Raw genomic sequence first — 70,338 nt, forward strand, 5'->3', positions numbered from 1 at the left:
TCGCGACGTCTCACCGTCGCCCCGCCTCGCCCACTTCGTGTGCACTTAGGTGAGGCTACCGCCGGCCTCTAGCTCCTATAACCCGTTGTCGACAAATCCACCTACCACCTCGGCCACGGAGCTTCGCGTTGCACAACCGGTGTTTAACAGTTTGTCAAAGGTAAAATTTTCCTCTTTTCCTACCAATTATTGTTTCTAAATTATTGTGTACTTTTTTAGTTAATTGACAGAACCATTTTCAAATGTAGATAGCTTCGAATAAGAGTTTGAGCTATATATATGACTACACTACGTCTGACGAGGAGTTTGACATGGAAGAGGAAGAAGACATCGCCATGGTTCTTGCATTGCACGCTCCTATGCCCATACGATGTTCGACGAGGAGTTTGGCATAAAATACACATCACCTTGAATGGTGATGTAAAATACATCATCCGTTGGAGCACATTCCGAGCATAGGTGATGCATTTTATATCATTTGGATTCTATTTTAAAAAAAAAATATACAAAAACTGAAAAAGAGAAAAAACAAGTGATATATAATTGCTTAGTAATGTACTACCTCCGTCCTAAGGAATAAGGCGCACGCGTATTCCAAGAGGAATTTTGACCATAAAAATTAAACAACAAAATCTTGATTATATTATATGTAAGTAATTAGTATCGTTGGATTCGTATTGAAAATCACTTTCTAATGATGTTAATTTCATACAAACAATCTTTATATATTTGAAGTAATTTTTAGTCAAACTAAAAACACATAAAACGAGAACGCCTTATTCCTTGAATCGGAGGTAGTAGAACATACTACCTCCGTCATACGAAACTTACTTGTCCGAGATTTATTGAAGTTTAAATGTGTCAATATGCTATTTGATATCTAGATATATCCAAATTTTAACAAATTTTGTACTGTACAATTTTTATGGAACGGAGTGAGTACGTGTTGTAGGAGGACGCTCAATCACGAGCCCGTGGGGGGCATTTGGGCTCTATCAATCTTTTGGCGCTATGGGAATTCGAAGTCTCGCCCAGATCAAACACGGAAAGCCGGAGATCCCACTTTCAGGTGGGCCCCGAATGCCAGCAGAGCCACCCACGCATCGCGCACGCACGCCAGGAGGCTCCACCAACGAGAGGAGCAAACCGCCCCGAGACCGAGAGCCAGACCCCAGTAGTCCCACCCAGTCGTCTCCGCTCCACCCCGACTTCCGACCCGTCTCGCCCCTTTCGTCCGCCGGTCTCTCCGCCGTCCGCGCGAGGGGATCGCCGGCACAGGATGGCGGCGGCGGCGGCGGCGGCGTCGGGTTCGGTCCCTGCGGCGCCCAGGGTGGGGCTGCTCTACGACAACCGGATGTGCGCGCACGCGACGCCCGACGGGGAGGACCACCCGGAGAACCCCGAGCGGCTGCGGGCCATCTGGCGCAAGCTCGCCGCCGAGGGCATCGCATCCAGGTACTACGCGCCTCCCCCGACTCCCCTCAGCGAGAGCAGCGTGATTTTCTGCGCGGGGATCGGTCCGGACTCCGAGGCGTTCGTATCTGCTTTTGTCGCGTACGGGAGTCGAGGTCCTCGCGCGCTTTGCCTTTGCTTAGTTTGCCCCTGTTTCGGCTGTAGCCATGCCCACTTCGATCTACTGGACATTGCATTATTAGTGTCCAGGAAAATGTTAGCACCATGATTTTAACTGTTAGCTTAGGTCTGGACTATCTGAAGTGTTCCAAGGTTCCGAGAGAGAAATTCGTGATATAGTGGTTCTAACATTTGTGCAAAAATGTACCGCTGAATAGAATAGAGTCTTCGCGCAATTTTGGGATAGCCAAGCTCTTGCTTAAGTACAGTAACATGGATGGCAAGTTTAAACACCAGCATTACTATAACTTAAAAAGTGCTGTCCATTTCGTGCATCACTTGATTAGCCTAACTGTGTATGGCTTCGCAAGGTTCTGTTGTGGCTGCAGCCGTAACAGCATTTTCTTCCAGGTGTCAGGTCCTGGAGGCGAAGGAAGCCAATGAGAGCCACATAGCCTCTGTCCACACCCAGGACCACATAAAGCTGATGAGGGATATCAGCTCAAAGGAGTACGATTCCAGCCGAGATGATATCGCAAAGGGATTCAACTCTATTTACTTCAACGAGGGCTCCTCAGAGTCCGCTTTCCTCGCAGCTGGTTCTGTTATAGAGGTGATTGGCATGTACATTTCCTGCATCATTTTGTGGTCTTGTACAGCAGTTTTGGCTGTGTCAGTCCGTTCGCTAACAAAATGACTTATTTCGCAACTAGGTTTCTGAGAAGGTTGCGGCTGGTGAGCTGAATTCTGCTATTGCTCTAGTCAGGCCCCCAGGCCACCATGCTGAACATGATGCGGCAATGGGGTTTTGTCTCTTCAATAATGTGGCTGTTGCAGCTAATTATCTCTTAAATGAGAGGGTGCGTAGTCGAAATTTCCCTGCTCATTTTTCTCTTAAAGATCAGCTTGTGTTGCTCTTGTTCATCGTTTCCTCTATAGGAGCAATCAACTAGTATTTGTTATCTTGTGACCTACTGAGAAGGTCAAGTCATATTCTGACATTCTCCTTTTACTTGCAGCCTGACTTATGTATCAAAAAGATACTAATCGTCGATTGGGATGTTCATCACGGGAATGGCACACAGAAGATGTTCTATGATGACCCTCGTGTGTTGTTCTTTTCAGTTCACAGGTATGACAGAGCACCTTGCAAGGTTTTTGAGTCGCCGAGCCAAGTCGAGTTGCCAGCCCTCCGGCTCGGCGATTAGACGACGGAAGTCGCTGTATAGTCGCCATATGCCCATAAGTCGCTGAATAGTCAAGAGTCGCCCTGATTTTGAGAAAACGATTTGGCGATTACGTGGTGACTAATCAGCGACTCAAAAACCTTGGCACCTTACATTGGTTTGGTAGTTTTGTTTAGATTTGAGACTAGTTTCATGATCTTTACCATATCATATCTGCAAAATCATGCCAGTTCTGTTGCCTAGATTTTCAAGGTTTACTGCTCTTTGAATAGATGTAGCACGTGTAACACGTTTTGTAATACTCCCTCCGACATATATTACTCGACACAAATCTCTAGACACATTTTAATAGTAAATACTCGAAGTTGATATAAATTTACAAGCTCCATTTTTTGACATGGTATTAGACTGAGCTGGCCTTGCTGTAGTGCTGTTGGATATAGTACCTGTAACAGTTGACATTAAGTTCCCACGCACCACCAATCCACTATATGCTCTTTTAGGATATAGATCAGATCAAAATTCCTGTCACGTATTGTCTATTGCAAATGTGCACTGCTAGTTGTTTTGATCGGGCTGTGAACACAATGAAAATGCTTGAGACTAGTTTTTGAGTAATGTGCAAAGGAACCTATTAGGTTTCAACCCAATTATTACTTTGTCGGTGGAAGAGTCCATAACTGATAACTCTATGCTGTAGGCTTATTCGATTTTCTGCTTCATCCTAGCCATTTTACTGCTATACTTTCTGCATCTACACTACTACTACTGGATTGGCCTCACTTATCTGTTCAAATCAGCATAGTATATTGCATTATTTCCTGCTGGCCCTTGATCATGTCTATATTGTAATGCATGTTTACAGTAGTAAAAATAGAGATGTTTGTAATGCACTTCATTGCTTCTGATTGAAAACCGAGTTGTATTTGTTGTACAACTCTTGCTCTAATATTTATTTAATTAATCTGCACCGATATTATCTGGAGCAACCAAAACACACAGTGTAGATATTTTATCCTTTTTTCCCTCTGATTGCGAGAATTTGTAGCCTGCCAGATGCAAGGTACAAGCTTCTTCTAACATTATTTTATTAATATAATAGATATCTGAGGAAAGCTAGTATTCTAACTGCTTATTGATTAAGTTTACAACTTTACGTTTTAGCTTTCCTTAGGATGAATCATTGTAACTTGTCATCCGAATAAGGCCTCTCTGAGAACTATCCAACCAATTCTGATAATGCGAAACCTCAAACTTACTCAGTCGTTCCATCACTTGCTATAAAAGCCAGCTTTTCTGGCATGTGGTATTCTGTTGATCCTTCGATAGTATAAATTGTGCGCCACTCCAATGTTTGCTCTGTAGATTTGATTTTGGAAGCTTCTACCCTTCTCAAGGGGATGCATCTCACTGCTTCATTGGGGAAGGAGCTGGTCAAGGGTACAACATTAATGTGCCTTGGGAGCATGGTAAATGTGGTGATGCAGATTATGTCGCTGTATGGGACCATATACTGCTTCCTATTGCAGAAGCATTTGATCCTGATATAATATTAGTGTCTGCTGGATTTGATGCAGGTAAACAAGTTGGGAAATTCTTAGAACTAGTCCCTACAATTCAAACATCTAACTAAATTTAGGCACTTCTCATTAAGCTTGACTGCTACTGACAACTTTTAGTTTATTTCTGCGAGTTAGATGTGCACTTCTTAGACTAGTACGCCTCATGTACTTGGATTCTATGTTGCATAGCGAATGATCTTCAGTGGTGATATTTTGACAGTCTCTGGAACCGTTGTATTATACTCCCTCCGTTCCTTGATATAAGACATGTAGTTTATTGAGAAAAAAATTCCGAAATATAAGGTATAATGCGTTGCATCACTCGCCTGGAGAATGTTTTTAGGGATTTGATTACGTTTTCTATCTCATGCAAACTCCTCTATTTTCTCACCCCAATTAGTCATGGGTAATCTCGCGCAAAACTGGTGTATCTTTTCCTCAATGTGCATTCTTTAATATTCGTGCAAAAAACTATACGGCCTATATTTAGGAACGGAGGGAGTATTATATTGCTGTCAGCGAACTTCTGTCTGTCTCATCTAGTAGCATGCCTGTTTTTATTACTGCTAGTTTGAATTTCTTTTCACTTATTTTCTTGGTAGCCCTGGGTGATCCTCTTGGTGGTTGCTGTATCACTCCAAATGGATATGCACTGCTATTAACAAAGGTATGCACTCATAGCAAAATGACTTTTTATTAAACTCACCACACCACACACTCTCCTGGCCATAAAGAAACATTGATCACGCTTGACCTTGGAGTCTAGGTTTGCTGGAGTAATGTATCTCTTGTGACAATTTTGGTGGTGGTTGTTGTTGTTGTTGTCGTTGTCATGCTTTGGTATCACCTGTTAGAAATTTCCATTCTAGGTTTGCTGGAGTAATGTATCTCTTGTGACAATTTTGGTGGTTGTTGTTGTTGTTGTCATGCTTTGGTATCACCTGTTAGAAATTTCCATTGATCTCATCAATTTTTTAATATCTCTTATATATTTCTTGGACTTTCTATTCAGCTGATCGACACTTATGCTTATGCCTGTTACCTGCAGCTGCTGGGTTTTGCAAACGGAAGGGTGGTGATGGCTCTTGAAGGAGGTTATAACCTTAAGTCCATAGCAAACTCAGTTTGTGCTTGTGCAAAAGTTTTGCTGGGAGATAAGTTTGCATTTAACGCTCGAGAGAAGCGACCATTTGAATCTACGTGGAGAGTTATAAAAATGGTAATGGTCTGCACTATACTATTTCTGTGTAGTTCCATCTCCCTATGGATACCTATAATTATGATTCCCCATTCCCCCCCACACCCCTATGCATTGCCCAGGTACGTGATGAATTAAAGACATACTGGCCTGTTTTGAGCAGTAAGCTTCCGAAGAATGTACCTTTGAGGAGTGCGCCCTTGTATATCGAGGTAAATTTCCTCTTTTTGTTTTTCTTTTCTTGGAGACTTTGGGGCCTACTTGGTCTAGCCCCCCGATAATGAATTGTGCTCTTATGTACGAGATGTGGATCACTTTGTTCCAGATCAAGTTATGTTTGCTGGGAAACTTGACAACCTCCTCTCTTTCTGCAGACATGTCATATCTATAGTTGCAGTTTTCAAACCGCATTCTGAATGGAAAATTATTTTTTGTTCCAGGATTTTATTGAAGTACCATAATGTAGCCCAATTCCATAGATGAATGCATGTTCATGAGTTATGTGGTCTGTGTTGCACAACTCAGTTGATAGGCTATTTCCATATTTTCCGCAGGCAGCCCATACTTGATGAACCTTTCTTCGCTGTTGTTGTTGATAAATGCGTCATGTATACATATTCTTATGTTTGGAGATGCCTATCAAGTCTTAACTCTTGCAAAAGCACACAGAGCTATACAGCTTAACTGTATTTATATTGTGCGTCTTTAATTTATCTTGTGTCACTAGTCTCACATTCGATTTACCATTTATACGGCTTGATGCATGGAGACTTATTGCATAGCTGAGACGAATTATAGGAAATATTAACCCAGTGGTGTTATGCCCTTGAATAATTTATCTTTCTTGTTTTTTCCGTCGGGGAATGATCAGCCGTACGCTTCCTCTGGTTCTGAGTCTGATGTTGAAGATGTTGATGAGCTTCCTGATGCTGTTTCCTCTGTTGATATTGTTCAAGTTGTTGATGATGGTTTAAGTGAACGCATCACAATGTTGAAACTTGACCAAGATAATGTTGCAACAAAGAACACCTCAAGCTGCACAACAGTTGAACAAAGTCCAACTGATTCAGTTCAAGCGCAAAATGATGGATCTGTGGTGGCGCCTACAAGAATATATGATCTCTCATTTACTTGGAGATCAGCATTGTCAAAAGTTTATGTTTGGTATGCTAGCTTTGGTTCAAACATGTGGACACCAAGGTTCTTGTGCTACATTGAAGGTGGGAAGGTAATGTTGAAAACACACCGTTTTTTATATCTTGGTAGGACCATTACGTTCCGCTATTTTAATTTTTTGTAACGTGTCACTGCGTTCATCGCATCCTCGGTACATCCCTTTGGAAAATAGGTTATGATACCCAAATCACTTACGGAGGGTACTTTTGTACTGTTCTCACAAATTGGGAGTAAATATTTCTCGGCCTCATACATTAGTCTGCTACGCGAAGGTGAATTACTTCAATTGGATAAGTTGTCGCTGCCCAGAACGATGGCTGCTCATGCTTGTCCCACAGCGGTTGAACAAACCTGCTCTGCCCCATGGCTCTTCACCCTTCCCTTGCTGCTCCTCTTAGTTTTTTCAATCTAGCACTATGTGCATAATTCGACATGAGGATCAGTGTCTATGAATGTAAAACGTCATGACCATTGGCTGTAGCAATGATGAAAGAGATTAAACTCTGCATTGCCGACAGTGGCAGAGCTTAGGCTAGACCAACCTCAGCCAGAGTCCCCCTTCACATATGCGTGCACATTGGTAACTAGCAAGAAGTTACTCCCTCCGTCCCAAAATAAGCTGCTCAAATTTGTCTAGATACAGTTGTATCTAGACATATTTTTAGTGTGTAGATACATCGGTATCTAGAAAAAGTTAAGCAACTTATTTTGAGACAGATGGAGTATAGTTTTTGCTGGCCAAGTCTTCGGTTTAGTGCACAATTTACTTCTCAATTAATGCTTAGCCCCTCCATATTTGGCCTGAAGCTCCGCCGATTGTCGTATCTTCGCTCCTGCCTCTCTAACCTCCAGGCCCAATCCCACGCAGCCTAGGCTGCGTGGGTTAACCATGCTGACTATCCCAACATTAGAAACCGACAATATTATTAATCTTTATGGTGTCGTAAGTGATTTGATCTAATCCCCACCACCGATCCACACAAATTGTAAGTTTTCTAAAGGGTTGTACCGAAGGAACCCTTTTTGGGGATATTTTGATCCGAGATAAGTGTTTTTAGTGCTTTCCACAAATGTAAAATGCATAAACGCCTTAGTATTAGTTATTATAATCTTTATGAATGCAGTATTCCTTTCTGTCTTCCTTATTGTAACCCTTGTATTTTCCTTTTCTGGCAAGCAGTTCTTTGTGTAAAAGATTGTTATCTACTTTGATCTGTGGCAGGTGGATGGTATGAGTATATCATGTTTTGGATCACATGACACAAGCCCACCAAGGGGTACCATGTGGAAGAATGTGCCTCACAGATTGTTTTTTGGGAGATCCTCTACCCCCTGCTGGGGTACTGGTGGTGTTGCTTTCCTCAACCCTGAGATAAACTACAATGATAAGTCATACATCTGCATGTACAAAATAACGTATGTATAGTTACCACATCTACATTTTATTGATCCTTGAATCAGGGCTGGTTGGCACATGATCTTTGATTAGTACTCTGATTCCATCATGAATTTCCTTTTTTTTTTTGACAGGCTTGAGCAATTCAATGATGTATTGTTTCAAGAGAATCGTTTAGTGGATAGCAGCGAAGATGGAAAAAATGAGTTTCCGGACTCTCCTTTGATTGGCTTGTCGGAAATGGAGTCTATCTCTTCAAACAAAGCTCTTCATCTTGAATCTATCAAGGTTGAATTTGCTGCTTTCCACATCAACAAGCATACTCTTATCTTCCGCATACAATATTCTATATGGCTATTAATGAGAATAGATAATATTGCAATCGTTGAAAAACAAATGCTCTTAAATGTGACTGCCCTTGTGGCACTTTGATAAAGGACACTACTGACTTCTTCCATGGCTATCATTGGCAAATCTGTCACTCTTCCAGATGAACTTTAAATTCCAAGTCTAATGCCTGCTGTTACTGGTGGATCCTTTGGTAAGGAAATGCCATGTCATGCCTCTTTGGCCTATTAGGTTAATCTGAACTTAGAAGTGCCTGTATACTGGGACCTGATGGCTAGATCAGATTGCATTTGATACCATGGGAGGTTAAAGAGTCTTGTATCGGTACAGTACAGACTGAAAAGAATAACTAACATTTTTTCTAATGCCGGCTTCATCCATGGTCATATAGCTGACACTAGTTAGTTTTAAAAATAATTCTGAGTCTACTGATATTTCATGACAGACGATCATTTGTGTAACTTATTAATATTTTTCATGTTACAAATTTCCTGCAGGATAGCTGGTATTCCAATGTAGTTCATCTTGGAGAGGAGGATGGTCTTCCAATTCTAACTATGACGTAAGTTCCAGTCTTCACTTGTTCTTTTAGATACCATTTGAGGCATGCTTGAAGGGAAGTGATTAGAGATGCAAAGATCAAGAACTTTTCATGGATAGTGTAAAATTGTTTGTTTTCCCCTGCAGATGCCCCTCAACAGATGTTGCGCGGCACAAATCCGGCGAGCTGCCGTTAGCTCCTCCATCTGAGACCTACTCCGCCACTCTGATCAAGGGACTCGTGGAAGGGAAGCAGCTGGACACGAAGGAAGCTGCCAATTACATCAACGATGCTGCCGCAAGAGGCCTGTGAACTTGTGGAAGCTCCTTGTTTTGTACAGCCAGTGGGAAGTAGAGCTTGATTCAGGACTAGGGGAGCCATAGATGCATCGCTTTGTGCCAGCGGATGACATTGGGTTTGATTAGGTTCAGTAGGATCTTTCAGAGTTTGCCCGGGTTTGATCATTGAGAGAATTCCATGTATGGAACAACTTTCAGTAGAACAAAACGCAATCTCTCTCCCAGCACACCAAACCAAACTTGCCCGAATTAGTCCAGTTATCTTTTGGTGTTATGTTATATATGTGGCTGTTGCTATTGCCATTGCCACTGCGGCAGAGTGCTCTGCCCATAAGCTGATACGCACATGAAAGGTGCCTGCGACTTGCTGTCTGCACTTTCCAAGATTTTACACATGAAAGTTTGCAAGTGACGTATGCACACATGTATGATTTGTTGCTGCTGCCTGCTATATGCACATGATACTCACCCGTTACTTTCGAACACATCGTACATACAGGCCAATAAATTCTGGGAATTGGATGTCTTCAAGATTCCAAATTGCACCATAGCAGAACTGAATCGAAGGTTCCGATATGTGAACGTGAACCAGTAAAACGAGGACATCAACCTGTTCCAAATTGCACAATAGCAGAACTGAATCGAAGGTTCCGATATGTGAACGCGAACCAGTAAAACGAGGACATCAACCTGTTCCAATATCCGGTAAATAAACGGGGGCGGAGGGATTACAATAATTGGAAAAGAAAACGAGTAAAAATACCAAAAAAGGACGCTAGAAGGAGGGCTCGAACCTCCGACCTTGTGGTTAACAGCCACACGCTCTAGCCAACTGAGCTATTCCAGCTGTCTGTTTATGGAGCGACCGAGGTTATAACAAGTATCGCTAATAGTCCATCAACCTCATCACCATTTTTTTTTTGCGGGTACCTCATCACCATTTACCTCACACGTTATTTGAAGGTTGAAGCCTATGATATTGTGTGTTAAAGTAGAATATACATTCGAAAGAAAGACGCAAGAGAGCAGTGTCGGTGTACACCGTGCAAAAGAATTGACTACGGGCCTCATCATTCATCAACCGGCCGCCCGATACTACATGAAACTCTTTTTTTTTTGAAATGGGTGACTTATCCTAGCCCCTGCATCAAAATGATGTACACATCTGTTTTTTTATTAAGAAGTTTCAAGTCTTACAAATCATGGATCACATAATATGGCAGCATGAACAAGCCATCCAAAAATAGAATACATCAGTTGCCTATGCATTTTGTATCGAATTAGAACGTTGTCAACCACTTTAGCTGAAGATAGCCCATATGACCGTCATCAACCGAGTGTATCCAGACTCCATAAGTTTCCAGTCATCCTCCGGAAGAAGATAGGACCACATGTTGATCCAGTATGTAGCCTTGTGGATAACTTGTAAAAATAAATTACGTTCTGCTCTGTTAAAAATAATATAATTGCGACAATTCCAAATCGCCCAAAGTAAAGCACAAACTGCTACACGAATTTGAGCCGTAGTTTTTTTGCCGACCCCGTTAGCCAATTACCAAACATATTTTTAATATTAACTGGGGGCGCAATATTGAAAGTAAAATGGACCACTTGCCAAATCAACTTCGAGAAAGGACATCTAATAAACAAGTGTTCCACATATTCCTTAGAATCATAGAAAGCACACTTCTTCGATCCCGTCCAGTTCCTTTTAAGTAAGTTATCCTTTGTGAGTAGCACCTTTTTGTTTAAAAACCACATGAAGATCCTAATATTAAGTGGAACTTTGAGGTGCCAAATATATTTCGTAAGAAACTTAGTATGGTCATTCATGAGATCAACATAAAAGGATTTCACAGAGAAAGTCCTAGAAGCTGTAAGATGTCACGCAAAACTATCCGGCTCATCTGTAAGCTGAATTCCCATGAGGCGTTCCACCAAGTGAACCCATTTAGCCCATTTCTCATGAGATAGTACCCTGCTAAAACTAATATTTAACGGCACATTGTTCATAACTTCCGCAACCGTGGTATTTTTTTGTCACACGATATTAAAAAGAGAAGGATATTGAATAGCTAGAGGTTGGCGGTTCAACCATGAATCCTCCCAGAACCTATTGTTCTGTCCATCTCCTAAGACAAATGAACCTCTTTAGAAGAACTCCTCTTTTATATTCATAAGTCCCTTCCAAAAAAAGGGGAGTCCGTCGGTTTTGTTTGGACCTGAGAGAGGGTTTTAGATCGAAGATACTTGTTTTGCAGCAACTCCTGCCACACTCCATCTTCATTCAGTAATTTAAATATCCATTTTCTAAGTAAACACTTATTTTTAATATCGAGCACCTCAATCCCCAAGCCCCCTTGATCTTTTTTACGGGAAATAATATCCTATTTTGTTAGCCTATATTTCCTTTTAGTTTGATCAATTTACCAAAAAAAAAACGTGACCTATAAAAATCTAATCTTTTCCTCACCATTTTGGGTATCTGAAAGAAGGCTAACAAGAACACCGACAGACTCGTAAGAACCGAATTAATTAGAACTAATCTATCTCCATATGAGTGCATTTTCCCAGCCCGACATCCTAGTTTTCGTTCGAACCGATCTTCGATTGGTTTCCATTCCTTATTCAACAAACGCCTATAATGAATAGGAATACCCAAGTAATTAAAAGTTAGAGCCCCCACCTCACATCCAAAAATGGCCCTATAGTCATTTTGGACCTCTTTGGCCTTACTGAAACAAAAGATTTCACTCTTGTGAAAATTTATTTTGAGCCCCGACAGTTGTTCAAAAATGCAGAGTATCAACTTCATGTTCACCGCTTTCTCAACATCGTGTTCCAAGAAGAGAATGGTATCATCAGCGTATTGGAGAATTGGTATCCCCCCTCAACTAAATGGGGTATCAATCCACCAACTTGGCCATCCTCCTTTGCTCTCGCAATGAGAATTGTCAACATGTTTGCTACATTTTTTTTTGGAGATAACGCATCTCCTTGTCGCAGCCCCTTCAAGGTTTGGAAATAATGACCTATATCATTATTAACTCGGATTCTGACACTCCCACCCTGCACGAACCTCGCAACCCATTCACACCACAAAGTTGGAAAACCTTTCATACGCAGGGGGCTTGCTGTAAAAATGATCATTTCACTTTATCGTACGTTTTTTCAAAATCGATCTTAAATAACACACCATCCACTTTCTTCCTATGAAGCTCATGTATGGTCTCATGTAAAACCACTACACCCTCTAGTATATTCCTTCCTAGGATAAAAGCGGATTGAGTAGGACACACAACTTTATGTGCTATTTCCGTAGCTCTATTTGATCCAACTTTTGTAAAAATCTTAACACTTACAATTTCTACTTGCGTCTTCCTTTTTAGGCAGTAAAGTGATGGCTTCATAGTTTAATCTAAACAAAGGTAAATCCCCGATCTACAACTTTTATTACCTCTCAAGATTTCTGATAAAACTCCGCGGGCAACCCATCAGGTCCGGGAGCTTTATTTCATTCCATTTGCATAATTGCTTCTAACACTTTCTTTGCGCTGAATTCAGTGGTTAGAATTTCTCTTTCTTCCGCAGACAATTGCGCAATACCATCAACTTGGTTTGCTATCATAGCAAAAGAATTTGGATCCGGCGCCCCAAATAATTTCCTATAATACTCAGTAATGAATAGTTTTAAATTGGCTCGACCCACTATAGTACCTTCATCCTGCTCCAACTGAATACTGCATGAAACCTGCCACTAACATATGTACTCTTCGCCTACCCCGAATCGAGAAACGACTGGTTCATCCAAACACCGCCCCATCGCAAGCACACGAGCTAGCTAACTAAGTAGCATCTTCTTAGGAGAAGACATATGTACATCAATGGACAAGGACGGAGAAACTATATGTGGACGCCCATCTTGCAACACGGCAGGGTGGATTCAACTAGCTGTGGACACCCATGCTATCTCGCAACACCAATGGAACGGCAAGGGTTCGGGTCGCCCTTGTGTCTGTCACTCATGTGGAGTGACACGGGATGCGGAAACGTAGGCAGTAGCGCAATCTTGGCACAATCTTATCAACAGCACAAGCCCAATCAACAGCGCTTCTCTGCAGACGAGACATAGATACGGGTTAATGCGTATAAATAGATTTGCAAGCAAAACCTGAAGCAATTCAATGAGACACGGTCCAATGCAAGTTACGCTTTAAAGGAGTATGCTAGCATGGCTAGATAAATTCAGAGAGATGTCGAGTCCGGTGTGGATGTAACTGAGGAGCTAATTAAGCAGAATTTAGAGCACGAGATTGAAGTGCAAAAGGCAATAAAACTCACAACGTAACGAGCGCAACGGCTATGCAAACCACCACCAGCAAGGCGTGTCCCCAGGTCCAGGACGCCGAAGCCGTCGGCTCACCCGGAACCAACACGGAGTTGATGAGGAAGACAACTAGGCGATCGTTGTCGACGACCATCTTGGTGACGCCGGCCACGTTCCCCGACGAAGAAAGTATCAGCAGCATGCCCGTGCGTCCCAAGATGTGGATGTCGTAGTCCCGGCCGGGCCCGTGAGCGAGCGTGGCCACCTTCCTGTCGAACATCGCCCCGAGCGCCTCCTCGGAGTAGAGCGTCGCCACGCCGTGGTAAAGCAGAAGCGCGGCCTGGCCGTCGGCGCTGAGGTTGCCGAACCTGCCTGAGCCGAACGCCGCCACCGCCTCGTCGTCCGGGCAGAAGATTGTGAGCCCCGTGCCGCCGTCGGCGATCTGCGCGCGGAACGCCTCGCCCGCGGCGGCAGTTGAGGCGATGAGGCCGGCGAAGGCACCGCACCCGTTCTCCGACAAGATCTGCTCCATCATGAAGGCCTCCGACGTCGCCTCGGATGACTGTCCCTCGGCGAAGTGGACGCGCAGCAAGAGGAGCAGGACGCTGCAGGTGGTGATGGCTCCGGCGAGCGGCATTGGGCAAGAGTTCTCTCGGCCTCTTGGATTCTTGGGTGTTTGGCCTGGCTCGGTTCTTCAGGACAGAGGTGGGAGAAGGGTTTTTGGCTCTCAGGTGGCCTGCCGCAACAAGAGAGTCGTCGATTCTGATTCTGTCCATGTGCGAATGCCCCGGCCTCCTCGTGATGCCTTTTCCTCCTTGCATGGAAATGGAAATGTTGGGAGCAGGACTCGAAGAGATGATGTTGGTCAGTTAATGGCATGGTGCGTTTGTAGCACCTAGGTGCTCTGCTCTGCTGCTTTGAATTTCATCAACTTTGCCGGTATTGTGACAAGGAATGGTTGGCTTTCAGACCATGGCTGATTGAGGAAACTGTGCACTGCAAAACTTCGGGACCTATCAAAGATCGGGACTTTCTACGAAACTTCGTGTAGGGTGGATTTGTTAGGTTAACGCGTCCTGATAAAATGCCGCGCAGCTCAACTTTGTGCAAGATTGGGCGTGGCTGATTGAGGAGATTGTACACTGCTGGATTAGTTAGCTATCAAATCTTGGGAGTTTCTACGAAACTTGGTGTGGATTTGTTACGTTAAACGTCGACGTTCTTCTTAGAGGTCGCTACCGCCATGGCCTATATGCACTTGATGAACCATCTGCTGCCACTGCTCCTGCTGCCGCGTCTCAAGTCTTCAGCAGTGTTCGTGTGTCCCCATCACAGTGGCACGCTCGCTTCGGTCATCCAGCCTCACCCATTGTTCGCCATGTCCTCCACCGCCATGAGTTACCATCAGAGTCTAGTAATAAAGATGCTGCCATCTGTGATGCCTGTCAGCAAGGCAAGAGTCATCAATTGCTTTTTTCTGTTTCCACTCATATAGTTAAAACTCCTCTTGAGCTTGTGTTTTCAGATGTATGGGGTCCTGCCCAAATGTCTGTTAGTGGTCATGAATATTATGTCAGTTTTATTGATGCTTACAGTCGTTTTACATGGATTTATCTTCTTAAGCGCAAGTCTGATGTGTTTGGTTTCAAGCCCATGTTGAGCGTCTTCTTAACCACAAAATCATTCATGTTCAGTCAGATTGGGGGGGGGGGTGAGTACCGCAATCTCAGCACTTTTTTTGAGAAACTGGGTATAGCTCATCGTGTGTCTTGTCCACATACACATCAGCAAAATGGTTCAACTGAACGAAAGCATCGACATATTGTAGAAACTGAGTTAACTTTGCTAGCTCATGCTTCTGTCCCGTTTCGTTTTTGGAGTGATGCATTTACCACGGCCTGTTTTCTCATTAATAGGCTTCCATCACGCCTTGCACATTCGCCTTCTTTGTTGTCTAACCATGGTGCAGGTATTGGGAGATGTGCACGGTTGCAGCTATTGGACGAGGCTGCACCTGCTCCTGACTCCTCAGCTGGCGTTGACGTCGATCGGCCGGCCTGCATGCCCCATGCAGCATGCTCGCCCACGGCTCTTGTGCCGTCCGCCAGAGCTGCGGCTCAGCTGCTGCCAGTACCGTGCCTCACCGCCCCGGTACAGCAGCCCACCTCCTCAACCCCTGCACCTCCTACGCCGCCCGCTGGGCCGTCTCCGCCTGGCAGCCCACCGCCGACCGCGTCGCCTGTGCGGTTCTCTACGCCCAGCTCGCCTGGGTCGATGTCCCCGAGTGGGCCGTCTCCTGCTGCCTCGACGCCATCGCCGCCTCCTGCACTGTCTCCTCGACAGCAGGGTTCGTCGGCATCGTCGTCGCCTTCTGCATCTTCTGCACCGTCCTCGCAATCGTCACCGACTACCTCGCCACCTGCTCCACCTCCTCCACCTTCTGCGTTGCGTCCTCATACGCGCAGCAAAAGTGGGGTGGTTCGTCCCAAAAAACGCACCGATGGCACTATTGCGTGGCTTGCGACATGTATGGCGCAGGCTCAGGAGGATCCTACTGCTGAACCCAGGCATTTTCAGGCTGCTATGAGTATTCCTCACTGGCGCACTGCTATGGAACAAGAATATCAGGCTCTTCTCAAGAATGAGACATGGCGTTTGGTCCCTCCAAAGACCGGTGTCAATGTCATTGATTCCAAGTGGGTGTTCAAGGTTAAGAAACATGCTGACGGTTCTATTGAGAGGTACAAGGCTAGGCTGGTTGCCAAAGGTTTTAAACAGCGCTATGGTCTTGATTATGAGGATACCTTCAGTCCGGTGGTCAAGCCCACCACTATTCGTCTTCTGCTCTCTCTTGCTGTCACTCGAGGCTGGTCTCTTCGTCAGCTTGATGTTCAGAATGCTTTTCTGCATGGTGTTCTTGAGGAAGAGGTACACATGCGTCAGCCGCCTGGCTTTGTTGATCCTGCACATCCGCAACATCTGTGTCGTCTTGTTAAGGCGCTTTATGGTCTGAAGCAAGCTCCGCGTGCTTGGCATGCACGTCTTGGCACCGCTCTTCGGGCTCTTGGCTTTGTTCCATCTACAGCTGACACCTCACTATTCCTTCTTCAGCGTCCGACGGTTATTATGTATCTGCTGGTTTACGTTGATGACATCATCCTTGTCAGCTCTTTGGCAACTGCTGCGGATCGTCTAGTTTCTGCTTTGAGTGGTGACTTTGCTATTAAAGACCTTGGCCATCTGCACTATTTTCTTGGTTTAGAGGTCTCTCACTCTGCTTCTGGTTTGACGCTCACTCAGCACAAGTACTCTATGGATCTTCTACGCCGCTCTGGTATGCTTGAGTGCAAGTCTGCTACTACGCCTATGTCCTCTACTGACAGACTGTCTGCTCTAGATGGTGCTCTTCTTTCTGCCGATGATGCTACCGAGTACCGCAGTATTGTTGGAGGTTTGCAGTATTTGACTATCACCCGTCCTGATGTTTCTTATGCTGTCAACCGTGTCTGTCAGTTTCTTCATGCTCCTCGGGATTCTCACTTTACTGTTGTTAAACGCATATTGCGTTATATTCGGTTCACCGCCTCCTATGGCTTGCTTCTGCAGCCGACGCCTTCTGGAGTCCTCTCTGCGTTCTCTGATGCAGACTGGGCTGGTAGTCCGGAGGACAGGCGATCCATGGGGGGACATGCAGTGTTCTTTGGTCCTAACTTGATCGCCTGGAGTGCTCGGAAACAAGCGACAGTGTCCCGCAGTAGCACTGAAGCTGAGTACAAAGCAGTTGCAAATGCTACAGCTGAGATTATTTGGATACAGTCTTTGCTTCGAGAGTTGAGAATCTCTCAAAGGCAGCCGCCAGTCCTTTGGTGTGATAACATCGGTGCTACATATCTGTCTTCAAATCCAGTATTCCAAGCCCGAACGAAACACATCGAGGTTGATTTCCACTTTGTTAGAGAGCGTGTTGCTCAGAAGTTGCTTCTTATCAAGTTTATCCCTTTAAAGGATCAACTTGCTGACATCTTCACAAAGCCACTGCCATTACCTCAGTTCGAAGGCTGTAGGCGCATTCTCAACTTACTGAACTCTTCAGAGGTTGGTTGAGATTGAGGGAGGGTGTTAGATTCTGTATATATTAGGATATACGTGTATTGTAATCCTACCTGTACTTGTATTGTATCCCTATATAATGCAAAGGCAACCCCACGTTGGAGGTGTGCCACAAACCCTAAAACTATTGTTTGATATGATAAACATGCAGCATGGCTGAAATCTGTTAAAAATTGAGTATGGTTGACTGAATAAATTGCACATTGATGGAAATCAATGATAAATGAAGAAGGGAGAAGGATGTGCAAATTTCTCTCCGGTATTGTGTCTCAGCTGAGTCCTTTTTTTTTGTCTCAGCTGAGTCCTGGGTACGGGAGAAAGGAGGGTTTTGGCTTTCAACCCAACATCCAATGACCAACCTATCGTCCTCGTCACTGTGCCAATGTGTACTGCCCAGAAATTTCTTTCTAGCATGCCCGCTAGCTAGCGTGCAATTTTTATCGAGTTTCACTACGTTTTAATTGGTCTAGTATTTCTGCAGTTCACGAAAACATGGTAAAACTTGATGAAACTTACCAACACGAATCTTCTCAAACGATTGCAACAAAAAACAATAAGCATCTGCTGATCCGGAGGGAGAAGATAGGACCATAACTGAATCCGATGAGTGGCCATTGTGATAAACTAGAATTTTTTTGTGAAAAACTCTAGTCTTGTTAAAATAAGCTCCTGCAAGTCTGAATTGACACATAAAGCTAAAATGCCTATCCACACTCTGCCCTAGCTTAGTTATTTTTTCTGTTTTTTCAATTCCATTTAACCAATTTCTAAATATATTTGTGATATTTTTTGGTGAAGGTAAGTTGTAAGTAACATGCATAATACACCAAACAATACGATAAAACAAAATGATAGAAATAAATGCTAAATAGTCTCCCTGGAGTCACAGATGGAGTGATAGTTAGGGTCGCAAGAAACAACGCCTACATGCAACAGCGCCTACCCACACCGTGCAAAACAAATGACTACGGGCCTCATCAACCGACCGATACGACATGAACGTGACACCAACATATATACTCTTCGACTACCCTGAGTCCAGAAACGCGACATGTAGTACACGAACTAGGTGCGGAAATGAGCGTAAAAACTAAGAAATCATCGGCTTTGAAGAAGACGCATGTAAGGAGCTATTGGAAGACCCATCTTGCAGCACCTTCGGAATACGGGCGGCAGAAACGTCCGTAGCTGCGCAATCTTGACACGATCACCTCAGCCGAGACAGAGACGTACAAGTCCAATCAACAGCATGACTCTGCAGAGGAGAAATAGATACAGTTAAGGTGTGTAATAAGTAGATTCAGAAAAACTGAAGCGATTCAATCGCCACGTTAACAGTTTAAGCATGATTCGCAAGAACATGGTCCAATGCAGGTTACCCTTTAAATTTGCACCTGTAAGTTAGCATGGGTGTCCAATCAAGCACAAATGCTAGGCAAATCAAGCACCAAATGCTGGGAAATACAAGCAGCGTCGAGCAGACCTTGTCCGAGAACCGATCTACTAAAAGGAGGGATTGTGGTTCGAGTCGTCTGCAAAGTCCAAACACTTGCACTAAAGTACGATCTAAGCAATAACACATTCCACCGATAGATAAATTCAGAGAAGTGGTGAGTTGGGTGGATGTAGTGCAGAAGCTAGTCAGTAGTAGTAGTAGAACTAACAGCACAAGATGGGAGTAACAAAGGCAATAAAACTCACAACAGCACGAGCCCCATGACTATGCAGAGCACCAGCAGTAAGACGAGTTTCCAGTCCCAGAACGCCTTCCGCTCTTCCGGAACCAGCACAGAGTCGATGAGGTAGACATCTAGGCCTAGGCCATCGATGTCGAAGACCTTCTTGGTGACGACGGCCGCGTTCTCCGACGAAGAAACTATCACCGTCAGCGTGCCTCCGAAGATGTAGATGTCGTAGTCCCCGGGCCCGTTAGCGAGCGTGGCCACCTCCTTGTCGAACATCGCCCCGAGTGCCTCCTCGGAGTAGAGCGTCGCCACCCCGTGGTAAAGCAGAAGAGCGACCTGGTCGTCGGCGCTGAGGTTACGGAACCTACGTTGGCCGAACGCCGCCACCGCCTCGTTGTCCGGGCAGAAGATGGTGAGCCCCGCGTCGCCGGCCATCTGCGCGAGGAACGCCTCGCCCGCGGCGGCTGTCGCGGCGACGAGGCCGCCGAAGGCACCGCACCCGTTGTCGGACAAGATCTGCCCGATCATCAAGCTCCTGGACGACTGTCCCTCGGCGAAGGGGGCGCGCAGCAGGAGGAGTAGGATGCTGCAGGTGGCAATGGCTCCGACGAGCGGCATTGGGCAAGATTTCTCTCAGCCTCTAGGATTCTTGGGTGCTTGGCCTGGCCTGGCTCTGTTCTTCAGGGGAGTGGTGGACTGTGTTGGGAGAAGGGTTTTTGGCTCTCAGGCGGCCTATATGCCTAGAGATCGCGATAGCCGCGTCCATGTGCAATGCCCAGGCCTTGCTTGGGTGCCTTTTCCTCCTTGCATGGAAATGGAAACGTTGGGGCCAGGACTCGAAGAGATGATGTTGGTCAGTAAATGGCATGGTGCATTTGTAGCACCTAGGTGCTCTGCTGCTTTGAATTTCATCTTCGCCGGATTGCGTGACAAAAAAGTGGTTATTAGAGCATCTCCAGTCGCGTCCCCCAAACCGTCCCCCAAAGGGATTTGGGGCGCGCTGGACAAAAAAAGCGTTCCAGCCGCGTCCCCCAAAGCCCTTTTTTGTCCGGCGCGCCCCTATACGGTGTCCGGAGCCCCGAGCCCGTCCCCGTCCCACAGGGGACGCACCGGGCACGCCGGACACAACGAAATGAGAGGCGAGGAGACGCGGGGCCGACGCGTCGGCCGGCACAGTTAATTTTAACCTAACCGTCGCCTACCTCGCGACGGAAGTTATTCGCGCGCAGCGGCATCTTTGCCTTAGTGGCGACGGAGGGGCAGGCGAGACGTCTCGTCGGTGCTGCGCAGCCTCCACGCGTCGCCGGCGTTCGCACGCCACCGCCCGTTCCCGCGCGATCTTCCCGCCTCTTCTCGTCTGTTCCCGCGCTTTCTTCCCAACGTCGGCGTCTATAAAAGGGGAGGCGACGACGGGGCGGGGCCGTCGAACGCGCCGCCGGGCGGTCAGTAGTCTAGGTTTAGATGAAATCTAGCCGTTTTCATTCAAACTTTGTAATATATAATCAAAATTGAATGAAAACCTTTATTTTCGTGCACAAATATTCATTTGGGGGCGGCGTTTGGGGGACGCGGCTGGGGAGCGACGTCCCCCAAACGCGGCACGAACAAAACACGTCCCCCAAACGCTCGATCCGGCGCGGTTTGGGGGACGGTTTGGGGGACGCGACTGGAGATGCTCTTAGCTTTCAATCCATGGCTGATTGAGGAAACTGTGCACTGCTGAATGGAGGGTTATCAAACCTTGCGAGTTTCTACGAAACTTCGTGTGGGGTGGATTTGTTAAGTTAACAGGTCCCGATAAATATGCCGCGGAGCTCAACTTTGAGCAAGATGGAGTACGGATGATTGAGGAGACTGTACACTGCTGGAAATCAAAAGGTTGGACGGTGCAACAGTTTCCTTCTAGACTTGTAACTTTGCAGCAACGCATAGAGTGGGATGACCTATAGGTTGTTTGTTTAGCGAGTAAGTTAACTTTCCAAATTTATAACTTTGTGCAAGATCGAGTATCGGAGTATGCCTGATTGCTAGAGAACAGTGAGAATGAAGGACGGAGATGTAAGGTGGTGTTTTCACTCATAGGTGATATGAACCTATTATGAAAAATGCATAAATACCCAACTAAAAAATGTCCAAAAAATCTGAAATATAATTTCAGTGTACTTCCGGAGATTCTATGTCATGGGAAAATGAATATTTTATGTGAGCTGTGTAAAAAAGGCAAAAAGAACGTTTCGCGAATAATCATGTCAGAGCATCAAAAATTGTCCTTTTTACATGGGACACAAATAGTGTTATCTTTTCCGAAAACTTGTGTACGGACATAGAATGTCTAGATGTAAATCTCAAATTTAATTTGTTTTGTTTACATTCTAAAATGTGTTTTCACATAATGGGTTCATATGCATCCGTGACCCGAATTGGAGTTCCCGGAGATGTACCGGTTTCTCTAGGTATTTTTGTCTTACCTGAGTCCTGGGCACGGGAGAAAGATGAACTTGGCTTTCAAGCTGACATCCACTAATCGACCAATTTCATAGGATGAAACCACCATGTTTGTGTGAAATGTTTGGAAAACTACCACTTTAATGTTGCACAAAAATTGATTGGTACAGCCGAATGGATCTTGATCTTGTTCTTGAGCTCCATGTTGTGCTTGATCAAGAGAATGTATTTGTTCTTGTTCTCCTTATTGATCTTGCTCATTTGGTTGCGGGCTTGGAACTTGTTCTTGGATAGGTTGCTTCTCTTGGCTGATGTGTTCATCTCGTGTTGAGGTAGGTGGTTCAATAAGAATTGAGCTCTATTTTCCCCTTTCATTCTTGGACTTTATGTTTCCAATGACCATTCTTATTCTTATAACTTGAGAAAAATCAGCATCACCTCCAACAGTTTAAACTTACTTTGCTTGGGAGCCTTTATTTCCTCAAAATCGCATCTACTCGGCAGGAAATCACAAAATCGCATATGTAAGCGTTTGGCCCTAGGGAGAAATAGTGTACATGTACTCTTTCGGACTGCAATAGTGCACCAGCAATACCGGATTACTTCTTTGGGGGAATATTCGCAAGTTTGAATCCAAGTTTGAGTCGATATGAAGGAGAGATAAATCATTTTTTCGAAGTTTTAGAAAATAAAAATTGTCCACGTAAAGGATGAATACAAGCATGTTTGCACAAAAAAAAAAAAAAAAAAAAAAAAAAAAAAAAAACTGAAACGTAAATATGACCCTTTGATCTGTACAAAAATCACAAAATGATTGTGTTACATACCAAAGTTCTAAGTTTGCAACTTATACACTGTGGCTTTTAGTATTGTGATTTTTACACAGTTCGTAAATTTTCATAAGTTGGCCTCGAAATTTGCAAGAGGATGTTCCTAGCATATATGTACCTACATACGCATGTGTGTGATTTTTTCCTATTTTTCAAAAGTCGGAAATACGTTTTTCGAAAGAAAAAAAAAAATCGAAGTTGGGATCAGTTGTACCTCCGATCCAAACCATGATTCTCCATTGCTTCGCCTGCTCTTCAAATATCAACTCAGCTGATTTCAATATGCACGGCCGGTACGTACACATACTACTTTGCTTGCAGAGAAAAGAATACCACCAATCCACCATGAGCTGGTGGTACGTACGTACTACCCCTGCCCGTCCATCGCGGCGGCGCATGCAGTCGAACTAGCACAAGGAAGTACACTAGGACTAGGCACGCGCGCTATAAATCTCCGGGCAGCGGGCAACCGCCATGAAACCATAGCAGCAGAGAGCTAGCACCAAAATATCGCCCAATCTATCTAACACAGCGGAGACTCCACTGCCCCGTGAGCGTGACAGATGAGGCCGTCGGCGGCGTCGTTCGCGGGGACGATGCGAGTGTCGTTTTGCCTGTCCCTTCTCCTCGGGGCGCTGGCAACGCCGGCGTTAGACTGCGGCGGGAACAACTGCTCGTCGGCGGTAGCCAAGGTTCACACTGGGCCATGTGCCTCCACGCTGCCCCACGTCGCTCATCTAGAGATTCCAGATCACCCGCGCCACCGCGCGCCTCACCTGCCGGAGTCTCCACCGCAGCCGGAGCTGCCTTGCGGCGATCCGACCGAGCCGACGCCGGCGGCCCAGGCCGAGCCGGAGCCAATGCCAATGCCCCAGGCGCCGGAGCAGCAACCCGCTGATGAATTCGATCTGGACGGCCTCAGCGAGAAGGGCTACTAACTGCAGCCTTTCTGCTGTGCTGCTGAATCCTCCATAATGCTCCACGGGCACCTGTTGTGTTATAGAATAAGCCCGTGGAACTTCCCTTCCCTAATCATACAAAAAAAAATTGAAACAAGGCAAAAAATTTGCCATTTTCATTGATTAAGGAGAAGATTTTAGAAGTTTTACAACCCGTCTCGGCTAAAACCCAAGACCAAATATTACAAGCAACTACTCTCGCGGCATTACATTACTTAGAGCCTTGGCACCGGCTAGACGCCACAAATTTGCCTCCTCTTTGATTTTTATCACAAGCATAGCGATGGTGACGGACTTGTTACGGAAGACCCGAGCATTCCTTTCTTTCCAAATTTCCCAAGAGAGAGCATTGCGAGAGAGGCCAAAGCTTTCCTTGATTGTCCTCTCTTGTGGATCACCTCCGCCCACCACCTTTTGACGGAGTGGAAGTCATGCCAAGTTGTTGGGTCAAGATCATCGATACCAAGCCAATTTTTTAAGTTGGACCACACCCGGATTGAGTACCGACACTTGAAAAGAAGGTGGGCTCCCGACTCTTGGTGTTGGTTGCAAAGCTTACAAAGGCCACAATTTTGCCACCCTCTCCTTGCAAGCCTATTCGCCGTCCAAACCCGATTTTGAAGGACCAACCAAGCAAAGGAGGGCTACTCCGGTGCTCCCCCCTAAACTAAGTTGAAGGGTTATAATTGGTTTTTTTTTCATGTGTTGGGTCCCGCTAAAACTCATATCCAGCCCATGTATACCCGATTGTACGTGTACTTTGCGTTTAGAAGAAGAAAAACGTCGCATGACCAGTTAACGATCTCATCCGCCTAAGTACCGCCCCACGTCGTGTGCATGCCTTATTTTGAAACCATAGTTACGTACAAAAAAAGCGGTACAACAAAAGGGCCATACAGGTCTGTACTGGCCTGTACGGACGGTGAACCTACACTGAATTATGATCTTGCCCCTACTTACCAACATGTATGAAAAGATCTCCACCGTTATTGTGTTTAATGCTCCCAGATTTTTTCTAGGGAGGAGCACCGGAGGAGAAGCGCAAGCAAAGATCTTGCACTTCGGAGGAGCCCAAGGCTTCCAAACCAAGGAAGGCATCGGAGATGAAGTGAGGGCCAAGAATTGCATATTGTAGGCCGATCTTGCCAAGTAGCAACCATCGTTGGTGAGCTTCCAAGATATTGTGTCTTGAGCTTGAGGGTCCAAATGGACATTAGCAAGTCTTTCCCAAAGCTTGTAGATTTGGACAATGTGATCAAAGGAGAGGCCATCATGGTTATTTATTTGGGAAACCCAAAAATCATTTCCCAAAGCTTTATGCACCATGCATTTCTTCTTTTTTGAACGACCATAGAGAAGTGGAGCCAAATCTTTGGGTCTCATTCCATCAAGCCAAGCCGCCTCCCAAAAGAGGACCTTCTTTCCATCTCCAATAGTTACTTTAGTGGCCGCTGCAAAGAGATCATGGTCATGAGGAGTGCATGGGTTCCCAAGCTAAACCCAAGGCTTTTCCTCGTTCTTCCATTCATGCCATAGCCACCTCAACCAAAGAGCTGCGGCAAACTTCTTGAGGTTAAGGATCCCAAGACCTCCCTTCTTTTTGGGTCTACACACCATCTCCCAATTCACTTTACATTTCCCTCCGGATACCTTGTCACATGCCGACCATAGGAAAGCTCTTCTTAAGCTATCAATCTTCATGAGGACCTCAATTGGCACATCAAGCACGGTGATGAAGTAGATAACCACGCTTGTCAAGACCGCCTTGACAAGGGTGGTTCGGCCGGCCATGGTGACGTGCTTTCCAAGCCAAGGCACAAGTTTAGAGGCAACCTTGTCTTCCAAGAGTTGGAAATGAATTCTCCTTAGGCAAGTGACCGACAAGGGACCGACAAGGGTAGGCCAAGGTACCTCATAGGGAAAGTAGTGCGAGTAGCCGGGAAGGCTTGGAGGATGTCGTCAAGAACACCCATCTCTAAGCATTCAATAAATATCATTACTAATTGAAAATGGTAGCTGTGAGGTGTTGCCGATGGTGTTCATACCTACAAATAAAACGATATGGTACTACCAATATTTATCATGTATGCTTGGATTTATCGACGTGAATTCTGAATCTCAGAACAAAATATAACCTGTGTGTAACTTTGTCTATAATATGCTGGAGCATGGATTAAATCTTCAATTTTGAATCCTAATGACGGAACATCGGAACTTTTGCTAATTTCTGTCAAACCTTTGTGGCACTGAACTGACATTTATTGAATCGTGTTCAAAGTTGGATTTAGCTTTTAAAAATGTCTGAAACTTGTGAGACAATCAAATTCTGAAAAACGATATGTAGCCTCCAATTAGCATATACATCCCATCCACCATAGATCTTGCCTCTGGGGCACCGTGATATCAAAAAAACCCGCGACCTCTACAATGTGCTCAAGCTCACAGATGGTTTCAGCTCTACTCCTGCCCAGAACCCTGCTTGACATGATAGATCTATGTACATTTAATGTTTTCTGCAGGCATGTCAGCCACCATTGCCGAGCAGATAAGACAATGAGACTGAAGGAACCGTCAGACACTTAGACTGACCCAAAGAGAAGGAGAACAGTTCGGACGACTAGAACAGAAACTTACTTCCACTAGAGAAAATGAAAATCCACACGAAATCAATAAAATCCATGCCGTCAAAATGAAACTCAGTCTCATACAGATCGTTTGGCCCCTAAATTTCCGCAGAAAATGTGAGCATCTGCTATAACCAAGACGGCGAGATTGTACTGAACCAGATATCGAGTTGGCTTCAGAATGACAGTCATATGGAGCGAAAACAAGACAAGTACATAATCTGGTACCTGCGCCGTATCGAGGCAGGCAAGTCACGAGGTAATTAAAGGCTGCACCTACAGCAGATCAGCATCAAAGTGGCGTGCCGCCAGGAAGCGAGGGCAGTGGCTCGCCGGCAGTTGGCACTAGGCAAGACTCAAATCGGGTAACGTCATCCATCGGACTGGGGAGTGAAGGCAGTTGCTCGCCGGCAGTAGGCAACCCTTATCAATGTCAACACCAGCGCCCATCGCTTATGTGTACCGAGTTATTAGGCATATTGCGAATAATCAGTCTCATGTTACAAGATTATCTATGCATTATTGTGTTCGAATGACACCTACACAACATGATGAACCTGACATATGGTCATGCTCTGGGGTGACATATGGTCACTGCCATCAGCGGGCTACCAGGCATTTCCTTCTCAATACAAGATAAAACTGCAATCGTTGCCAAGAGCACCATCTTATTACTTCTCTCAAAATAGCATGCAAAACCAAAGCAGAATAACCAAATACTTCTTAACATACCCACAAAGAGTGTTTCATGTGCTGTAAGAAGCACCACCAGGTATTATTGATTACCTTGGCTCGGGATGCTTCACTGCAACAAGCAAGGGTGCGACACCAGAGCTTATGCCGACCTGCTTGCCTGACGCTCCTCCGACTCGGAGAAGAAGTCATCACCCAGAAGATCGTCTTGGCCATTGTACTGTACCTTGTTAGCTCCAACAGTCTCACCGCCACCAAACCCTCCTGCATAGCTGTTGCTATTGGGGCTGTACTGTACCTTGTCAGTAGCTCCAGTAGTCTCGCCGCCACCGAATCCTCTGGCATAACTGGTGCCATGGGGGCTGCTGGTGTCAGTAACATTTCGAGCAAAGCTGCCAGTACTGCTCACATTTCCTGTGAAATTGCCGCCAGCAAAGCCAGAATTTCCACTGCTGGAACCGCCAGTGCTTCCGCTGAAGACTGCCTTGCCGCCACCTCCGCTGTTGTAGTCGCTGGCGCCATAGGTGTTGGGAGAATTGTACCCACCAGTGCTTCCGCTGAAGACTGCATTGCTGCCACCTCCGTTCTTGTAATCGCTGGTGCCATAGGTGTTGGGAGAATTGTACCCACCAACGCCGCCATAGCTACCAGTATTTCTAGCCGAGTTGCTGGCACTATTGTAGCTTCCGCCACTGCCATATCCACCAGGAGCTGCATTGTTGTGGATGCTAGAATGCTCACCGCCACCACCAGTGCCGCCATAGCTACCAGTATTTCCAGCCAAGTTGCTGGCACTATTGTAGCCTCCGCCACTGCCATATCCGCCAGGAGCCGCATTGTTGTGGATGCTAGAATGCTCACCGCCACCACCAGTGCCGCCATAGCTACCAGTATTTCCAGCCAAGTTGCTGGCACTATTGTAGCCTCCGCCACTGCCATATCCGCCAGGAGCCGCATTGTTGTGGATGCTAGAATACTCACCGCCACGACCAGCGCCGCCATAGCTACCAGTACTTCCAGCCGAGTTGCTGGCATTACTATAGTTCCCGCCACTGTCATATCCGTCAGCAGCCACATTGCTGTGCATGCTAGAATACTCACCAACACCACCAGCACCGCCATAGCTACCAGTACTTCCAGACAAGTTGCTGGCATTATTGTAGCTTCCGCCACTGCCATATCCACTAGCAGCTGCATTGTTGTGGATGCTAGAATACTCACCGCCCCCACCAGCACCGCCGTAGCTACCAGTACTTCCATCCGAGTTGCTTGGGATACTGTAGCTTCCGCCACTGCCATATCCACCAGCAGATGCATTGTTGGGGATGCTAGAATACTCACCGCCACCAGCTGCACCACTGTAACCATCATATCCTGCACTACCATATGCACCACCACTGCCATGCCCTCCACTTCCATAACCACCACCATTGCCTCCATATCCACCACCGCCGCTTCCATGTCCTGTGCTGCCATATCCACCAGTGCCATATCCGCTACCTCCGTAATTTCCACTGCCGTATCCACCTCCACGTATTCCACCAGCACGGTCATTGGCGTAGTCCACCTTTACCACTCGTCCTTGAAGGTCCTAAAGCAGATGGATGTGTTACACATTTGCAACAAAAATAAACATGACTCGATGTGTTAAAAAGAACATAACATCTAGTTTGGTGATGACATGCATCTGCATATTATATAAGCAGTGCCACATGAATAAAAGCAGACAAAACAAATGCCAACTTATGATAGCAGAACAAAATTTTCAGAGGAATTAGGGCATGTCACTTTTACAGTTCAGCAGAATACCCTAGCCATAAAGTAAGTCAAAATAATTAAAATATTTACAGGAATATTGTGTCATCATTGATACGCCACAATCTGCAGATAGTCAGCTATTCCCTAAACATGCATTCTATTGCTGCTCTGATCTTGTAGCTACTCTAGTGTTCATGAGTCATGAGAGTAAATATCCAGAATCATGCATCTAGGAAACAAGTGCCATCAACTTAGGATTCTTACAAGTCAACGTTTGAAGAAAAAAGAATTGTACAAGTTACAAGAATGTGTTAACAACAATATGCCGATCAAAATGTCAAACACCTCAAGTTCTAGCATAATTGGACCAATACTTGTATAGCGGGTGAACTTTGCTCTTATTAACCACAGATGTTTATGTACCTCACATAACTGGAAGTTGGAAAGAATTCCTCTGCTTCATTTAGCATTTACTATAGTTGATTTCGTTTGCTAACTAAGTACTGTGATGTTGTCCTAACTCTTGTGTGTTTGTCATCTGACATTCGCTTCATTTCTTTTTCAGAGGTGTCTTTTGACTGCGCATTCTAGTGAGGTTTGATGTGAACAAAGGGGAAAAGGTGGAAAATGTATTGGCAGAAAATAAATCAATGAAATTGTTCAGTTGCTCGGTTTTGATGCATGGAAAAGAATACAATGGTTATTAGCTTAAACTAAGAAGAGAAGCACAATTTATCATTAGTGAGTCAATGCCAATTCTACTTCGGATCGAAGGCAACACCTCAGTACTGATAATTATATTGTATCATTAAATTGATAAAACAGTTTGGAAATTGCAGCGCACGACATGTGTCCTGTAAAGCACAATAAGCAGTAACAATGAATAGACAGCAGGACAAGCTGCTCCTCAAGCAAAAACATCCAACATGGAATTTCAAACTATCTTTGCAAAGTGAGGCAGACAGATATAAACAAAAGAATAGACGTGAATGGCATAGCATATCTGCAAAATCACCTTGCCATCCATGGCACTGATGGCAGCTGCGGCAGCTTCACTCGATGTATAAGTAACAAATCCAAAACCCTTTGACCTGCCAGACTCCCTGTCCATGATGACTCTAGCTGAATCCAACCCAAACAAAATGAAGTGTTAGGGGCATGGGAAACATGACAAGCTATATATCAAATGTGTCACAGTAATTGGGCACAGAACCTTCAAGGACATCCCCATAGCCAGAAAAGGCATCCCTCAGAGATGGGTCATCAGTGTTATATGATAGTCCTAAAAGCAGGTAGCCGGGACATGTTATTAGACAATTATTCGCCAGCAATATGTAATGTTCAAGAACCTGAGCTAGAACCAGTAATCCATCTGAGCATACCTCCAACAAACAGCTTGGAAGAAGACATGCATCTTACTGCCTGGAGCAGCGACGAATTCGAGGACGCCGATGTCCTCCTCAGCACACTTCCCAGTCTACTAGCGAAAGCCATTGCACAGATCCCCTGCTACAGACCTGGCACTGAAGAAGGAAAAAAACATGTCTGAGACAAATTCGCAATCGCTAATACAAAAGAATCAATCCGAAATGGGGATCCAGTTAAACCCCCAAATCCCTTTTTTTTTACAAAAATTGGGATTTTGTAAAATTGGACTGCTACTGGGAGTACTAATACGGGGAGTCTCAAAAGCAGATTTTAGATGCGGGAAATAGGTGCAGCCGCCGGGCTCCAATAGTCCGTCAAATCGATGGGACGGGGTCAATAGAGGTCAGTCTAGTGTCGAGGAAGGAGATCTGTTTCGATCTGATTGTTCACCGCAACGAAAGGGAAGAAGTTGAACAGTAATCCGAGCAAGCTAGGGTTCCGTAATCCTTACCAGCGAATGGAATAGCGTCCGGAACACACCGTCGGTAGATGTGGATCCGGGGAGGGGAAGATTGCGAGAGAATCGAGCTCCGAGGAACTAGCAGGGGTGCTTGGGTGGAGGGGATTAGGGTTTCGGCGGCGAGAGACTCCGGGACGGCGGCTCCCCTTCCTGAACCTACTTGTTTAAAACCCTACCGATAGGCTTGTTCCTTAAACCCCTGCGACCTTTACGCAAGAGAATGAGAACGTGAATGGGCTGTTACGCACACAAAATGTGGACCTTGTTTGCATTTTTTTATTTCTCTAGATAAATTAAAGTGTGCAGGATATGTAGCGGAATATAAATCAAGGCATACATAACACAATATTTGTTGTTACCGTACATTCAAAAAGGGAATAATCGAGAAGAAGGTCGTCATCATCGTCTCCAAAGAGCAACGGCTCTACCAACCAAAGTTGTTTTCATTTGGGGAGCAACGCCACATCTTTCGTCCGCACCATAAGCTTCCCATGTCGGCGTGGCTGGCTGTCTCCGAGCCTAGCCTCTCCACCCAACCAGAGCACCCAAGGATGGCCTTGGCCGTGTCGAGGTTCCAAGCCACCGGCGGCACACATACCACCTCCAGATGAACCCGATAGCGGAACAAGCGTCGTGTCGCCTACAATTAAAGTCACTCCCGTCGAGAGGGGTTGATGGCGGTGGAAAGAAGGGTGTCCCTATTGGCCCTGGAATCGAAGACGAGTAGGAGGTCAGTCGGCCAAAAACCACCAAGCCCCCACTGCAACGCCCTCTCTGCGCTCTCCACATCAGAGGTAAAAGGATGCTCCTTTCTCTAGGGGCCCGGGCCGCCTCAACCTCCACGGGGCACAACCAAATCTCGCTCCCTATCCGCTGAAGAAAGGGGAGCCACCACAATGAAAAACGCAACTCCTGCTCCCGAAGCCCCTCGCGGCTGTACATGGATAGGTTGCGGGCCCTCTCCTCCCGCTGTAGCAGCGGAGCGACGCGTAGCTCAAGTTCATGCGAAGCGTGCGCTCGTACGGTGACTCACCACCAAAGTTCTCGTGCCCCGACCAGGCCGCACCTTAGCATGGTTCCAGTTTTTGCTTTTTCTTTTAACCAGGGTTACCTAGCAGGGGTAGTTTTTGCTTTTTCCGCTGAGTAAACTGGACCAGGCCGCACCTTAGCATGGTTCCAGTTTTTGCTTTTTCTTTTGACCAGGGGGGCGGAGCCAGAAAAAATTAGAAGCCTGGGCGAATCATAAACTAAGAAAAAAATGCAAAAATCGCAACCGAATATATAGATTATATGATAAGTCTAGAACCAAAAATCGCAACCGGATAAGTACTAAATTTAGAACGGTACATTCATCATAGTTTGGAAGCACACAAAATTAAATTCAAATATGATAAGTGTACTTATTAGACAATATGAGTCACAAAAAAATCCTACTGCCTCCGTTACGAACGGAGGGAACGACAGACATCTAAATGCTCAATCAAAAACCTGAAATAGAACCTGCAGGATTTAATAAAAAATACCTCATCATTTTGTAAAATTAAACATTCAACAAAAATATGAAATGATGTGCCGCAGTCGGCTGTGCGCGCGTCGTCGTCGCCTATTTGCTGCACCCGCCGCACGCCTGGACGGACAGGGGACGAACAGGAACAGACGAACGACTGAATCACCGAACGATCAAACTGGCCTCCTGCTCGTGACTTCTGTTCTGACGTGGCCTAGCCTGTCGGCAACTTGTGCCAACTTTCTGTGGGCTTATCTCATGCAAGTTATTTCACTGGGCTGGACAAGAGAATGAGAAAAGGCCATATCGGTGGACTTTGTGCCCGGGCAAGCAGCACGAGTCGCCTTTCCTCTCACTAATTTAAGCCTAATGACGCGTTGTTTGCACGCTCGCCAGAGGAAGCCGAGCCCGGGCAGCTGCCCGGCATGCGGGAACTGCTATACGCCGACCTGGTTGGCGCGTGCGGGGTGCCGCACACCCCCAGCGACCAGGTCGGGTAGTTTGGGCCGCGGCCCATTAGCTCATGTACGTTTTTTTTTTATTTTTTTCTTCTTCTCTTTCTTCTGTTTTTTTCTATTATTAATATTTTTCTTTTTCAAAATCTAACATTTTTTATGAAATTATTTTTCAAGATTTTTTTCAAAATATGAACATTTTTTAATTCAACAGTTTTAAAATTTGAACGCTTTTATATTTTGAATATTTTTCAAAAAAAATATTTTTAAAAAATTAAACATTTTTCACGTATGAATGGTTTTTAATTTGAACGGTTTTTAAATTTGAACATTTTTCATGTTTGAATAATTTTCAAGTTTGTACGATTTCTAAATTTGAACGGTTTTTAAATTTGAACATTTTTCATGTTTGAACAATTTTCAAGTTTGAACGATTTTTAAATGTGAACGGTATTCAGATTTTGAACAGTTTTTATATTTAAACATTTTTTAAATTTAATTTTTTAAAATATTTCTATTTTTCGAATCTGAAAAATAAAAGTAAAAAAAGGAAACAGAAAAAACGAAAGAAAACGAAAACAGAACAGAGGAAAAAAAGAAACAGAAAATAAGAAGAAAAAAAAGAAAAAAATATCGAAAAAGGAGGCAGCCCGCACCTAACTGGGCCGGCCCGTACCGGGCGCGGGGTGTGCGGCGCGCGGTACGCGCCGACCTGGTCGGTGTATAGGGTTTGCGCGGGCATGCCGGGCTGAAGCTCCGCCCATGTTACCTAGCAGGGTAGTTTTTGCTTTTTCCGCTGAGTAAACTGGACCAGGCCGCACCTTAGCAAAAACTACCCTATTCTCCGCTCAACGCGGGAGCGAGCGGTCGCTCCGCTCAGAGCGAGATGGAGTTGGGTCGACCCATTTAGCGACGGAATTGGATTTTCTTCTTTTTTTTCAGTTTTTCTCATTTTCTACTGGGTTTTTCCTTCCAGTTTTTGGTTTTGCCAAGTGGTTTTTTCTGAACTTTCCAAAATTTAAACTTTTTCAAATTTGAACGTTTTTTAAGTTTGAACATTTTTAGATTTGAACAATTTTTATATTTAAACATTTTTTTGAACATTTTTAGATATGAACATTTTTCGCGTTTGAACAATTTTTAGATTTAATCTTTTTTCTGAAATTTTCATATATTTTAATTTGAAATTTTTTCAATTTGAAATTTTTTCATATTTGAACATTTTTTAATTTTGAAATTTTTAGATTCGAATATTCTTATCTGAACATTTTTTAATCCAAACTTTTTTCAAATTTAAACTTTTTTAGATTTGAAAATTTTATAAATCTAAACTGAAAGGAGAAAAAGGAGAGAGAAGCAGTACCTTGTTGGACCGAGCGGCCCAGGCGAAAGCTCTTCAGGCGGAGCGAACGATGCTCCCGCTTAGGAAAACTCTAGAAAAAGGCCGACCTTCGCGAATAGAAGACAACTCGCTCCGCGCGTGACAAGTGGCGCGCTGTGGTGCTAGAAAATTCATTGGAAGTGGTCTCCCTGCTCGCCACGTGTCGCAAGGAGAAGCAAAGTGGGGATGAGGGAGAAGAGAGAAGGCAGAGGGGGCTGCGTTTTTCCCTTTATTTTCTAGATTCGTTTTTTAAAAATGAAATATCTCGAGAACCGTAAGTCCAAATTACGAACCGTTTTCACTTTGAGATCCTCGCGTCGAGATCTTCAAAATTAGATCCCATGTTGATAGGTTTCGGCATACTTTTTTTTCGTACTTCCAATAGTAATATGGTTGTACCTGTGGTGTGTACCTAACTGTACTCGTGTTTTAACTGATAAATACCTCTGTTTTTTAGTGTGTTTGGTGCAGTTTTCCCTTTACTCGGTAACTGTACTCGTCCGCTGTACTTACTTGTGTGCGCGACTGTACTCGCTCGTGTGTGCGACTGTACTTCTGTACATGTACTTGCTCGCAGTGGCGGAGCGTGGCGTAAAATATAGGGAGGGCCAATTGCCCATAACGCCAAAAAAAATCACATACGATTCTTGCAAACACGCCTTGAAATATGACTGGTTTGGCTGGCTGTTGTTCTTCTTTTTGTCTCGGTTGTTCAACTATAACCAATCCCAATGATTTCATGTTCAGCAGAAGAAGAACCTTCCACAGTTGCAAATGCATCATCTCTTTTTATTTTGCAAGAACTGTTGTTCAGTTATAAGAATCAAAGCATCTAAAATTAATGTGTATGTGTTATGTGAAGCCAGTCTGTGTGTGTAGCCAAAATAAAAACTCTAGTCACAGTGGGTATCTGCACTCCAACCACCCATTGAATCCAACAAAGTAAGGTGATTTTTTAGATTCAGATTAACTACATGGCAAGGGGATTAAAAAATCACGACTTGATTTCTTGTATACATTGCTCAGTTTAATGCTCCACTAGCAGTCCACTAGTCCACGGCGACGGGCGGCACCATGAGGTACAGCCACTCGACCATGTTCTGAAATTTTAGATGTAGCTTCTTTCGGTCTGGCTTAGTTTTAACTAGAAGAAGAAGAATTTTAAGCTACACAGCTAGGCCATGGGGATTGGATGGAAGAAGCAAAAAATCTAGAAAAAAGGATTTTAGGGGACGGAGAAGCTGGAGCAGAGGCAGAGGAAAACATAGGTATACTGCTAGTGCGTACGAAGACGGCGACCCCTTAGTTAGTTTCGTAGTCATGGCTGGATGCTAGGATGGGCTTGGACCATAGGTAGTAGTAATTTTTTTGCACTTTTAGAAGACTGGGCCGGCGCCCAGGATGGCCTCCATGAGGCTCCGCCAATGCTTGCTCGTGTTCACAACTGTACCTGCTCGTGTATGTGACCGTACTTCTGTACATGTACCTGCTCGTGTGCACGACTATACTTGCTCGTGTGCGCGACTGTACCTGCTCGTATGTGGGACTGTACCTGATCATGTGCGCTACTGTACTTATGTACATGTACCTGCTCGTGTGGGCTCGCTCGTCTGCGCGACTGTACCTATCTCGTGTGCGCGAGTGTACCTGTACTCGGTCGTGTACGCGACTGTATCTGTGTATCGTATGTAACTGTACTCGCACTTCGCGGTACCCGAATTTACATGTGAACTGTACTGTATTCTTGTGTCGTATGTATCTATACTCGTACTTCGGTGTAGTTTGTACTCGTGTAGAAACTTGCGGCCAGACGTAACGCGCGGGATGCGTTCGTGGAGAAGCTTTGCGGGCAGACGTACGGCGCGCGGAGAGATTTGAGCGATGCACGTGTTGAACGGACGGGAGCCGACTTCCCTTTGGGAAGGTCGGTTTTCATATAACGATACCCTCCCGCTTAAGGCGGAGAGTAGGCGCTCCCGCCTAGTCCAGTCCATTTTTGTTTTGGTGGAAACAGAAACAGAGAAGGAAGCAGCTCCTTTCGCGGACGAAATATGGGCCTGGCGCATTTCGGAATTCCTGAAGCGGGCCGAATCTTTTTCGCCGCTTAAAGCGGTAAATAGCAGCCCCCGCACGGGCCGTGCAAGTCATGCGAGGAACGGTGCCGGTTCTGTTCCGTGGCGGGCCGGCTCTTCGGCCAGGTTGGTCCGACTCCGACACCGGCACCGAGTCCCTGTCCCCCACAACACCTCAACTGGTCCTACTCGCACTTGCCCTAATAAACAGGCGCACGATTCCCTCAAAAAAAGAGAAAAAAAACGAGGCGCACGATTCCGCCGCGAGAAGCCGCCGCCGCCCGCGCCGCATAGGTGCCTGTTTTTCCAGCCACTGGATGTGCTAATCAAGCCTCTGCCCGTCACCAAACCACCTCTTCCCCAGTACATCTTAGGCATAGCCAAGAGGCACAACAAAGAGTGGACGGAGGAGGAACAGAATAAGAAAGATAAGCAACAAAATCATATGGAGGAGGAACAAAGGCTTAAGGAGGAAGAAAGGGCGGAGATCGAGGCAGCAAGAAAGGAATATTTGAAGATTGTACTATCAAGAATGAAATTGATGAGGAAGGTCGGCCGTCCTGCCACTCTCATGTACTGCAAGAACCTGGACGCTCGTGAATTGCTCAGTCGCAAGAGCAACTGTGATGAAATCAAATGGGAAAGCGGGTAATGAGTAGTGTTAGTTGAATATTGAAATTGAATTTTTTTTTGGTTGTTGGAATATATCTTCTTTTTTCGGTAGCATCAGGTACACCTTTTCTCATTGTGCGAAGAAATCGTTGATATTCTACATATATGGGGAGGACCTCCTTCTGATAGTAGTGGATTAAGGCGCATAAAGACATAAACCACAAGAGCCCACATGAACTACCCACCTTGCATGACTGGCCTGTAACCCTCGAGGATTGCACCATGATGCCTAGCCAAAGCAAGAGATTTGCAATAGGAGACGTCCTGTAAGCGAGGGAGGCTTCCGAAAAGATAACTTCAGCCGTAGGGTTGCTCTTTCTCTGTAACCATCATGTGTGAACATACAGAGACTTCCTTTTTTTTTTTGCTTAATCCATGATCTCAGTTTACGAGACTTTCATCTCAAATTTCATCTTTTAGCTAACATCAATGCCCTGTGAGAATAGTTTTGGTACTAATTTACTAATTAATATGCATTTTTTATTTCTCGTTTGACCTTTTCAGATCTTTACTTCAGTTTGGCCTAATTTTGTTTTTCTGATTCTAGGCCTGTTGATAAGGAGATTTTGCTTGAGAAAGAGAGAGCCCTCTGGAATGCTGCTATGGAATATCGGAAAGTTCAAAACATGGTGATCCATTACTTAGTTGATATTCTTTCATGTACATTGTTTTTAGTAGTTTCTCACTGCAAATTGATAACTACATAACATATTGTCTTTACATATTATTTCTTGTCAATGCAACTATATAGTACTCCCTCTGATTCATATTACTTGCCACACATCCATATTAGTGGCAACTAATATGGATCGGAGGGAGTAATACTATCTAACATTAATACTTAATAGTACCCGTTGATATGCTATATCCAACCTGTGTACTTGAAATTCTACGAACTTGCTACCGTAGAATATCCTTCACATTAACCAGATTCTGCCGCAGGGTAGGACATAGCTTAGGAATATAAGGCTTGGAAGCTTCCCTCGCCCAAACGTCTTCACGATATTACACCACCTGCTAAGTTGTCCATTCATGCTTGCTACTCCATCAGTTGAAGTGCACAGCTAAAATAAATTGGTCTACGGTTCTATGTCTGAGCTCCTTTTCACTTTGCAAATCACAAAGGTTCCGTAGGGAGTGGGATCACAATCTGCTGGCCCAATCGAGTAGCGGGGAATTTTGTTCACTTTTAAACTCAGCTCAAAAGATGCTTTCAAAACGTCACATGACTAGTTTTGCAAATAGATTATCCTATGTAAAGTTATATAAGTAATAATTTTGGATGATCAATATTGACTTGTTGATTGGGTGCCTTCCATGTTTTGTCATTGTTTGGTTTCCACTGTCCTTAACTGCTGGGTGTGATGGTAGATTGGTCCTCTTGTTTGATCCGGAGACATGAGTTTAAGGCTCATTGATGGGCATACATTACTCCATTTTGTAAATTTGAACCATTAAGTGATCACTTTTCACAGGATAAGTCAGAGACATTTAATTACATTGTGCGTTACATGTTGCAAGGATCATAAACACCATCTTTAAAGGCCCCAAATAATATTCTCTTTGTATCACCTGTTTTATTTTTGCGGATCGTAAACACCATCTTTAAGCCCCCAAATAATATTCTCTTTGTATCACCTGTTTTATATCTGCCATAATTTATGTTTTACACATGTTTTTCGTTCCGTAAAATTTGTTTCAGAATCATTTACAAAACAGTGTAGTGATTTTATGTTTCATGCAGAATTTTACATTTAACTTCCTATCTTGTAGCCTCTTACTGATCATCAATTCTTCCAACCAGGACTCTGAATATGATTTGGTTGCTAGCAAGATGACCTTTTTTCCTATAATGTCGAAGAAGTGCATGTGGTACCACTGCAATCTTGTGGGCTGTAAGAGAGAAACTCCTTCAAAAGTGATGCGACAGTATTTCTTTCTTGAGATCAACAGGACTCGAGGGAAGACTGACACTGTTACAGCATGCATTGCACTTGGTATGTACTTGTAAGTTGTATATCTTTTAAGCAAATAAGTCACTGATCTTCAGCAATTATGAACGATTGATTTGTCCTTTAATACTGGGTGATTATGCATGATTCTCTTTTGCCTTTAGATGATGACGTCGACAATACCTGTAACGCATGTCCTTCCCATAGTGGCATTTTGCATCCCTGCAAGGGTGGATTTACTTGTGGAAGCAAAGAAGGTTAGATAACTTTTCTTAGCTTTTTTATATTGGATTAGTGTTATGTTTGCTGGCTTATGGTATTGTCATATAGCCACACCAACAAGAGCCTTGGATGGAGATGTTGTGTCACCTGGCATACCTGCTCCCTTGCCTACCCGGGGGAATGAAACCCTTGGGCCTACCACCAGAAGGTATTGTAACATTTGCATCATTGCTTGAAGAGTTGAAGTATTGCGTTTTATCTCACTAATTCCTTGGTGCGTAGACTACCAGCCTTGGTTGGAGGTGGAACTTCCCGACCTGGCCCACCTACTGTAGCTGCAATAGAAACCCCTCCCAAGTCCAAATCCTTGGCTGCCATGCCGAATGGAAGACCAGCGCCTATCACCAAAAGGTCTCATTGCATTTTATTCTATTGCTTCCTTGATGCATTTTGTTTGAACAATTCTTGTATTGCATTTATATTGACCCCTCGTGAATTTGTAGGCATTTGGAAATAGCACTGGCATTGGCTGGAGGTGGAACTTCCTCAAACGGCTCATCCAAAGACAACCCCAAATGCAAGTAGCAGAAAAAAGTTAATTTGTGTCTTGACTATATATATGCCGCTTTGTTTACCTGTCCATGTTTCAGTTTGTCTGCAGCTGGATGTTGCAACTTGCAATGTCACTTGGACTGCAACCTGGGAAATATTATGTCACTAGATGATGTAGGTTCATCACTTGTTCCATGTTCTGTGAGTTGGAACTACTATTGAGTTTTAATTTTTTTTGCCTTGTGTACAATTTGTTAGCCATTTTGGGGCATTGTACATCATCAGTCCATTATCCTCAAATTTTGCTCTTTGCCCCCATGTGATTAATCGATGCAGTCACGTTCTCTGAATTTCGCTGGCTCTATCTTTTTTGATTGATTTCCACATGCTGTGGTGCCTCATCCTTCGCATGGCATATCGTCTCTTGGTGCGCATAAAACGCAAATCTGGAACCCGAAAACCTGAGCACTATGTTGAGTAGGAATTGTAGGTACCCGAATGTTAAGTTCATGGCCCTGACCCCTAGTTTAGTTTACCCGTTGACTATTGACTCTGTGCGCACCCTCTTGGTGAAACCATACTCGCCGATTACATCTGAGATCTGGAACTTACTAGAAGGATCTCTTGCGCAGCAAACTCGCCGGTTACATCTGAGATCTGAAACTTACTAGAAGGACCTCTTGCGCCTTGCTGCGCGCGTTTTCCACATGATGGTTAGCGATTTTTTTATTTTTGCTCCATGTCACGGGGCCATTTCTTATTTAGTCAAATGCAACAAAGAAAATGCATTTTAAGACATGAAAAAAAATGAATTTACATCTATCTATGAGTGGAAGTCTTTAACCTAGAGCAACAGAAAGCAAGAAACTCTGCTGGCTCAAATAGTTTAATCCATCAATTACTCTAAGGGCCTCATTCCTTGGTCGCATCACTTTCCTGCATCGGACAAGACTTTCTCCCCAGTGCCATGTTTAATTTTACCAAGTTCATATACTCAAATGATAGTTTGTTTGGTTCCTAACAAAGTTTTTTTTCAGCCCGATTGTGCATCTTGTTTGGTTGCAACTAAACTGCAATATGTGTGTCAACTATGCAATTGAGCTGATTGATAATTTACAGTACCTAGTTCTAGTCACCACTTTGACATTACCCCTCATCAGTTCGAGCAAAGAGGCACCTTAAAGCGAATCAAACTAACAAGCATGACTAATATAACGTCTTCGGTCCTAGCTACTTCCAAATAGCAGTGTAACACAACAAGTTAAGTCCTAACTAAGCACGAATGGTAGTTTAGAGCGCACAAATAGTCGAGTCATACACATAACTAGGAGTACTTCTTCTTCTTAGTTTAGAGCGCACAAATAGTCGAGTCATACACATAACTTCTGGTATGGCCTCTATCAGCCTGGCCAACATCAACTTCGTCAGGCTGGACCTCATCCTCGTCCGGGAAGAACGAATCAACACCCCAGCCTAAGATCCAGTTATGTAGAATGCAACAAGCCAGCACTAGCTTAACCTAGGTGGAGAAGTTGTGGAAATGATTCTGGTCAAGGATCTAAAATATGTTCTTCAGAGCTGCAATTGCCCTCTTGACGGTGACCCTGAGGCTAGAGTGTCTAAGATTGAAGAGTTCCTTGGCGTTCTTGGGGTAGAAACTTGCAAAGAACTCATTGATGTGGTACCTTGAAAAAACCAGGGCAACAAGCATAGCCTGGATCAGCAATGTAGAACTTACCCTTAGGGACCTTGAGGCCATATGCTCTCTCCAAGCTATCAACCAGAATGGTAGCATCATGGGCTGATCCTTCCCACCCAGCAAGCACATATGTGAACTTCATATCGAAGTCCATAGCGGCAAACACATTCTGGCAGGTGTAGTGCTTTTTCCCCTGTAAGCAAGAGAATGGCTTCTTGGCACTTTCGTTGTGATATGAGTCACATCAATGGCCCCAACACAATCCTGACATGAACGTGAACAAATGTTAAGGCATTTGTATTGTACTGGCCGTCAAGAGAACAAGGTTCACCCTCAAAAAAGATGCACAAATGTGTAAATCAGTTGTACAAAATCTTGCTCACCTTGAAATATGGATACCAGCGGTGACTTCCAGCGATGTTGGTGGGAGTGCTGGAAGATGCAGGCTTGATCATCTCTCCCCTTAGTTCTCCAATAGCTAATAGAGGACTGCCTTGAAGTACCTATAAGCTATCTCAGTCAATATCCTCCGTGTGCTATGGATGACTCAGAATCGTTGGTTGTGCCGAATAACATGAAGGAACATAACCACTTGCTCTTCGATACAGGTGTGGATGATGTCCCTGAGCAACTGCCTACCTCTTAATGTGTTCACGAGTTGGTTGAAGGCAACTTTTTTCATCCTCAACATGTTCACAGATTCCACGTCACCATTGTTGTAGATGATGTCCGGGTTGTTCATCCTCTCTTCGTCGCGGACAAACATTGGTGCATATGTCACGCTGGGCCTAATGTGGCGACGGATGGCCCTCGCATGCATACAAAACACCCATGGCTAAATCACAGCTACTAGGGCACCCGCTTGAACAAATAGCTTCTGCAGTTCGGCCTACGCATTTTGATATGGCAAAATGAGGAACTAAATACGCACCAATCTAGGCTAAATAGGCTAAATACGCATTTTGATGCGGTGAAGAAGGGGCTTTCGAATGTCGGTCGTGGCAGAGAAAACAACAACGTTATTAACGGCGATCGTCGACGGCATGCTCCATGTTGTTCACGTTCATGTGGTCGTGAGGCCAACCTGAGGGTAAAGAGAGGGTGCATTAGAGAGAGGAAAGAAGGGCGCATCGAGGGAAGCATAAGGGAGGGCAAATGGTGGACGGAGGTGACATCAACCCCCACCTCTTCTTCCTGGATGTCGAGGACGGGCTTGAGAATTGGAGGAGCACAGAGCTCCTCTGGCTCTGAGTGGTGGAAAGGAGGAGTGTGAGAGGTGGGATGGCAAAGTGGAGAGGCACAAGAGGAGTTGTGGCTTTTTATAAAGTGTGAGCCGCTGCACGGTGAACTGGGTGTGTGCAAGGGTGAGAAGGAGAGCGGTGGCACGCGACTGGCTCGGAGGGGTGGCGCTACCGCGAGTCCAGGCCGCATCACACGTTTTGGAGCGAAGCTGCTGTCTGTGGTGCTTGGAAGCGAATGGGAACAGAGAGGTCATGCCGGTCTGCCAGGTGCTCGAGTAAATGTCTGCGGAAATGGCGTGGACTAGGGCCTGCAGTCCAGGGTGTGGTAAGGGTTCTTCGTTCGTGTGCGTGTGCGTTGTACATGTCCGCACCACCATACCAGGTCGAAGGGGATAGGGAGGAAGCGTGGTGTCGCGGGCGTGGCCGTGTCCACTATGGCGTGCTTGACCGGCATAGGGGGTTGTCCGGCTAGAGCAGTGAGGTGGAGTGAGAGAGGACATGTCCAGGAAGGAGAGAGGATTCTTGGGGGCCAGTTTCCACCAGTGGTTGTTGTGCAGTGCAGAGATGGAGGAGGGAGAGTTGCATCTCCCCATCGAATCCCAAGGCAAGAGAGAGAGAGTCTAGGGTTGTAGAGGGGACATGCATGGAAAGTAGGGGTGCAGGTGGGCTTCTACTTCGTTTTTTTTTCACTGGCCAGACCAAGCATGCGATAGAGGGAGAGAGAGATTGGTATGGGGTGCCCTCATGCCAAGGTTGGCATGGACATCCTCCTCCTCCTCCAAGCACAAAAGGAAAAATATGAACAGTGATTCTACAGTGGTATTGACCAGAGAGGGGTGAGTGTGCTGGAGGGTCAAGTGGTGGGGTGGTGATGATTCTATTAATTAGGGTGAGATAGAGGAGGAAAAGAGATGGTACATGGCACCAAGACTTGAGCAAAATGGCCGGCCACAAGATGCCCATGTTGATCCAATGATCATTTAGTTTAACAAGAGGTGGTTCTAGTGGTTTTAGTTAAGAAAGAGGGTTTAGGGTTGAGTGGAAAGTATTAGGGAGATAGAGAGGAGAATGAGTAATAGTGCCAAGGTTGATGATGATGGCATTTTATCAACTCATGGTTTGGTGAAAATGCTAATGTTGATAGGTAGTTCATAGAAGTGCATTTGTTGTCCAATGGTTGACATTTAAATTTGAATTCAGTTGATAGGTATCTGAATCACCTCAAATTTCTATGGACAATTGCAAAGGAATTCAATTGAAGTGGATTTTGAGAAAGTTGAGAGAATCTAGGTAGAACATAGGATTTCAAAATGCTCTACTCACTTTATTAAGCAAGGTATATTTTCTCATATTTAAAATAAGCAAGAAAAGGCGTAAGTATCATAAACATGCCTTTTTGTCAAAAAACAAACCAAGAGAATAATTATATAGAAATTATTTTTGGGTGAAAATAAGGTGATATAAAATACCACTCACATTTCCTATTTTATTTGAGAAAATGATTTGAAAAGGTTTTGATAAAACTAGATATAGTTTTGTGGTCAAAATAGAGGAGAACGTAAATGCGGGTTTTGGGAGTTTTGGAAAAGAAATATAAATAACTTGATTTGAGAAATAATAATTTTGGGGAAGTATTTTCTCAAGGGTAGATGATTACTACATAATTTAGCCATCATTTCCACTCTTGGTTTTGTAAAAATTAAACTTGAATTAAAGGAAAACAAAGATCTAGGAGAAGGGATTTAGACCTAAAACATTGGATAGGGTATAAGATCAAGTTGACTATATGGGTTGCAAGGATCTCATGGAACATGCAACACATGTAAGTTGTAGAGGGAGCTGCGTAGATGAGATCCTTGCCTTGAGTTCACCTATAACAGTTGTGAGGGCTTAGGAAACAACTACCAAAGTTTGAATATTTTAACACTGCCTCAGATTATTTACTTGGCCTCAAAACCATCAAGGATAAGTGGGTAGATGGGTGATCTGGTCCCAAGCATTGGTAGGGTTGGGAAGTGCACACCACAAGGTAGCTTAAGGGCTAAGTGCATTGCCTCAGATGGCAAAGGATAAATAAAGCTAACAAGGTAGAAGGGCTTAGGGTAAAGTTTTACAAAAATAGCCATAGCCTCATATGTGAAGCTATTAACATTTTCCCTTTTTCTTAAATGTCTCACTTTGATCCAAATGATCATGGCTTAGGGTTTAGTGGGGTTTAACCATGGTTCACAACCATTTGGAAAAGTGGCTAGGGCAAAGGTCAAGATTTGCAAATTAGGGTTTTAGGTCATTTTCAAACACTAATTAAACAATCATGGCAAAGATCATCACACATATGCATTAGCACTATGCATCTTGATCTATTAAAATAAAGTTTTTGTTGTTGGTTCCAAATTTTGGAAAAAGGACATTCATTTTCTTCTTTGTTTTAAAATTTGGGGTGTTACACCCTCGGATCTCGGTCACAAATCAAACAGAGAATAGAAGGAGGGGATTTTGGGTACAAACCTGAACCATCGTTGTGAGCCATGTTGAATATCCCATCGATCCTCTGATCCGAACGTAGAGAGGGGTTGATTTGGATCACTGGAACTCGGGGAAGATGGTGACGGTGATGGGGATCTCAGCCGCCCATCGCCGCTCGCCCCAAGGACGGTGCAACTACCGGCTGGCCATGGCGACAACGGGAGGCAGCGCTCACCGGCGCTACTCCCAGCCGGACATGGCGATGAATGGAGGAGGCGCTCGAGCCCAAGGTCGGTGCTGCTACCAGCCGACGATGGAGACGGCGGGAGGCGGCGCTCGCGCCCAAGGCCGGCTCTGCTCCCGGTCGGCCATGGTGACGATGGGAGGAGGCGTCCCAAGGCCCACCACCGCGGCCGCCCCGACTGGTCATTGGATGTCCACGCGGCCGCCGCTGGCTTGCTGGAGCTGGAGTGGAGGGGGATGGGGAGGAGCAGCACGGGAGGGGATTGGAGGCTGGCGGCTAGGGTTTCCTCCTTGGGATCCTTTTTTGTCTCACGTTAGCATCATGTGCCTCTCTTTCCCTGAGCTGTGACTACCCACAGTGACTGACGAGCGGACCCGGATGAAGGTGGGTCCTGAGCGCAGCTGCAGGTGGGTAGACCATGACCGTTGCATGGCTTTATCTAGTGGGTTTCTGCCCAGGAATCAAGGGCTGAGATGCGCTGATGGGTTGATCCAACGGCCCAGAAGCTGAAAGCGTTGTGAGGCCCCCTATGGGGGGCATCAATTATACCTTTAGATGGCTCCAAAATTGTATGTGATAACAATTTTAGGACTTAGTCAAAATTGGCGTTGTTTTCTAGCTAGGGTAGTTGACTAGGGGACAAGAGAAAGATGGAGTTGGGAGTAGATGTCACAAACCTTGAATCAAGGATATGGTGAGGTAAAACACATCACAAATATGAATTCTAGTTAGGTACATTGACATTGCCAGAAGTGAAAAGGTTTGAATTGGAGTAGAGAAGATTGAATCCATATACACTTTTGGACTAGCCAAGACTTGGTGGTGTAGGTTTGATCTTGATGTGTTGATGTTCCTTTCGAGAAAACCCTAGTGAAAGTTGTCATAGGAGCAGATGTAGTGAGAAGGAGAAAGAGTTTTCCTTGACCAAACAGGTGGGGTGTTTAATGAGTTGCTAATTGGTTTTATCTCTAGAAGGGTTTTGCTAAGAGGTATCTCAAGAAGATTTTAAACAAGCAGATCAAGACAATTCATCTAGAAGCAGATAAAGGCAATTCATCTTGATAAACAGGTCAAGGCAATTCATCTTAACAAACAGATCAAGGCAATTTATCAAACCTTACAATTAGAAATTTTTTTTTGTTCCCCCTGATTTTTGCACTCTGGACAAACAAACAAGGTTACAAAACTTGGGGTGTTACACGGAGTACGACCGCAGCCTGCTTTGCAAAAGCACGACCGCGGGAGCCTTTACCGGAGAACGGCCGCGGTGGCGGTTGGGGCGGGGGCGTCGGGTGGAGAACTGACAAGGATTCCTTTTTGTTTTTTTCTTTTCACTTTTTTCTTTTCAGTAGATATTTTGAGTTTCTTAATTGGGTCTGACAGGTGGGTTCCACTACATGTCAGCAAAATTGGCACTGACAGGTGCGCCCGATATTTCTAGCTAAATGTAGATTTTGGTACCTGGTGTGAAGGAGAGTTGTTAGCCGAAGAAGAGGTGGAGCTCTAAGATTTCCATCACGCGAGAATAATTTTCACGGGGAAGAGGAGAGATTGTTCCACGGAAGACAAGATCCTGCCCAACCCACGACGCAAGCCACACCCTCCATACAATGGGGAAAACTCCGTCTGTAAGCCATCATGATATTTACGGGAATAGACCGTCGTTAGTTATACAGACAGCCTCATTCCTTCTCTCTTTCTTCCGTGTAATCAAATTTTCGGATGTGTGCAGTTTTACATACGGCTAACTCAACACCGTCGTACTTGCCCGTAGGCGGACGGGCCTAACTGCGGCCAACTTGCAAAAGAGAAGGAACGGGAGGAAGAGAGGCCTAGCTAGACATACAAGTGATGTTGATATGGCAAGGGAGCGAGACATGTTGGATTTGGACTGATATGCCGCCGGAAAAATTGAACGGTTTCCGTCCTCTGGTGTGTACTCTGCTTGCTTCTTTATTCCAAAGCGAACAAAAGCTATACATACCGATCGCTCCAAGCCTCTGGCCGTCACGAACAATCTTATCGTCCGTCACCATCGATCGACGTAGCAAGAGGCCGCCTAACACGATTGCTCGTGTTCGGTTCAGGGCAAGCAAAGCATTTGATCTGTTTAACTGGTGGTCTGGAACGACGAACACGGCACCATCCGCGGCCGCAGCTTTGACTGGCCCCTACCCGTCGTTGATGGCTGGGCCCCACGTCGCGCCACTCAGAGCACGGCCGCCTCGCTTTCGGAACTCGGAGCGCCTCGAGGCGGAAAGCAACGGGTGAGAAGCCGAGCGCGTGCGCGTGCGCGCACCCAGCCTTGCACAGTGTACCCGCAACCGCGTCTGGACTTGTGCACACGGCCGTGGCGGCCTAGCCTAGGTTCGGATCGGTGCGGGAGGGGAGGCGACCGTGAAAAGCAAGGCTCGTAGCTGATTTTCCCCCCTCCCCCTCTCCCACCTCGCTACAGTACCTGAGAGGCTTATCCTCTACTTCTGGCCGGACCAAGGCCCTCTCTGGTGGCGCTGCCGCCGGAGAGTGGCTGAGGTGCCGCGCCCGTCCTCGTAGTGTGTATAGCTGTAGGTTTGGCCGTTGTGCCAGTGTTTGGAGGCGTGCACGGATCTCTGCTGACTGGATCTCGTGCAACCGGTGGTGGTTCTTCTCCGGTGAGCTCCGATGGGCGGAGCTGCTGGTTTCCACCGTCGGCGCATCTATCTCCGTCAATAAGGTCAAGGGTGGCTATCCAGCGATCTCCGCTGTTGTTCTTCTGTCTCTCCTCCTTCTGGCCGGCCGTGGAGGCGAGGAGAGGGAGAGAGGCAGGGACAACTCCACTCGATCTGCTGGCTGGTGGGGGTCCTCCGCTGTTCTGATGCATCTGCGCGGCGTAGAACAGTTGCCGACACAGCGCCCCGGCAAGCTTCCATGGAAGAAAGAGCCGGAGCATCCTCTTTTGGTGAGCCCCCGTTTCAATAAGCGCAACCATCTTTCTCCGCTGTGTCGCTGCTCCTACCCTCCTCTCTGCAGGCCTTGGTGGCGAGGGAGAGGTTGGGGATGAGCACATCGTCGTCAGCGTCTGCAGGTGGTGGTCCGGTGGATCTTTGGAATCTGTGATCCACGCAGCAGCTTCCAAGCGGCGGCGCCTTCTCGCCGTGGCTATCTTCGGTCACAAGGGTGGCCCTGCTGCGCTCGGCCGACACGGCACGAGCTTCTTCTTCCTCCTTCGGGTGAGGATCTTCATCGGCCTCGGTGTGGCGTCCATCGTTGCAGCTTCCCCAAGTGGTTCTGTCCCCGGCGGAAGCAGCGGCGGCCACGCCGGAGAGTCAACCATCATCGGCATCGACCAAGGACTCGATCGTGTTTTCGAGTTTTCTTCTGGGGTGTTTGTTGTAAAACTGAGGGACCCTGTTGTAATTTCCCTCTTATTATCTATCTTTCTTAAAGTTGTAAGCCCCCTGCCGATATAATACAGATTCCAGGGCCTCTGGCCTTTATGTTCAAAAAAAAAGCAAGGCTCGTGCGTTCCAAGTTCCAACTTCCAAGGAACGGAAATATGGTAGGCATACTTCGGCACGCACTGCATCTATCTCTAGATCTAGAAGAGTATCGGCGTTCGCCTCTATGCTTCTCATTCAGCGAAACATATTTCGCGGATACGCTCACATTCGCCACTCCATAGTTTGTACTGTATTTCAAATATCGAAAGGACATTGATCAACAAAAAAAACTCTCTCATGCTCGGCAAGACAAGTCTCTCATGCTCGGTTTACTGAATTTATTAGTTCACACACCGCCCGCTTTCAATAATTGCTTGCGATGCGTATCTATTTCATATAAATCGTCAATTGTCCCCATGCGTCACGGTGAGGGTGCTTCTTTGCGGTGGTGTGCGGTCTAGGCTGGGGCCGTCTTGCGAGGAGTGCTTATGGGTAGTGATCGAGGCCTAGCAGGTGGCGTGCCTGATCTAGGCATCATCTGCTATGCTATTGCATACAGACGGCTGTGCACTTCTGATGGTGTTGGGCAGATCCCCTTCGTCGGGCTGCCGTGTGCTTTGATGGCTGCTAGGAATGGTGCATTCCTACTATGTCCAATTCGTGTTGCGGCGTGCCGGTCAAGCCATGGGCTTGAGTTCGTGGGGTTGTCGTGGTGGCGGTGTTGGTGGTCTTACTCTTCAGTCATGAGGATGGCGTGGAGCGAACAGTGGGAGATCCTAGTGTTGGCTGCGCTTCAGCTTTGGAACTCCCACATCGTGATTGGTAAGCCCAACTTGGGGACAGATGGCGGCTAAGTTCTCCCGCGCCGGCCGAACGGTCAGCGCCTCGGCGCCAACCGCGGTGATGCCTGCGGGTGTCGTAACCCTCTTGGGGGCTTCGTTGTGAGTATCTGCCCGGCGGTACGGTGACGACGCAGTGTGTCGTTACCCTTGCGGGGCGTTGTCGTGGAGGCCTGATTCGACTCAGTCTCACGTCAGTGTCTTCAGTGGTAAGTTTGTGTGTTCTTTCTTGTTTTTTCTTTGATCTGCTTTGTAAGAGGTTCTTCTCTACACCTTGTATTGATTCGGCCGTTGCGGTTTTATTTATAAACGGGACGAAAGTCTATTTCAAAAAAATCATCAATTGTACATGGAAACCTATTTATGATTTTTTTTACAATAGACGACATTGTTTTCTTACACCTAAGAATAATGAAGAATTGGGAATGACCAATTTTCATCGGAATAATGAGTGGCGGCGACACCTCTTGGCTATATCGTCTCTTTCATTGTCTTGACTGATATCTTGGCTACTACCACATCGGATCTATAGTACACGACATGCCGACATCCAAGTGTCGCCTTTGATTAATATCAGTCTATCACTCTAGGGCTCTATCTCACCGTGCCCTCTACATGCCAACTATAGATGGGCATGTGTCGGGCCGGGCCGGGCCTCGGGCCGGCCCGAGGTAAGCCCGACGTGAGAAAATGCGGCCCAAGCCCGGCCAAATACCCACCAAGCCCGTCGGGCCGTTGGGCCGCGGGCCGGGCCGTAGTGTTAAATGGCGTTTTCGGGCTACCCAGGCCCGGCCCGGCCCGGCAGTCGGGCCAACATATCTCGGCCCAGGCCCGAGTTTTTCGGGCCGGGCTTCGGGCCGGGCCTCGGGCCGGGCTGCCCATGGCCAGGTATGATGCCAACATCCACACGCCGTTGTCGATGACACTGGACCGGCCATCCACGACGATCTTCTGTCATCATTTTCTTTTCGCAAAGATGCCTGCAATCTTGATTCTAAAATTCATTCATGCGTGATACCGGAAACTCAGTTAGCACTTGGCAGAAATTAAGATGATTGTATATCAAAGTGCTGGCGCTATCGAACCAAAATCCAGCCGTCACGTCGGAAGTGCAGCGTGACTGTGTGACAGACAGTAACCAGAGTCTCCCCGTCGCTGCCAACCACACTCACCACCACCGTGGTCGTGGACTGTTGTGCGGCTGCGCCCAACTCGTCCGTCTCCTCGCCCACATGCTCCCACCTTCCACACCAAGCAAGCCCCACGCCGACGCCCAGCTCCCCGTCGCAAAACCCCAACTTCGCCGCCGCCGCCGCCCCTGCCACCGGGTCCCGAGCCTCCCCAACTGTCCCACTCCAATGCGACGGCGGCACCCGCCGCCGTCGCTCCCCATGGCCGCCCACCTCTCCCAAACCCTACCCACTCTCCTCCTCCTCCTGCTGCTCCTCCTCACCACGGCCGCTCAAGCATCTGCCGCCGCCGCAGGCGGCGGCGAGCGGGAGGCCCTGCTCAGCTTCAAGGCGGCCGTAACCGCAGACCCAGGCGGGCTGCTCCGCGCCTGGACCCCGACCGCCCCCTCCCACTGCCGCTGGCCAGGCATCACCTGCAGCCCCTCCGGCTCAGTCATCTCCCTCACCCTCCCCGCCTCCCCAACCCACCTTCTCTCCGGCACCCTCTCCCCCTCCATCGCCGCCCTCCGCCGCCTCCGCGTCCTCGCCCTCCCCTCCCACGCGCTCGCGGGCGCGCTGCCGCCCGCGATCTGGACGCTGCGCCGCCTCCAGACGCTCGACCTCTCCGGCAACCGCCTCCACGGCGAGATCCCGGCGTCCCTCCCCTGCGCCGCGCTCCACACCCTCGACCTCGCCCACAACGCGCTCAACGGGTCCCTCCCCGCGGCCCTCGGGTCCCTCCCCGGGCTGCGCCGCCTCTCCCTCGCCTCCAACCGGCTCGGCGGCGCCATCCCCGACGCCCTCGGCGCGCTCCGCGGCCTGCGCCTCCTCGACCTCTCCGGGAACCTCCTCGTCGGCGGCATCCCCCGGAGCCTCGCCAACTGCACCAACCTCCAATCACTCGTCCTCTCCTCCAACCTGCTCGACGACGTCATCCCGCCGGAGATCGGGCGTCTATCCAACCTCCGCGCGCTCGACGTGTCCCGGAACAGCTTGAGCGGCCCTATCCCGCCCGAGCTCGGCGACTGCGCGCAGCTCTCCGTCCTCGTTCTCTCCAACCCCTACATACTGGCCGACGGTCCTCTGAACACATCAGACGCCAGCGATGTGGAGGACTTCAACTACTTCCAGGGCGGGATACCAGCCGCCATCGCCGCGCTGCCCAAGCTCCGGGTGCTGTGGGCGCCGAGGGCGACCCTGGAGGGCGAGCTCCCAGCAAACTGGAGCTCCTGCCAGAGCTTGGAGATGGTGAACCTGGGAGAGAACCTGTTCTCCGGTGGAATTCCTAAAGCCCTGCAGGACTGCGCGCACCTCAAGTTCTTGAATTTGAGCTCGAACAAGCTCACCGGCCCGGTCGATCCAGCCCTGCCTGTGCCGTGCATGGATGTGTTTGATGTCAGCGGGAACCGGCTGTCAGGCTCGATTCCGGCGTTTCTCTCAAGGGACTGTCCTTCACCTCGGCTCCTCCCGTTTGATGACTTGGTGTCGGAGTACACCTCCTTCTTTGCATATCAGGCGATCGCCGGCTTCGTTTCGTCTTCGGGAGCCATGGCTACTGGTCTGACGAGCTACCATAGCTTTGCCAGGAACAATTTTACTGGGACCGTGATATCGTTGCCGATTGCTGCCGAGAAGCTGGGGATGCAGGGGGCCTATGCTTTCCTGGCTGATGGGAATGGTCTTGCCGGCGAGTTGCAACCTGGTCTATTCGATAAGTGCAGCAACAGTTCAAGGGGTTTCATTGTGGATGTCAGCAACAACCTGATCACAGGAGGGATTCCTGCGGAGATTGGATCGTTGTGCCGTTCTCTTGTTGTTCTTGGTGTTGCTGGTAACCGCCTTTCTGGTTCCATACCGGCAAGCATTGGGCAGTTGGATTATCTTATCAGGTTGGATTTGAGTAGGAACCAGCTTGGTGGTGAGATTCCTGCTTCTGTGAAGAAATTACCGCGTTTGGAGCTCCTCTCTTTAAGCCATAACCTTCTGAATGGAACTATTCCAGATGATATTAATCAGCTGCACTCTATTAAGGTTTTGGACCTGTCCTCAAACCTGCTCGCAGGGGAGATCCCTCGTGCGCTTGCTGACTTGGCAAATCTAACTGACCTCTTCCTTGATAATAACAAACTTACTGGGGAGATACCAGCGGAATTGGCTAATGTGGCATCTCTTACCAAGTTCAACGTTTCATTCAACAACTTGTCTGGTCCAGTGCCGACAAATAGCAGTGCAGTTGGATGTGACAGCGTTATTGGGAATCCTTTGCTACAATCTTGTCACATGTATACCCTGATGGTTCCTTCTGCTGGTCAGCAGGGCCGTGGTCTGAATTCAAATGACAACGACACAGCGCCTGTGGATGCACAAAATCAAGGAGACAGCAGTTCGTTCAATGCAATTGAAATAGCTTCGATAACATCTGCAACCGCTATCGTTGCAGTCCTTCTTGCTCTGATTGTACTGTTTATTTACACAAGAAAGTGTGTACCCTGTATGTCAGCTCGATCATCTGGAAGAAGAGAAGTTATAATCTTCCAAGAAATCGGGGTGCCGATCACTTATGAGACTGTTGTTCGAGCTACCGGAACTTTCAACGCAAGCAATTGCATTGGAAGTGGGGGTTTTGGAGCCACTTACAAAGCTGAAATTTCACCTGGAGTGCTGGTAGCTATAAAGAGGCTCTCTGTTGGGAGATTCCAAGGAGCGCAACAGTTCCATGCTGAGATCAAAACTCTTGGGAGATTAAGACATCCCAATCTTGTTACCTTGATAGGTTACCATCTTGGTGAGTCTGAAATGTTTCTCATATATAACTACTTGCCTGGAGGAAACCTTGAGAGATTCATACAAGAGAGATCGAAGAGACCGGTAGGCTGGAAGAGGCTGCACAAGATTGCTCTGGACATTGCAAAAGCACTTGCGTATCTGCACGACACTTGTGTTCCTAGGATCCTTCATCGTGATGTGAAACCAAACAATATTTTGTTGGACACTAACCATAATGCTTACCTCTCAGACTTCGGACTGGCAAGGCTCTTGGGAAATTCAGAAACCCATGCGACCACTGGTGTAGCGGGGACTTTTGGTTATGTTGCTCCAGAGTATGCTATGACTTGCCGAGTTTCAGATAAAGCCGATGTGTATAGCTATGGTGTTGTACTGATGGAGTTGATATCAGACAAGAAGGCCCTGGATCCATCATTTTCTCCTTATGGTAATGGGTTTAACATAGTTGCTTGGGCATGCATGCTGCTCCGACAAGGCCGTGGTCGTGAATTTTTTGTTGATGGTCTGTGGGATGTGGGCCCACATGATGACTTGATAGAGGTGCTGCATTTAGCAGTGATGTGCACTGTGGAATCGCTCTCTGTGAGACCAACTATGAAGCAAGTTGTTCAACGGCTAAAGCAACTTCAGCCTCCAATACGGGAACACAGATAAGGGTGCATGCTTCACATACTGAACATTTAGAAGGTACAGATAGCTGTAACTTGGGCCCCTTTGACGAGTTTTGTGCTAATCATTTGCTTAACTAGATTTCATATTGTAGATGCCAGCTTTGTATAATGCAGTTCTAATTTAATTGCCCACTAATGTGTCTGCTGATAAGAAGAGCAGATGTAAATTAACAATCTAATTCTGAAGATTTCATTTACGGTTGGCCGACTCCATGTTATTGTATGGCTTTAAAGATTCTTCAGTGTGTCAATGTCAATGCAGGAAAATGCATCTACAAAAGTTTGATGTCTTCATGCAAATTTTAGCATCCATAATCTGCTCAAGTGTTTGTAGAAAAATATTTCTCATTGTTGCTTATTATTATTTGGTCATGTATACAAAACGTCCTGATGTAGTCAACTAATTCAGCAAGTAGACATTATACACAGTAACCAGGAGCAGCAAGATGAATTTGCAACTTTTGGTTTAGTTGACACCTTTGGATCTTTGTTAGTGATTTGTAGCTCCACTTGTTAGAAGATCAATAATTGCCACTATAAAGCCACCACACTCAGTTTTTAAACTTATATTGTTGCTACTAGCTTACTGTAACTGAGAACAAGTGACACCATCACGTTGGCAGGATCATGTCAAGGTTTTGCTTCTGAACAAGTGAAGGGCCCATTCTCTTCCGAGTTTTAGTTTTTGCATGTACTACACTTTGCATGCATGTGAGCGTTAGACAATTGTGACATTAGTATGTCTGCGAGAACTCCCAGGATCAATGGATCATATTCCAGAAAAATTAGTCTGTAAATCTGTTAGCGTCACTACGGAAAAAAACCTTGGATCTTATAATCTAAAAAAAAAGTTTCAGTTCATTGGTTTCTTATTTGCTCTCTTTTAACCTGCTGGTTGTTAGTGCAATCCCATCAGTCCTCAGAAGAAGAGAAAACAAAGCTAGCGCACAAGAGGAGAAAGTAGCCCCAATGTAGTAACGAATCGATGTATTGCCAAAACAATACCCTGAGATCATATTGTCTCACAGTGCGAGAACCATACCCAACTTAATAGGAAGAACTGAGGTAAAAGAAAATACTATCTGAACTGAACTTGTATACAAAACGTCCTGATGTAGTCAATTAATTCAGCAAGTAGACATTATGTACAGCAACCAGGAGCAGCAAGATGAATTTGCAACTTTTGGTTTAGTACCTTTGGGTCTTTGTTAGTGATTTGCAGCTCCACTTCTTAGGCACACTTCTTTTGGGCTCCTGCTTCTGCAGAAGCAGGCTTGTGAATTGCGGTCTGTGGAAACCGTGGTGGACAGAAATTACCAGAAACTGCCAACGAGACTTCTTTTGGGCTTCTTCAAGTTTGGAGGCCGCCACAGATAGACGCACGTCGACCAGACGCCGGGATGGTCGTCCGAAGCTGGCCGGAGTGCGAGGTCTCACAGATTAGAAGCGCGGCGGAGTCGTAGGTCGATTGGCGGCGGTGAGGAGCCAGATGGTCGCCGGAATTGGCGCATGCGACCACCGGAACACCTGAGTTTGGCGGCTCACGACGGTGATGTATTACAGAGCAGTAGACGGCGAGGAGGAGGGTCCATTCGAACCTTGCAGACACCCTGGAGCTCGTGGAGGGGTCGGTGAAGGCGCTGAAGGCCCGGCGGCGCCGGCACGAACGGAAAACACGACGACCGGAGGCGGTGAAGAAGTGGGCGGTGAGATCGATTTCCGCCGTCCTAGGCCGATTCCTTCAGCCAGGATGGTGGTAACGACGAGGCGGACGCGGGGGACTGCTCATTATCTGGGCTTGTGATGCAGAACGGCGGAATCGGGATCTGGGATCTGGCAGTGGAGTTCGAAGTCTCACGACGCGTTATTTTCTTTTTCTTTTTTACTTCCCAAACGTTTTCTGCGGTGGCAGTCTGTTGTAAATAGAAGAAACCAAAGTGGCAAAGTTGGGTACCGATTCGGTTTCTAAGGGGAAGCTCGGGAAGCTGTTAGAAACCGCTCGAGGCCAGCTTCTCCAAATACATGCGAAGACAGTTTCGCGGTGGAAATAAGCCACACACCAGCCCGAGACTTCTTTTGGGCTTGTGCTGCCCACGACCTCGAAGCCGTGTGGGAAGCCCAAAAGAAGTCACCCTTAGAAAGGTCAACAATTGCCACTATGAAGCCGCCACCCTCAGTTTTTCCTTGTTCGGAGATCTATTAGAGAAACATGGCAACTCTCACCAATTTAACGAATACCTAAAGAACCATGGACTAATATTGTTGCTAGTAGCTTACCGTAACTAAGAACAGGTTACACCATCACGTTGGCAGAAGCACGTCAAAGTTTTGCTTCTGAAGAAGTGAAGGGCACATTCTCTTCAGAGTTTCAGTTATGTCTCTACTGCACTTTGTTTTCCAGTAGCACCATGCATATAAGCATTAGACAACTGTGACATTAGTATGCCTGGGAAAACTAGTCGTTCCAGGATCAACGGATCATAGTACAGAAAAAAAAATCTGTAAATCTGTTAGCGTCATTAGAAACAGTTGCAAGTTCATTTGTTTCCTATTTGCTCTATTTTAACCTGTTGGTTGTCAGTGCAATTAAATCAACCCTCAGAAGAAGAGAAAACAATGCCAGTGCACAATAAGAGAAAGTAGCTAGCCCCAATGTAATAATAATGAATCAATGTATCACGAAAACGAGAACCATACGCAACTTAATAGGAGGAAGAACAGAGGAAAACAAGCTACTATCGGAACTGGACGTATGGTGGTCTCGGGCCTGATCAGTTTCTCGTTTTGGTGGTCCATTCCTGGAAGCGGCTGGCAGGGAAGTCGGTGAAGAGGCCGTGGACTCCGACTATAAAGCCGACATTTTTTTTTGATTTGTTGGGATATCTATTGAAGAAACATGGCAAATCTCACCAATTGAAGGAAAATGCAAAGAAACATGGACTCATATTGTTGCTAGTCGCTTACTGTAACTGAGAATAGGCGGTACCATCACGTTGGCAGGAGCATGTCAAGCTTTTGCTTCTGAAGAAGTGGTAGGGCCACTAGGGAAACAATCTTGGATCATATCATCTAAAGAACATTTTCAGTTGATTTGTTTCCTATTTGCTCTCGTGTGACCTGCTGATTGTTAGTGGAACCAAATAAATTCCTCGGAAGAAGAGTAACCACAGCAAGCGCATCTCTACTACTTAAAAAGTCTAAACTGTTTCCGTATTCTGCCAATACGTTGGTCGTTCCTTTGGTCGTTCCGCACGGGCTGAGTGGGCCGAAGCCCAGCTACCTCGTCATGAACCCACCACTCGAAACCCTCGCTCGTCATCCTCCTCCCCCGACCCGAGCCGCCGACCACCATCCTCCTCCTCCCGCTTCCAAGTCCTGCGAAGCTCGAAGGACCTCCAGTCCACCGGCCTCCTCCCTCCTCAAAGAAGACGCGGAGCAGCCCGGGGCAAACCTTGACGCCACCTGCCTCGAGGAGTCATGTTGAGGATTGAGATGGGCCGCCGAGGAGAGGGAGACAGACACCTCCACTCTATCCTCCCGCGCCCAGCCGTCCTCTCCCCCGCATACGGATCGGATCTCCTCCTCACACTCCCTCCCGCGATCGGATCTCTGGAGCTCGGCGACGAGGTGCATCAGTGGTGAAGTTGTACAGGCCTCCTGAGTCCTGACCCCGCCGCCCTCGTGGACAAGAAGGCCTGCAGTCTGGTCACTGACGAGATCCGCCTCATCGAGACCTGGATCGACGCCGACAATCCCCTCCCTAGAAACAAGCCTCATCCGCCCTCGGAGTCCTCCGCCGCCGCTGACGAACGGAGAAGTACATCATCGGAGGCATGATTGCATCGAACCATGCCGTCATTGTTTGTCCGTTGCTCTTGGTCAAATACTCGGAGTATGGCGCGTACACGCGCTGTCGAAGAAGACCAAAGACGGGCTGCAGACGGCTGTCTTTTCACCTCCTGACATCCAGACCTGGGCGCCGCGCGCCTCCACATTAGAAGAACACAAGCCACCTATGTTGTTTCATCAGCGCACCGGAGAAAAGTATCCACCCACCGAGTAGTCCCCTCCCTCATCGCTGCATTGTGCTGTACTACTGGTCAGTTCACCCTCCCGCCTCCACTTCTCCAATTATTTTTGGTCCGAGTTCTTGCTGCGCTCCGCTGCCGCGATGCCTTACCTAGCTACTGGCCAGCCTTGTTCGTTGGATAGAAGCATAGCCGTATAGAATAGAGCATGCATTAGCGAACACCTTGATTGAATCTTGTTCCGTAAAGATTAAACATGCTAAATAGAAGCATAGAAGTATATAACACCTCGATTGAATTTGGTACATTGCTATCCACTGGATTGACTAGCTAAGAATGTCTTGTTATTCTGTCTTCTTACAGGTCAGCAATACCTAGCTCTGGTAGGACTAGCTGTCAAGATTTCGGCAACAACTATGTCACTGTACTCCTATATAGTAATTCCCATCGCCGTACAGACATCATTCATTTGTATAAAATTTATTAATGTTTATTATATGCTATGCACAAATGTATCCATGTATCTGTGTTTTTGGAAAATAGCCGTACCATGGTATCCGTATTCGTATCGCCGTATCTGGGCATCTAGGGTCAAAAAAGATGATCAAGAAAGGCGTGCCGCCCCGCGCCACGTGCTCTGCAACGCCGAAGAACCTCGTGGCACCACTGTGAATTGTTATCACTCTTCCATTTTTAGCTTTACAATATTTTCCCTAAAAAATGGCACTTGTTGCATCTTGACTGTTTTGTTCACCTTATTATCATGGCAAGAACAGCTGCAAAGCGATGTGGAGGGTATCTCATCTTACCGCAATCCTTTTTCTCAGGTTACAGAGAAGCTATATAGGTTATCCAGCACTACGACGAGACTCCAAACATGAATTGCTCAAAGCTTCAGGTTAGCCGACAGAATTTTTTGGTTCATCGCAAATTCCAACTTTTGAGCTGCAGATAATCTAAAAGCATGTCTTTTTAGTATGGTAAAGGTGCTTCATCAGGTTCCAATTAGAGGTTGACTTTTTTAGCCTCAGATTCCTGAAGTACAAACTTTAGTTTTTTCTATTACAGAGACAAATTCAATTAATGACCACACATCTAATATGCTCTGGATTGTTAGGTTGTGCACATAGGTTTGCAACCAGCCATTCTATCATTGCAAGAAGTTGTTTGGGTTGGAGATCATTAATGTGTTGTTGCAGTACACATTGATTATAGTTTAACAGTGATTGATCCTTCAGTAACGATTACTTGCAGTTAGTTTTTTTATCATTATTATTGTGTTGTTGGACAAAAGTTTTGGGATTGGTACTTATGTGTTTTCCTTAGTGAGGAGACACTACATTGTCTGCACATGAGTGTTTATTCCAGTGAACATGCGAAGATGTGGTGCACCATATTCCATCGTACCGTCTTCACTGATTGGCATGCTCGCTTTTTCTACTAATACGTTACCTCAAAAGTATAGATTTCATATGAAAAGGATGTGATCAAGCTGAATCAGGCAATTGTAAATGTTATGAACATTATATCATCCTAGAATTGGTAACGTATTTGTTAATCATTATTTTAGGGAACTAGCATTTTCCCTATTTGAATGGTGTTATTACTGTGTTCTACTATTGATCAGTTTGCTTCTTATCTTTCAAAGGGAGGTAGAGAGTTTTGTATAGAAGAAAAGTATGCTAGAAGGGCGCGTAGTGGCTGGAGAGCAGGTTGAAGCGGGAGAAACAGCTGAGTCTCAAGCAACATTGTCGAAAACGTCAAATTTTGGACACTCCTGAAATTTATACATTCTGAGTTTGCCAACTCTACCAACAATATCATCTTAATTGTATCATTGAATTGAAAGTGTTGCCATATTAAAAGGTTAGCTTATACTCTCTGATGTAGATTCTATTTTTTTTCTTCACAATCCTGGTCGAATAGGCATCCACAGTAATCCGATTTTATGACAGCTAGGTACCATTGTACTTTCCACCTGTTTCTGCTCAATAGGAAATGTTCATTATTCACATTCTTTTCTTATTATTCTGTTAGCATGAGCTGAGTGTTCCTTTAGGTTAGGACATGTATGTTCAGCACAAAAGGGCATCATAATTGTGATTGCCATAGTCCGAGAGTCTCAAATTTAAATAATCTGGTGAGTCAGTAGTTCTTTTAAGTTGCATCTATATTTGTGTACTCTATGATGTAACATAGAGCTTGATAATTTTGTAGCTTGGTTTTGTCCTTTATTCAGTAGAAATATTGGCAGCATGACTTCACAGTCAAGAGAAGCATGTAAAAGTTCGCCTTAAGGACCTTTGTGTGAAAAATATGTCGTATCACATATACTATTTTCCTTTCCAATAAGCTAATAGAGCCACAGGATGACCTCATGCATGCTAATTGTTCTTTAACTCAATCAAAATAGGTATCGCATTCCAACTCGGAGACCACTGTGCTGTCATATTTCTAAGGGCACTTTGCATTTATAATAATCACATAAGGTATCCCGAGATTCTTTCCATAAGCATCCATCAGCATCAGCATCTTCATATAATTAACTGAAAATAATCCTTTTTTTTTACTCTGTACCTTTAGTTTATGAGTCTCAGCAGTAAATTAGATTGATTATGAATACTAAATAAACATGCCTCCGATTGCGTGAGGAGGTTCTAGCAAAATTCAGTAATGTCAAGAAGGTTGAAAAGCTAAAGCTGGCCTTGAGGTAATAGTTCATTCCTACATGAACCCAAGGTGAAGTTTTATCAATTACTACAGTAGCTTCAAACTCCATCTCGAGATACCTACACTCTGTAGTATTACTTAGCTATGCGGAATGATTACATGCTGAATATCAGATGTCATTAGTGTTGTTTTGGGATAATTTCCTGTGTTCTTATTGCGAGGGCTCTGAATATAGTAAACCAGGTAGAAGCTTCACTGAAATCGTGTGTATACCAAAATTAACAAACTAAACATACTTCCGAGTGTATGTATTCCCTTTAGTATCAGATAATATGTTTGTTTTCAGAGCTAAAAGCAGCCAACATAAATTTATATTTGACATTTTCATGGAATTCGTCTTGTTTTTACTTACTTTTGTATGATCTGCAAAGAGAAATGAGTGTCATAGAATGATCTATGCACATGATATAACTTGATGAACTTGATGCCCATCTTTTACTCTAACTAGAATGTGTGGTCAGCTAGCTTGAAGTAACAATGTTCCGTAACCAGTTGAACAAATACATGAACCATTTCTTATTATGTTCAGCTAGGTGAGGCAAGAAGCCTTAACATGGAAAGAACTCCCGACAATCTCTTGACACTGATAGTTCATCCATCAGGTTGCATGTATGTACTATTTCCCACATGTATGTACCATAGGGTTGTCATCCCACTTTTCTTCCCCACCGCTTCTCAGGGCTGCTCCCGAGAGCCGCCACCTTCGGCGTAGTTGCACGGTTGAACTGCTTCCACATCGTCAAATTTCTGTTGAAGCCCCTGTTGAAGCCCCTGCACGCAACCCATCTACAATCCAGGGAAGTCCATCTTTGCCGTGGAAGAGAATTGATATTTGGTCGCGTGAGTACATGGTAGCAGAGACACAGCTCTCTGGAGCAGTTCCATCTGGGTTGGACGGTTCTTTGTTTTTCAGCTCATGTGAGTTTTTTTATTCAACAACGTAGAACTGGAACTTGAACAACGTAGATGGGACAATGCTCTCTTGTTATTACGTTCCGTATTATCATGTTGTAACATATTATGATATCCGTGATTTATTTTGAATTTTCATAGTGAGATGTGAATTATATATGTGCATTGAGAAATTAAATTTGAGTACCCGTAGCAACGCACGGGCATAATAACTAGTAATAATATAAAGTAGCCCCAATCAGGGCCGGCTCTAGAATTTGGAGGGCCCCAGGTCGAACTCTATAAACGGGCCCAATTTAAGCTGCGTGCATGCTAGATGGGCCTAATTTTTTTCTTCTACCTTTTCCTATATGCACTGTGCCAGAAAATAATGAGCCCCCATTTTGGTTGGGCCCCGGGCCGTCGCACTTCTTGCCCTGGGCAAGAGCCGGCCCTGGCCCCAGTGTAATAACGAATCGACGCGAATACAAAATCCTGAGATAAGTTTATCTCACAGCGTGAGAACAATACCCAACTTAATATGAGGAAGAACAGGGGTAAGAAATTCTACTATCTGAACTGAACTGCACTATGTTTTTCAGTAGCACCATGTATGTTGGGAAAACTCTCAGAATCAATAGATCATATGACAGAAAATTATCCTACATTTGGTTCATTTGTTTCCTACATTTGGTTACTTTTAAATTTGCTGGCTGTTAGTGGAATCAAATAAATCCCAGAAGAAGAAAAAACACAACCACAGCGGACAAAAAGAGAATGTAGCCCCAATGTAATAATGACTCGATGTATCGCCAATACAAAATCCAGAGATTAGTTTATCTCACATCGTGAGAACAATATGAGGAAGAACAGGGGTAAGAAATTCTACTATCTGAACTGAACGTATGGTTTCCTGATCAGTTTCTGGTTTTGGTGGTCCATTCCTGGAAACGGCGGAGGCTGGCTGGAAAGTCGGTGAAGAGTCCGTCGACGCCGACGTTGTTGAGCCAGTAGTCGTACTCGGCGTAGGGGTCCTGCCTGAAGTTGTAGTGCAGGAAGCGGTTCTCGTTGCGGTAGGTGTAGGGATGCACCTGCAGGCCCCTGGCATGCGCCATTGCGACGAGGTCGGTGGGCGTGGCGAGGCGGTTGGCCTTGGTGGGCGGCACCACGGTGTCCTTCCATGGCCCGATGCCGACTACATAGTCCTTCATGTAGTCGAGGTACTCGTCGGAGGTGATCTCGTCGTAGGACTGGTTGGTGTCCTCAGTGCGCACCGTCAGATCGTCGATGAGGAACACCTTGGGCAAATCGGTGAGGCCGGCGGCGTAGATGAGCGAGGTCGGCGCGAAGGACTGGATGAAGACGGGCTTCTCCAGCCATGGCTTGGTCATGTACTTGCCGCCGTACCCGTACTTCTTCAGCGTCGCGATGAACTTGTCCTCGTACTTCTTCCCGTCCGCCCACTTCACCTGCATCATTGTCATCGATCGACCCAGAGTTCATAGCAAATTAACGACCAGGATTCAGGAATTGGAATGCTAGTTATATAGACGATGCTTGTAGCTGTGTTTATGTAGGTTAAGTGTGTACGTGCTGGTTGACGAACACGGGGCTCTTCATCTCCGGGTAGATCCCGACGACCCTCTTGGCGTTGAGAGCGATGTTGATGAACTCGTCGAAGGTGATGATGGGAGAAATGCCTGAAGAAAACGAAAATATATTAAGAGATTTAATCTAGACAGACGTTCATTAAAAAAAGGGGATCACTGTGGTCGATGTACATGCCGTTGTGTGATTGTTCACGGAACGACCATCTCTGCTTCGCCCTCAGCGTCTTCAGCTCGGCCAACGTGAAATCAGCTGCGAGAAATCAGGGGGAGTTCGTTGGAGATTAACTGACAGTCACTACAGATCAGGTCGACGGTTAATGGATTGATCGATTGGGGCGGGGCGTACTGATGAAGAATCCGGTGACGTTGGCCCACTGCACCTCGAGCGTGCGGCGGCGGGCGGCGAACTCCTTGTGGTCGGCGACGTCGGTGGTGTCGTCGAGCGTCATGTCGTGGAAGCAGACGAGGTGGCCGTCCTTGGTGGCGGCGATGTCCGCCTCGATGAAGTCGGCGCCCTCCTCGATGGCGCGCATGTACGCCACCGCCGTCTCCTCCGGAAGCTCGCCGTTGGAGCCCCTGTGCGCAATGTTGAACGGCCGCGACGTCTGCAGCGGCTGCTTCGCCCCCGCGGCTCCGACCAGCGGCCGCGCCGTCGCGCCGCCGCACGCGCACCCGAGGACCAGCAGCGCCGCCACGATCACGATCCCTGCACATGCACACGCATTCGAAAGAAGGTCAGACAACGAGGATTTGATTCGTCGAATCACGCCCGGATCACGGGAGAGGTCGGCGGCGTGTGCACGTACAAAGGGAAGCCATTTTCCCGTTCGGTGCGCGAGCTCCTGTTGGCGGCGTGGCGCTACCGCTGGCCGCCTTAGGTTGGTAGCTAGTTAGGGTTGGGGCGACGCCGAATGTATATACGAGGAAACTAGGAGGAATATCCCATATCCTATTCCCTCAAGCAAAAACAAAATCCTGATTTTGCGCCTGTTTGGATACTGCAGATAATATCGGGAAACTCTTTTTCTCGGACGTCCGATCTGCTAGATGCATAGAAAATTTCTAGGCGCTGATATGGCGGTGGGAGAGAGACGGACCCAGTTGAATGGTTAGGAGGAGAGTTTAAATCCTAAATTTGATATTTTGGTGTTTTGTAAAGGCGAAATAATCATTCACTAGAGGCGATCTTTCTATCGATAGCAAGACGTCTATAGATAGAATATGTATGCGTACAATTATATGGATAGGAACAAGGTGTGTGTGCATGCTCATAAGGGTAGAGTTTGCGTATGTACCTTCATATAAGTGACTATATGTACGTATTTTGTGACTATCTACGTCTGTACTATGTTTTGAACAAAAAGAGATGGACCAAGTTCGATCACGTTCTCAAGCAGATGGGCCACGTTTAATGTTCCAGCTCAGCATTCGGTAGAAACGCCGTGAAAATCCTCCGTATGTTGAGCATTTTTGTTGTTGCATCTTCTCTGAGAGTAGCATTATTTTTGCAGTAGAGATTAGTGTTGTAGTACTACTACTATTGTTCATCGAACGACACACGATTGTAGCAGCAGGCCAACCAAGTACGGATGACGGACCCAAGCTACAATATAAACCAGGCATCGGTACAAGACTGCAAAACCAAACCACATGCTGCAAACCAATTAGATCTTGTCTATCTACAGGTCGAATAATGGAACCTGCATGCTTGTAGACGCAAACTAAAGCTAATTACCTCAATTCGTACTAAGTGGTTGTGATATACCGTATTTCACAAGAACAATGGTAAATGGTAAAATCAGTTGATATATACCTAAGATCTTTGATCGGGCGACGACGGTGTTAGAGCATTGTTCCCTTCTTGAAGACGTCGTTTTTGGAGAGTCTGTATTTCAGGTGTTGTCTTGGTGGTGGATGTATTGCTGTTGTTAGGCCCGAGAAACTGTAGCGGGACTTTTGTTTCTTAGTTTTCTTTTCTTTTTTTGGCTGTGTGCATCCGTAGTGCCATTAGGGTGGTGCGTTGTTGCAGAGGCTGGATGTAATTGATATCTTTTGATATTAATATATTCCCTTTATCGAAAAAAGATACTAGTGCGTGCAGATTTGGAAAGGCTAGGCCAGTAGCAGTGTGCTTCCCTCTTGTACGTGTTGTGTACCGCTTACAAAGCTCGATTCTTGGGGGCGACATCCTCTCCTATTAGAGCATCTTTACCAGAGCCCGTAAAGTAGGAAAAACCGTATAATAACTAACGGTTTACGGGTTTAGCTCAGAAAATGGCGCAGATCAGTCACTATAAGCGAGCCAAAATCGATTTTTTTTAATCCAAGACCGAAAACTCAACTCGAGGGCTGAAAGGGTGAACTGAACACCGAACTATATTCGTGACGTGCTGAAATTTCAGATGAGACCAACTACTTCCGCCGGTACACTTGCCGGAATCTAGCCAAATTCGTGGCCGGCGTGGGGCGCGCGAGCTTGTGGGCGGTGAGCTCGCAGCGGCGTGGCGCGGGGCGAGCTCATGGTGGCGCGGGGCGGCTCGGGACGGGGCCGGGCGAGCTTGTGGCGGCGCAACGTCGAGCGGCGCGGGGCGGGGCTGGTGTGCGACGGCGCGGGGAGGGGCCGACATGGGGCGGGCTGGTGCGCGGTGGCGCGGGGCGGGGCTACAGCGGCGGCACGGGGCGGGGCTGGTGTGCGGGTGGCGTGGGACGGTTGGTGGGTTGCCGCCGTGGTTGGTGAGAGGAAGAAGAAGCAAGGAATAAAAGGAAAAAGAGAAAAAAAAGCTGACAGGCTGACCTTTAGCTGTTTTACGATTTTGGATTTGGGGCTCTGTTCTGCGCCGGCAATTTTCCGACCCGTAAACACGAGTTCGGTGAACTGAACTCCGGATTTTCAGTTCGCGTTTTTACACCTCATAGTATACAAAACCACCGGGGTATTTGTGAAACCATAGTTTTCCTTCCAATACTTATAAAAAAAACTTCGATGCCAAACAACACTCCTACTATTTGTAAAAAAATTAAATTTAAATTTTAAAAAAACATAGCAAATGATCTTATTATTTATCAAAAAACATGTCTACGGTAAGTTCCAACTAAATTTCTATGCGCGTGAACATTTTCAAGATTTTACACAAATTATAAATGATTTTTTTGCCATGATATATAAAGTATATGCATTGGAAGCTATATATTTATTTGGCACAAATTCCTAAAGAGAATTGTCTTGTGGTCTACTTTTTGAGACGAACCGTCCATTGGATCAAGACAATTTAAGTATTACCATACGGATTCTAAAGTTAGGTTGATACAAAGCTGCATGCGCGAAACTACTAAGGGTTCTATGGGTGCCATGGGACCCCTTACTAAAACGCAAAACTATCTACAACTTCTATGCGGAAAATAAGTGACTCAACTTTTTGCAAATATGAATATATCTGAACGCATTTTATTGTGTACTCCCTCCGTTCTAGTTCACATGGCTTACGTGTATCCCTAGATTGTACATTTAACGATGATAATGCAACATATGTATTATAAAATATATATATCATTAGAAATTTTAGATGTTCTACTTCCTAATGATATAATTTTATATTATATAAATGATATTATATTGGCCAAATTGACAACCTAGGGATATACGCAAGCCCTATGAACTAGGATGAAGGGAGTAGATACATCCGTATCTAGAAAAAATTAAGTCACACATTTTGAAATTGAGGGAGTACATATTTAGCACTAGTTGTTTAAAATATAAAAGCATATTTAAGAGTATTTGTCAAAATTATGATAATGTTTATATCAAATTATATTATTTGTAGTGTAATTTACACTACTAGAAATAAGGTTACCCATGGCGCACCACTTTTTGGTACCCATGGCGCACAAGTTTTCGCCATCACGTCCTCATCTTCGTCGGGAGGTAGGGAGCAGGAGCTAGCGACAACAACGTCCATGGCAGGGCCGAGTTGAGCATTATCGGTCAAGGACGAGCAGCCGGGACAGAGTAGGTCGCCGGCGTCCATGGTAGGGCGATGTAGGCCGTTGTCGGTCGTAGGAGGACAAGCAGCCGGGGTAGAGTAGGGCGCCGATGTCCTTGGAAGGGTAGAGGAGCAGGGCATGGTCTATTGAGGAGGAGCCGCTGGGGCGGAGCAATGCACCCGAGGAGGCATGGGCGTCTCCCTTTGGTGGGGAAGGGGAACGCAGGAGAAGGAGTGGGATGCTTGCAGAGGTTGTTGTCATGTTTTGCTGATATAGCCGGACCGGGGCATACTCTAGGTGCGCCACGGGAAAAAAATCGAAATTGTTTTTCAGCGAAATCTAGAAGCTTACAATACACTATTTACCTTTTTAATTTTGAGGATTCTAAAAAATCGGTAAATGGACATAGGCGGTTAAATTTGTTTGTAACTTTTTATGTAGATAATTTTTCATATGAAAACTTTTTCATCCGATGTCGTATGCAGAATCCAGAGCTGTCTTATTTAAACATGACGTGTTTTTGCAAAAAAAATGAAATTCATATTTGTTATTTTTCCTACATTACACAACATAACCGCAGCAAAAAAAATTAAAATTTGAATTATAAATAACTTTTTAAACTGAAAAAGCTTACACGGGGTGGGACACCAAACCGTGGCTAACTTAGCCGTGGCACACCAGCACCCGTGTGCCACTGATAGGTGACCCAAATTTCAAATTTTAAATTAGCTTCTTAGCCGTGACGCACAACATACATGTGCGTCTCCCGTACCAAATTGACCCGTGGCACACATGTATGTGGTGTGTCACGGCTAAGAGGGGCAAGACTGGCCAACCCAATCCAAAAATATTCGTAGCGCACCACTTCTAACGGTGCGCCATGGGTAAGTTAGTACCCATAGCGCATACCCGTAGGGCACCATGTTTCCAATGCGTCACAGGTAGCCGATTACCTATAGCTGTTTTCCATGTAGTGTTATACATAAACTAACATATTAAAGTTATGTTATGCATTCATTATATGGAACACATATAAACCGTGACACCCTTGTGCAAAGTTCCTACATTCACCACTGCAAGACTGCTCAACCACGCGTATAAAGCAGAGTAAACTAGTTAGACAAAAATTTACAAATAACAAAACTTGATGCTTGAATTTCTCATGATACTGAGTTGTCGAAGAGGCCGGGTTACTTGATATCTTTTTGATATTAACATATTACCTTATACAAAAAATTATTTAGGTTCACCGCCATCCTTTTTTTTTTGGTTATTTATGATTATTTTTGGAACACATTTATGATTATTTTTGGAACACATTTATGATTATTTTTGATATACATTTGTCCTAAGTGCCATGCTATTTTTCTCAGGGGATTGTTGCTTCCAATTGGGAAGTATGATACGCACTTATATCTTATCATATTGACAAATACTAAATGATCTCATGTTTCACCCTAGATAAGGAAATTTCGAGTGAGGTCCACTATATAATACGGGTAATTTCTCTCTCGTTTATAATGCCAAATTGCAAACCAGCCCAACTTATCTCCATCTCCATCTCCATCTCCACTACTTATAAAAGCGTAAACATGGCAGGAACATTTAATCTCAGCCATCTATTTCACTAGATCTAATGGCCCAAGACTGTCCAATGACATTGCAAGTCATTCTCGTTTTGACAACCACTAATTCCGGATCACAAGCGTCAGTTAGGGATTCACACCTAAAAATAGGCGTCGATGGCTCCACGAATCGGGCAACATGAATAAAAGACCTCGCATCTGTGTCTACGGCGCTCCGGCGTGCGTCGCCGCCTTCTTGCGACAGCAAACTACAGACCCTCCTGCAGTCTTTGTCGTTCTTCGGAACCCAACGCGGTCCTCCCGCACTTACCGCCGCCATCTCTAGACACTCCTGCACTTGTCGCCGACATGGCCTCTGGCGCAAAAATCATCTTCGTGTCAACGCTCGGGGAGGTCAGCATCGGCTGCGTATGCACAGAAAATAAACATACGAGGTATAAGCGATATACTCCAGTAAGCAGGCATGGACGCACGGTTCTTCATATGTTAATATGTTAAAAGCAGCTGGTCCGAAAACTCTTGCCTGGATGGTGCCATGGATGATTCATGATATTTTCTTAGTGGATGTACATATCAGACACCCAATTGTATATGTCCACCGTGAAGATATTCAGAGTGGTAATTATGTTTCGATGCTTTTTGGAACCTTGTTACCAAAACAAGATTATTAGGCGTTTTCTTTTGTCCAGCTAGCATTGTAATTATATTAAGATTTTAAACATCCTATTTTCTTTTAGATAATAATAATAACCAAAACTGTTGATATTCTCGATAAATGTTTCCCTTGATTATACTACAGAATTAAAAAAAATATGAAAGTTATGTAATCACATAGATCATCATGTTTTCTCTAACATTTCTAAACATGTATTTTGCTTGATTATATCATGATACTTGTTTTACGTTAAGGTTGATGATGTCCCTTCATTGGAATAACTAACATTTTTGTCATTTCATTTTGTGCTCAACAAATTATTCATCTGACAATGTACCTTGACAAAAATTCCTCTTTCTTAGATGTTCATTTTGTTTTCGGTTTTTCGCTTCTTGGATTTTAACCGATGCCGGTTCCGTGAATGATATGTTGGACACACATGGTTACACCGTTGGGCCATGAGACATATTTCAGCGGCTTAATGAACAAAAGTACAAAAAGATTAACTTCACCAAAAATAATAGATTTATTTAGACGTGCGTTGCACCTCACTGCCACCTAGCTTTTCCTTTCCATAGTGTGGGCATGTATCCTCATCATCTCATTCCTCCACTCTCCTATTTCCTCCCTTGCTCGCTGCCGCCTTGTTGTCCTCGTGTGAGTACCCTCGGGGTGGGGTTCCTAAAAACTAGACCATGACGGCTAGAGTTGGTGTTATTGTTGGGAAAATGGAGATGAGAAGCAAACAAGGTGAATAGAAATTCATAATTCTTTTGAATTCAGCTCTGACGAACAGATGGCGCTGCGGATGTTTATGACCAGATCTCACTCATAGTGACATCGGTCCGACACCTGTCATAATAATTCAACATTATTATGCGTCTGTCACCACCTTCAACGGCAGTGGGGAC

At 45.8% G+C, this 70,338-nt stretch overlaps 5 protein-coding genes and 1 non-coding gene across 6 annotated transcripts; 3 read left to right on the forward strand and 3 right to left on the reverse strand.

Annotated features, from left to right (window-relative positions):
• The first annotated feature begins 1,279 nt into the window (after positions 1-1,279).
• Positions 1,280-9,582, forward strand: LOC124672774 (histone deacetylase 5-like). Its single transcript, XM_047208951.1, has 13 exons — positions 1,280-1,455; positions 1,984-2,185; positions 2,286-2,432; positions 2,592-2,704; positions 4,125-4,336; positions 4,924-4,988; positions 5,370-5,540; positions 5,642-5,731; positions 6,391-6,747; positions 7,918-8,111; positions 8,226-8,379; positions 8,937-9,001; positions 9,127-9,582. Exons 1-13 carry the CDS (start codon positions 1,280-1,282, stop codon positions 9,290-9,292), a joined length of 2,112 nt encoding a protein of 703 aa, XP_047064907.1. The 3' UTR covers positions 9,293-9,582.
• A 470-nt stretch (positions 9,583-10,052) lies between these two features.
• TRNAN-GUU lies at positions 10,053-10,126 on the reverse strand. The gene has a single exon. It is a non-coding gene; the product is annotated as a tRNA-Asn (tRNA).
• Positions 10,127-26,910: 16,784 nt separating this feature from the next.
• Positions 26,911-30,741, reverse strand: LOC124672776 (glycine-rich RNA-binding protein 3, mitochondrial-like). Its single transcript, XM_047208952.1, has 5 exons — positions 30,590-30,741; positions 30,093-30,233; positions 29,924-29,992; positions 29,726-29,832; positions 26,911-28,543 (listed from the first exon to the last, which is right to left on the reverse strand). Exons 2-5 carry the CDS (start codon positions 30,202-30,204, stop codon positions 27,095-27,097), a joined length of 1,737 nt encoding a protein of 578 aa, XP_047064908.1. The 5' UTR covers positions 30,205-30,233; positions 30,590-30,741; the 3' UTR covers positions 26,911-27,094.
• A 5,602-nt stretch (positions 30,742-36,343) lies between these two features.
• On the forward strand, positions 36,344-39,712 carry LOC124673838. The gene is made up of 7 exons (XM_047209874.1): positions 36,344-36,661; positions 37,233-37,314; positions 38,490-38,682; positions 38,802-38,894; positions 38,968-39,067; positions 39,142-39,270; positions 39,363-39,712. Exons 1-7 carry the CDS (start codon positions 36,459-36,461, stop codon positions 39,442-39,444), a joined length of 882 nt encoding a protein of 293 aa, XP_047065830.1. The 5' UTR covers positions 36,344-36,458; the 3' UTR covers positions 39,445-39,712.
• Positions 39,713-44,953: 5,241 nt separating this feature from the next.
• LOC124672777 (LRR receptor-like serine/threonine-protein kinase RPK2) lies at positions 44,954-53,984 on the forward strand. Its single transcript, XM_047208953.1, has 5 exons — positions 44,954-45,107; positions 46,445-46,483; positions 48,071-48,453; positions 49,071-49,302; positions 50,415-53,984. The coding sequence occupies exons 1-5, from the start codon at positions 44,954-44,956 to the stop codon at positions 53,927-53,929; spliced, it is 4,323 nt and encodes a 1,440-aa protein (XP_047064909.1). The 3' UTR covers positions 53,930-53,984.
• An 8,528-nt stretch (positions 53,985-62,512) lies between these two features.
• On the reverse strand, positions 62,513-69,091 carry LOC124669288 (glycerophosphodiester phosphodiesterase GDPD6-like). Its single transcript, XM_047205928.1, has 5 exons — positions 69,079-69,091; positions 63,552-63,911; positions 63,381-63,455; positions 63,186-63,295; positions 62,513-63,064 (listed from the first exon to the last, which is right to left on the reverse strand). Exons 1-5 carry the CDS (start codon positions 69,089-69,091, stop codon positions 62,513-62,515), a joined length of 1,110 nt encoding a protein of 369 aa, XP_047061884.1.
• Between the last annotated feature and the right edge of the window lie 1,247 nt (positions 69,092-70,338).

This window comes from Lolium rigidum, chromosome 7 (assembly GCF_022539505.1).
Source record: "Lolium rigidum isolate FL_2022 chromosome 7, APGP_CSIRO_Lrig_0.1, whole genome shotgun sequence".
Classification (NCBI taxonomy): Eukaryota; Viridiplantae; Streptophyta; class Magnoliopsida; order Poales; family Poaceae; genus Lolium; species Lolium rigidum.

Excerpts from the sequence above, each read along its gene's own strand:
- LOC124672776 (XM_047208952.1), bottom strand. The coding sequence starts at position 30,204 with ATGGCTTTCGCTAGTAGACTGGGAAGTGTGCTGAGGAGGACATCGGCG. Across the intron at positions 29,993-30,092 it reads TTCCAAGCTGTTTGTTGGAG|GACTATCATATAACACTGAT; the intron begins GTATGCTCAGAT and ends ACCTGCTTTTAG. Across the intron at positions 28,544-29,725 it reads TCAGTGCCATGGATGGCAAG|GACCTTCAAGGACGAGTGGT; the intron begins GTGATTTTGCAG and ends CATCTGCTTTAG.
- LOC124669288 (XM_047205928.1), bottom strand. Across the intron at positions 63,296-63,380 it reads CCGTGAACAATCACACAACG|GCATTTCTCCCATCATCACC; the intron begins GCATGTACATCG and ends CGTTTTCTTCAG. Across the intron at positions 63,065-63,185 it reads CCGTGTTCGTCAACCAGCAC|GTGAAGTGGGCGGACGGGAA; the intron begins GTACACACTTAA and ends ACAATGATGCAG.
- LOC124672774 (XM_047208951.1), top strand. The coding sequence starts at position 1,280 with ATGGCGGCGGCGGCGGCGGCGGCGTCGGGTTCGGTCCCTGCGGCGCCC. Across the intron at positions 2,705-4,124 it reads TTGTTCTTTTCAGTTCACAG|ATTTGATTTTGGAAGCTTCT; the intron begins GTATGACAGAGC and ends TTTGCTCTGTAG. Across the intron at positions 5,732-6,390 it reads GTGCGCCCTTGTATATCGAG|CCGTACGCTTCCTCTGGTTC; the intron begins GTAAATTTCCTC and ends GGGAATGATCAG.
- LOC124673838 (XM_047209874.1), top strand. The coding sequence starts at position 36,459 with ATGGAGGAGGAACAAAGGCTTAAGGAGGAAGAAAGGGCGGAGATCGAG. Across the intron at positions 38,683-38,801 it reads TACAGCATGCATTGCACTTG|ATGATGACGTCGACAATACC; the intron begins GTATGTACTTGT and ends TTTTGCCTTTAG. Across the intron at positions 39,271-39,362 it reads CCAGCGCCTATCACCAAAAG|GCATTTGGAAATAGCACTGG; the intron begins GTCTCATTGCAT and ends GTGAATTTGTAG.
- LOC124672777 (XM_047208953.1), top strand. The coding sequence starts at position 44,954 with ATGGTGACGGTGATGGGGATCTCAGCCGCCCATCGCCGCTCGCCCCAA. Across the intron at positions 48,454-49,070 it reads TAAAACTGAGGGACCCTGTT|ATCCCCTTCGTCGGGCTGCC; the intron begins GTAATTTCCCTC and ends GGTGTTGGGCAG. Across the intron at positions 49,303-50,414 it reads GAACTCCCACATCGTGATTG|CCGTCACGTCGGAAGTGCAG; the intron begins GTAAGCCCAACT and ends ACCAAAATCCAG.